The following is a 72,089-nucleotide window of genomic DNA, read 5'->3' on the forward strand; positions in this document are numbered from 1 at the left end:
TGCGTCCAGCTCTTTGCGACCCCATGGATGGCAGCTCACCAGGCCTCCCTGGCCATCATCAACTCCCAGAGTTTACTCAAACTCATGTCCATCGAATCGGTGATGCCATCCAACCATCTCATCCTCTGTTGTTCCCTTCTCCTTCCGCCTTCAATCTTTCCCAGCATCAGGGTCTTTTTCAAGGAGTCAGTTTTTCACATGAGGTGGACAAAGTATTGGAGTTTTAGGTTCAGCATCAGTCCTTTCAAAGAATATTCAGGACCTATTTCCTTTAGGACAGACTGGGTGGATCTCCTTGCAGTCCAAGGGACTCTCAAGAGTCTTCTCCAACACCACAGTTCAAAAGCATCAATTCTTCAGTGCTCAGCTTCCTTTATGGTCCAACTCTCACATGCATACATGACTACGGGAAAAACCATAGCTTTGACTAGATGGACCTTTGTTGGCAAAGTAATGTCTCTGCTTTTTAATATGATATCTAGGTTGGTCATAACTTATCTTCCAAAGAGTAAGCGTCTTTTAATTTCGTGGCAGGAGTCACCATCTGCCGTGATTTTAGAGCCCCCCAAAATAAAGTCTGTCACTGTTTCCACTGTTTCCCCATCTATTTGGCATGAAGTGATGGGACTAGATGCCAGGATCTTAGTTTTCTGAATGTTGAGTTTTAAGCCAACTTTTTTACTCTCCACTTTCACTTTCATCAAGAGGCTCTTTAGTTCTTAACTTTCTGCCATAAGTGTGGTGTCATCTGCATATCTGAAGTTATTGATATTCCTCCCTGCAATCTTAATTCCAGCTTGTGCTTCATCCAGCCCAGCATTTCTCATGATGTAATCTGCCCATAAGTTAAATAAGCAGGGTGACAGTATATAACCTTGACATACTCCTTTCCTGATTTGGAACCAGTCTGTTGTTCCATATCCAGTTCTAACTGTTGCTTCTTGCCCTGCATACAGATTTCTCAGGGGATGAGTAAGGTGGTCTGGTATTCCCATCTCTTTCAGAATTTTCCACAGTATGTTGTGATCCACACAGTCAAAGGCTTTGGCTTAGTCAATAAAGCAAAGTAGATGTTTTTCTGAAACTCTCTTGGTTTTTCAATGATCCAATGAATTTTGGCAATTTAATCTCTGGTTCCTCTGTCTTTTGTAAATCCAGGTTGAACATCTGGAAGTTCACAGTTCACATACTGATGTGTTATGGTAACTCACGGCAAAGGATGAACTCTTAGGAGATCTTTGTATTGACTATTTGAAGGAAGGGATTTTAGTAAGCACCCAAAGGCAGAGAGAACTACAAGCATGGCAGATGCCTCTGCTTCATCCTAACGCCATGAATTCAGCCCTGAGGTCTCAGGAAGGGTGATATAGTAGAGTGGTTATAAATGGAGGCTCTGTACTCAGCTCTCCTGGCTACCAAACTGAGTTTATTCATTTGTTGGTTCTGAGACCCTGGGCAAGAAGCTCTCTCTTTCTGAATTTTTTTCCTTATCCAATTAAATGTAGAAAAATTAAATGTAGGAGCTGAAACAAAATCTTCCATGTTTAGAATGTAGCATAGACCTTGCAACAGAGTATGTACATAATGATTATTAACAATTAGGGATTATGGAGAATCATCTGGCACAATGGAAGAAATGGTTCCTAAGAACGCCCCTAAGAGATCAAGGCATAGGTGGCTATTGCTTTGGTTCTAAAGTGTGATAGTGCGTGGCATAAGGATCCTTAAACACCACTCTGGGAAATTTAGCTAAGTTCTGGTATCACCAAGGGTGACATTGTTAGGAATTCCAGGAGAAGCTCCTGCTCTAAGATAAACTTTGGTATTCTCCAAAATCACTGCAGACAGTGACTGCAGCCATGAAATTAAACAATGCTTACTCCTTGGAAGAAAAGCTATGGTAAACCTAACAGTGTACTAAAAAGCAGAGACACCACTTTGCTGAGAAAGGTCTGAACAGTCAAATCTATAGTTTTGCCAGTTGTCATGTACCAATGTGAGAGTTGGACCATAAAGAAGGCTGAACACTGAAGAACTGATGCTTTTGAACTACAGTGCTGGAGAAGACTCTCAAGAGTCCCTGGGACTGCAAGAAGATAAAACCAGTCAATCCTAAAAGAAATCAGTCCTGAAGATTCATTTGAAGAACTGATGCTGAAACTAACGCTCTAATAATTTGGCCACCCAATGTGAAAACAAGACCAGGAGCTGACTGTGGCTCAGATCATGAACTCCTTATTGCCAAATTCAGACTTAAATTGAAGAAAGTAGGGAAAACCACTAGACCATTCAGGTATGACCTAAATCAAATCCCTTATGATTATACAGTGGAAGTGAGAAATAGATTTGAGGGACTAGATCTGAGAGACAGAGTGCCTGATGAACTATGGACTGAGGTTCGTGACATTGTACAGGAGACAGGGATCAAGACCATCCCCATGGAAAAGAAATGCAAAAAAGCAAAATGGCTGTCTGGGGAGGCCTTACAAATAGCTGTGAAAAGAAGAGAAGCGAAAAGCCAAGGAGAAAAGGAAAGATATAAGCATCTGAATGCAGAGTTCCAAAGAATAGCAAGAAGAGATAAGAAAGCCTTCTTCAGCGATCAATGCAAAGAAATAGAAGAAAACAACAGAATGGGAAAGACTAGAGATCTCGCCAAGAAAATCAGAGATACCAAGGGAAGATTCCATGCAAAGATGGGCTCGATAAAGGACAGAAATGGTATGGACCTAACAGAAGCAGAAGATATTAAGAAGAGATGGCAAGAATACACAGAAGAACTGTACAAAAAAGCTTCACGACCCAGATAATCACGATGGTGTGATCACTGACCTAGAGCCAGACATCCTGGAATGTGAAGTCAAGTGGGCCTTAGAAAGCATCACTACAAACAAAGCTAGCAGAGGTGATGGAATTCCAGTTGAGCTATTTCAAATCCTGAAAGATGATGCTCTGAAAGTGCTGCACTCAATATGCCAGCAAATTTGGAAAACTCAGCAGTGGCCACAGGACCGGAAAAGGTCAGTTTTCATTCCAATCCCAAAGAAAGGCAATGCCAAAGACTGCTCAAACTACTGCACAATTGCACTCATCTCACACACTAGTAAAGTAAGGCTCAAAATTCTCCAAGCCAGGCTTCAGCAATATGTGAACCGTGAACTTCCTGATGTTCAAGCTGGTTTTAGAAAAGGCAGAGGAACCAGAGATCAAATTGCCAACATCTGCTGGATCATGGAAAAAGCAAGAGAGTTCCAGAAAACATCTATTTCTGCTTTATTGACTATGCCAAAGCCTTTGACTGTGTGGATCACAATCAACTGTGGAAAATTCTGAAAGAGATGGGAATACCAGACCACCTGATCTGCCTCTTGAGAAATTTGTATGCAGGTCAGGAAGCAACAGTTAGAACTGGACATGGAACAACAGACTGGTTCCAAATAGGAAAAGGAGTTCGTCAAGGCTGTATATTGTCACCCTGCTTATTTAACTTATATGCAGAGTACATCATGAGAAATGCTGGGCTGGAAGAGGCACAGGCTGGAATCAAGATTGCCGGGAGAAATATCAATAACCTCAGATATGCAGATGACACCACCCTTATGGCAGAAAGTGAAGAGGAATTCAAAAGCCTCTTGATGAAGGTGAAAGAGGAGAGTGAAAAAGTTGGCTTAAAACTCAACATTCAGAAAACGAAGATCATGGCATCCGGTCCCATCACTTCATGGGAAATAGAGGGGGAAACAGTGGAAACAGTGTCAGACTTTATTTTTGGGGGCTCCAAAATCACTGCAGATGGTGACTGCAGCCATGAAATTAAAAGACTCTTACTCCTTGGAAGAAAAGTTATGACGAACCTGGATAGCATATTGAAAAGCAGAGACATTACTTTGCCAACAAAGGTCTGTCTAGTCAAGGCTATGGTTTTTCCAGTAGTTATGTATGGATGTGAGAGTTGGACTGTGAAGAAAGCTGAGTGCTGAAGAATTGATGCTTTTGAACTGTGGTGTTGGAGAAGACTCTTGAGAGTCCCTTGGACTGCAAGGAGATCCAACCAGTCCATTGTGAAGGAGATCAGCCCTGGGATTTCTTTGGAAGGAATGATGCTAAAGCTGAAACTCCAGTACTTTGGCCACCTCATGTGAAGAGTTGACTCATTGGAAAAGACTCTGATGCTGGGAGGGATTGGGGGCAGGAGGAGAAGGGGACGACAGAGGATGAGATGGCTGGATGGCATCACTGACTCGATGGACACGAGTCTGAGTGAACTCCGGGAGTTGGTGATGGACAGGGAGGCCTGGCATGCTGCAATTCATGGGGTCGCAAAGAGTCGGACACGATTGAGCAACTGAACTGAACTGAACTGAACTGATGTGAAAAGCCAATTCATTGGAAAAGACCCTGATGCTAGGAAAGATTGAAGGCAGAAGGAGAAGGGGTCAACAGAGGATGATGGTTGGATGGCATCACTGAATCAATGGACAAGAGTTTGAGCAAACTCCAGGAGATAATGAAGGAGAGAAGGCTGGTGTGCTGGAGTCCATGGGATCACAAAGAATTGGGCACGACTGAGTGATTGAACAGCAACAACAACAATTGTCTCAGTGAGCCCTGCACACGTTGGTGGGGATGAGCACTCTGAACTCTTTGTGGGCAAATACACTGATAAGGGGACGTAGAGAAGGTTGTTGCTTAGGGGGCATCTCTCTTAACTCCCTGGAGGATCTGGAGGTCGTTTAAAGTCTAGAGTAAACCACTGTGGTGAGAATCAAAAAAATCTGAGTTGTTAAAGTGACACCTTTTATCCCCAGAGGTGAAAGGTTTCCCCCACAATCAGGGGGTTAGACGTGTTTTAGCATGTTGCATCGGCCTGTCTACCAGATGATCTAGTGTCTTTAGATGAGATTTGTAAGTCAGGAGTCTATTTATTCCCCTGTATTGGTAATTTAGCACACAAACTCTTCTCAATCTATGCCCAGGTCTGCCTTTAGAGTTTCATATTCTACCTTCGCTTCCTCCACACGATTTATGATCTAGCCACATACACACAAAATGCCACTCTCAGGAATTGCTCTGCTTTCTTATACCACTCTCTAAGCTCTCTGCATGTGGTGTGTTCTCCTTTTGGAATACTTAGGCTCTCCCTGTGCTTTGGGCTTCAGTTCAGGAATGGTTCAACACAGAAAAGAATTATTTCTCCCAACTTCCTTGACCTTTACTGCAATGCAGCTAGATTAGGAGTGCTCTCCTCTGTTCTGGTGTGTTACATGTGCAAGCTACATAATATTTACAGCTTATCTCCTTGCAAACAAATTATGTGCCTGCTTGCGCACTAAGTCTCAGAAACAGTTGGGCTTGTAATTTCTTCTACTTGAATGACATTACTCCAGATGCTCCTTATGGCTGCCTCCTTTTCACCATTCAGGTATCAGGTCATTGTTACTTTTATTTGCTATTTTTCAGTCACTCAGTTGTGTCTGACTCTTTGTGACCCCATGGACTGCAGCACACCAGGCTTCCCTGTCCTTCACTGTCTCCTAGAGTTTGCTCAAACTCATGTCCATTGAGTCAGTGATGCCATCCAACCATCTCACCCTCTATTGTTCCCTTCTCCTCCTGTCTTCAATCTTTCCCAGCATCATGGACTTTTCCAATGAGTGGGCTCTTCGCATCAGGTGGCCAAAGTACTGGAGCTTCAGCATCAGTCCTTCCAATGAATACTCAGGGTTGATTTCCTTTAGGATTGACTTTTATGTAAAGGTCTTTTATAATTTAAAACAAAGAAGACCTACCCTATGCCAGTCATTCTCAATCACTCTCAACCACTCTCTCTCACCTTACCTTATTTTACTCCTACCTGATGTCATCTTCGGAGAAGGCAATGGCAAGTCACTCCAGTACTCTTGCCTAGAAAATTCCATGGATGGAGGAGCCTGGTAGGCTGCAGTCCATGCGGTCGCTATGAGTCGGACACGACTGAGCGACTTCACTTTCACTTTCACTTTTAACTTTCACACAATGGAGAAGGCAATGGCAACCCACTCCAGTGTTCTTGCCTGGAGAATCCCAGGGACGGCAGAGCCTGGTGGGCTACCGTCTGTGGGGTCGCACAGAGTCGGACATGACTAAAGCGACTTAACAGCAGCAGCAGCAGATGTCATCTTATTTACTTGGGTACCAATTTATTGGCTTCCACCAGAAATAAATTGCCTTCAGGGCAATGATGGCCCATTTTTTTTTTTTATTGTTGCATATCTAGCAACTTGACAATGCCTAATGCATAGTAGCTGCTCAATAAAACTTTTGTTGATTGGCTGATTGTCATCTCCATTAGATAGTGAAACTTTAGGAGAAAAACATTGTCCCTTTTCATACCCATCACCTATTACAAGGTGTGGCACATGTTATGTGCTGCAATATATATATATATATATATATATATATATATATATATATATATATAAATGTATGTATATATATTGATCAAATGCATGACATTTTTCATTAGCCAATCAAGGACTAGTTATGCTTGAGAGGCAAAGAAGACAAGCAATTCTGTGGAGTGTAATTAGTGGGGAGGGGGGCTCAATAGAGACAGGCTGGTAGACAGTAAATTATTGATTACAATACCAGAGAAAGGGAATCCAGTGCTTTGCATGTTGTACAAGCTCAACACATGTTTATAACATTGACTTAACAAAATGGGGTTTTATACTTCAATGCTAATTCTTTAAAAAAAAAAAAATCCCATTTGAAACCTACCATGGAATCACCTGCTGCTTCATTCAAGTGGCGGGGGTGGGGGTGAATTGCTTTGTGACAGGGGTCCGACAACATGCTAATAGCCAAATCTATTTAAGACACAATGTTGACATCCAGGAAAGCTTTCTTTTTCTTCCTTGCCCCACTCCCACTTCCAGAAAAAGAAGAATGCTGCTCTCCTGAGAGCATGACAATGGCAGTCCACAAATGAACCCTCTTCCTTTGAGAGAGACTAAACTGTAGGGGAAAAGATAATTGCTTAGTTCCTTTATCTCCAAATCATTTGTAATAAAATCTGAAGTCACACCACAAGGCCTTTCATGAGGATGTCATAAATTAAGATGCATTGGCCTATCTGGTGCATCTGTTCCATTCTCTGGCCCTTTGTCTTCTGCAAAGAGCACACCAACCTCAATACCCAGCAGACAGCATTTACGCAAATGATGCCGTGGTCTACAGCATTAATATTCAGTGATTGTCTGTCATAGACACCTTACTGTACATCTGTTATGCAAATGTATGTTAATTCCGACTCACTGACAGCTGCCTAGCTTCCCTCTCTAAAATGATCTTTTCCATTTTGAAGTTTGCAATCTGTTCCCAAAAATGTTAATCCAACAATTAGCTGAAAATTGCTAAACAGAAATTGTACATGTTCAGTCTAAAATAGAAGGTAGCATTTTAAAATAGATGGCGAACCTTCTTCCCACGCCATTTATTTCATATGTGCTTCCACACATTGTAAACACTGATCTCTGCACAGCTTGGCTTGGGGCAAATGAAGGGTTTGTCTATCCGGATACTAGGAGCTTGACAAGAAGGAATGGTATCACCATCCCTGTCATTCATGGAACTCTGGCATCAAAGATGCTTTTAGGGCCACACAGTGTTTCCCTCCAGGTCTGAAATGTCTCTGTTATCCACATTAAAATAATTAGTATCAAACACTCAGATATTGATACATGAATAAAGTGATGAATGATTGAGGAAATACATCTAAAGAGAATATCCCATGAGACACAGAACACAATAGACACTCTGTACATATTTGATGGATGCTAAAAAGATGCTTTCATATTTACTATCTCTATCATTTTGAAGAATAAATGAAGGTCTTTGGAACAACAATAAAGCTATCTATTTAGATTTTGAAAGGGATTATGGTAGTTAAGATAGGGCTTTCCTGGTGGCTCAGTGATAATCTGCTTGCCAATGCAGGAGATGCAAGCTCAATCCTTGGTCTGGGAAGATCTCCTGGAGAAGGAAATGGCAACCCACTGCAGCATTCTTGCCTGGAAAACCCTGTGAAGAGAGGAACCTGGCAGGCTACAATCCTGACATGACTTAACAACCAAGCAAAAACAGCAACATGCTGCTTGAGTATATTAAAAAAGACCAATCACATTAAGCACTTAGTGAAAACCTACCAAGATCAAGTAAGCACTTATATGGGACCTACTATGTGCTAGTCAGTGTGTTGGCCACATGAGCTAACTTTTCACAGCATTCTTGGGAGGTGAGTGTCGTTATACATCTCATTTTAATCATGCAGATCTAAGTGAGAGGTGACATCTACATATCGCTAATTCTCTGTATCAAGGAAAGCGAGTGAGTGAAAGTCACTGAGTTATGTCTGACTCTTTGTGACCCGATGCACTGTAGCCTGCCAGGCTCCTCTGTCCACGGAATTCTCCAGGCCAGAATACTGGAGTGGATAGCCTTTCCCTTTTCCAGGGGTCTTCCCAACCCAGGAATTGAACTCAGGTCTCCCATATGGCAGATTCTTTATGAACAGAGCCACCAGGGAAGCCCAAGAATACTGGCGTGGGTGTATCAATGAAACACGCAGACAAGTGGAAGACCACAGAGTGTGTGCAGGGAATGAGACGCTACAGTCTTCTGCTTTAACCAGGCTGTTTCTGACTCTCCTCAGGGGACATCTGTTGCTTGGCCTTCTAGAAGACCTAAAGCCCAACTGAGGGAAATGGATTTGAATCTACTCAGCTCCAGTGATCTCGAGGACTCAGTTTCTACAGGGTATTTACAGACGGGATTCCTCTCTCACCATTAAGAATCCAGTTCTAAAATAATGGTGTGAAACCGGACGCTTCCGAGGCTCTACACTAGTCTAACAATTTTTCCCTTGTAATTCATTTCCGCACTAGTAATGAGAGAATGGATGAATAAAATATATTGAAGATGTCTTGGATAGATGATATATTTTCACTCTTTTTTAGTGACTCCATCACTGAGATGGATACAGTACAACAAATACTCATCATTCTCAGAGGAATTCTTATTACTATTTTGAGAGATTTCAAGATTTTCATATGTTGCAACTCCATTTTATTTCCACTTCATTCTAATAAACTTGATCTTAGGTTATATAATTAGTTGTTATAATGTCTCACATAAGTGCTATCATTTAATCAGTATAAGGTAGCAAAATTTCATAAATAATTCTGAAGGAATTCTGTAACTTTATTTAGATACTGAATTTTTCAAAAGCTAATATATAGAGAGAACTAATTGCAAGACCCTATCTAATCAAGTTCTAGTATCATATAGAAGGAAGCAGAAGCATTAAGAGATTAAATATTTTGTTCACGTTTATATAGCTAGTAAATAGTAAAGCTGGGATTTGCCCCTACACTAAGTCTCTTTGGTGTAGGAAATGGCAACCCACTCCAGTATTCCTGCCTGGAGATTCTCATGAACAAAGGAACATGGTGGGCTCAGTCCATGGGGTAACAAAGAGTGGGATGTGACTGAGTGACTAACACTGAATCTCTTATTTCTTTTCATATTGCTACCCTATGTACTAGCTTCTCAATTATTTTTTTCAAAGAAGAGAAGATTAAAGTAAATCGGCAGTGCGTCCTCCAAATGTTAAGTGGTGTAATTTAGTTTTTCTGTGTGCGCTGTCTTGATGTTTGGAGGTTCAGATTAGAGGATGGTCAATTCTCTTTATTGAGCATTCAGTTAAGACCTTCATTCTCTTTCTTTATCAGGATATCATATTTCAGACCATAATACATCTGCCTTAATCATCCTGGTCCAGGTACCAGGAAACCAAGGGCAACCTCTATGCCCCAAAGCCTGCTGAAATTCTGTACATTAGCAGCTAATCCTAAACTTAGGCACCCTGCCTTGCCCATTTATTCCTGTGGGAATCACAATAAAAAGTTCTTGCTCACAGTTTTTCTCTCTTTCTGCCTTGTGGTCGTCCCTGGTCCTTCCCCAGGGGACCCTACACTTTTCTGTGTTCTCTGCAGGGAATGGTGACTAAAATAAAACTTGTAAACCTTTTTTTGATTTCTCTTTCTTTATCTACATCTGTTCTCACTACACCTCACTCAAGGTAATGTGGCTACAACAGGCAGTAGGTGGTTTAGGGATTAATAATTCACCAACATTACTTACTGCAGCTCAGAAACTCTGAAAGCTTGGGCACCTGGCCTCATGGTCAGTGAGGGACAGACCTCCCAGCATTATTTTGTTTATCTGTGAAAATGGGAATAATTTCCATCTCAAAAGAGTTGGTGTGAGTTTCCAGTGAGAAGGACACAAGCTACAAAAGCTAGTCCTGTGCTTGGCTCGCGTTAGATGCTCAAAAAGGACGCCCAAGGAAAGGAAGAGGGGAACACATCCTTTCTCAAAAATTATAGTCAAATATACACATTTGTCAGTGTGTGTATTTTTGTTTTGTATTTTGCAAAGTACTTTCCTAGACACTTTCTGGGTGGCTCAACGCAATGCAGGAGACTCGGGTTCAATCTCTCATGAGGAAGATCCCCTGGAGAAGGGAATGGCAACCCACTCCAGTATTCTTGCCTGGAGAGTCCCATGGATGCAGGAGCCTGGTGGGCTACAGCCTGTGGATCACAAAGAGTTGGACACACACACACTTCCTAGATACTATCTCATTTGATTCCCTAAAGTCTCTGCTGAAACAAAATGAACTATTTCAATAAAGTCCATTTTGCAGATAGAAAAACTGAGGCATAAGAAAATTAACTGCATTGTCTGAGATCACTTGCTTGAACTGAATAGCAAAACAAACCAAAATAAAAATACCTCATATTCACTCAGTGGAAAGCTTAGTAATCATTCACTTAAAACATATTGTATTTTTGGCTGAAGTTAGCTGCACTGGTTAATCGGTATATCCCTGCAGGGGTCAAGAAAACAGGGCCAAGATCACAGTTCTGCATTTCTGTGGGAAATTAATATCTCCTTTACCCTTTGTGATGATTTACAGCACTGAAGTAATTATATTCATCACTTGTACTTTTTTTATTTTTTGTGTTTAGTACATTATTTCATAAAACATATATTCTCTGAACTTCACAGTTAGGGATTTGGAGTAGTTTCTGTTGTTCTTGCCACTTAACTTCTATTCTTATCTGCGTTTCTGACCAAAGCTGTTATACAAACCATGAATAATCAGATGGTAAAGTGCACAGAACCAGTGGCTGGAATTTTATTTCCTGATTCAAGGTTTCATGTAAATGAAATGCAAGGATAAGGTTTGGAAGCAGAATCTATTACCTTACACCTACTCTTCAATACATAGAAATGCCTGGGCTCCAAATTATGCCAGAGAGAAAGTCTGCCTTCACTAGGAAGAAAATCTTACCCAACTCAATTTACTACGTAAGGATGGAGACCACATACAGATTTTGATGGTTAAGGAACACTAGTAAAACATGCTCCAGTAAATGTCTTTTATTTACAAATTAGCACCTTTGCCTCACTTTGAGGAGCTGCTAATGGGAAGAGTGCAGAGAGACAAAAACATGGGAAGGAGGCAGAAAGTTCTTTCCAGAAGAGATGCAGGAATGGTTTCTGTTACCGATATTTACAGGAAATTTCTGAGGCAGGCAAGGTAGCAATTTTAATCCTCATTTTATAGTTGAAGGAAATTTACACCCAGAGCAATTTTACTACTTGCCTAGAATATTCTTACTGGAAAGAGTCACAGCCAAGCCTCAAAGCCAATTTTCCTGACTCCTGCTTCACAGGTTTTTCCACATCCGCAGATGGTGTCTATGGGCTTGGCTTTCACTTTCAAGCTTCACTGACCCTGGATGATGATCTGGGCATCTGAGCCCAGGCAGAGGTGGAGGGGCCAGACACGGTGTGGGCAGCCCACCCACTCTTGCTGCAGTTCAACGGACCCTCCTGAAGCACGTCCTACCCTGGAATTGTGATTTATCCCATAGACAAAGCACAAGGAGCATCCATTATCTGGAGAAGCTCCCAGAAGACAAGGTCCCTCTGCACCCAGCCGATGTGACTGTTTCGCTGACTTGGACAGCGTGTTGGAGTCAGAACGGGCAATCCACAGGAAAGAGACCACCAAATGGAAGGACCCAGTGAGTGCAGCCATGGCACAGACTTAACGGTGTGTATCTGTCCCCACTGTGGATTTGATCACTACCCCTGCCTTTGACATCAATTTTGAAAACTTTTTTTTAGTTATTTTATACTGCAGGAGCAAACCTTTTATGTGATATCATTGAAACCAATCACTGCTTGACTAATCAGGAAGGTCAGTTAAATTGAAGAATCATGAAACATCATATACGCCTACCTTAAATATTTCAGCTTAGTATAGCATGCATTCATTCAGTGAGGATTTGGCAAAATCTTTGACCTATATACAGGTCTCTGACTGGATTTTCACATTGTATGTTCATTGTAAACCTCATTCCTAAAGACTTCTTTAAGACTTCCAATTTCAGTTTCCTTTAAATGGGATAAGATTTAAAGACATTTCTGAGAGAATAAAAATTTAGATTATTTCTACATAATACTTTTTATTTTCTATTTTTAATGTAATGTTGCCATAAATTAATCTGATATGTATTTTAGTGACTTACCAAACCCATTTTATGCAAAACATTAAATTAACCTGGTTTTAATAGAATTAGACAGAAAAAAATTGTTCTAGGGAAGACAATGTGGGGTGGGATTTATATGCCTTTGAAAGAGTTGGTCTCACCATTTTCCAGCAGAACATGCTTCAGCAAAGTGTTTTATCTTATTAAACTTTAGTTGCTGGTGACAATGACAATGATGAGTAACTATCTTGCAAGGCTATTATGCAGCTTCAGTGAGTTGGTGTTTGTGAAAGAATTTGGATGCTTGCAAGGCCAAAAAATTATAAGAAAATGTGGGAGGAAATGTGCTTCTCAGGCGGTGCTTGTGGTAAAGAATCCTCCTGCCGATTCTGGAGATGCAGGAGACACATGTTTGATCCCTGGGTCAGGAAGATCCTCTGGGTGGGAAATGGTGATCCATTCCAGTATTCTTGCCTGGAAAATTTTTCTGGACAGACAGGCCTGGCAGGCTACAGTCTAAGGAGTCGCAAAGTTGGACACAACTGAGTGAGTGAGTGAGTATACACATGCATGAAATGAGATGGGGAAAAAAAGGACAATACAGGAAGCAGCAAATAGGGCATGAGAAAGATGGCTGTCTCTCTCTGCATTCATTCTTGCCATCAGGTAGGTCAGAGTTACAGACCTGGAAATCACTAAATAGCCATATAATTAGTGCATGCTGAATACCAGTGAGTGTTGTATAGCGTTTATGCCTGAAACATTAATAAGGGACACATTTTGGACCACTGGAGAGAGTAAGGTCAGTGTGCTTTGCCAGGAAACAAGTGTTACACCAGGAAGAAGAATCAGGGTTGTAGATTGAATAAAAAAAAAAATAGTGGAGACTTTCTAAAAGAGAAGATCCATAACTCTGGCCATGAAGCATGATAGATATGGCTGAGTTTTGGGGATGGATGGGTGGTTCTTCCAGCAATAATAAGCATGCCAAACAAGAAAACTGTACCACATGCCTCGTGGAGAACCATCAAACAAAATCATGATAGCGCTCCTGAGAGCCTTTGCTATTCCCTCATCTTTCTGTGCAAAGTTAGCCTTTGATTTAATCTCTTTATCCCCCCAGCTCTCCACAGGGTGTAAACAAACACAAGTCTGATTCACAGGGCTGTTTGTTTTTCCAGCACAAGCAATTGCTGTGGAGAATAAAATGAATTCAGAAACACTTATAGAACTGGAAAGAGGTGTCATTGGTATTTTCAAGTGTTCATGCAAATTACCAAGGGCCTAATTCATCCCATGGTCCTTTTCTCAAAAGCACAGCTTGATATCAAAGAGGCAAAATAAATGTGCCTGAAAAAAGCCAGTGTCCGCTCTTGCTGTCTAGCTGGAGAGATCTAGAAAAAAAGAGAAGAAATATTCCCAGATCTCCCTGTTAATCCTGTATCTCAGGCTTTTGACCCAGGGGGAGCAGCTCCTTGATAAACAAGATCACTTTTTAAATAAGCAGAAAGGAAATATTTCTTCAGAGATTGTTCTGACAGGTTCCAGGTCTTGAGGAGCTGAGTCATTTTTCCTGTTCAAAACTCACTGATAGATTTAAATTAGGCACAGTAGAAACTCGAGTCTACAAAAGTTGTGCAGTTCACAGAACACACATTTGGAGACTTCAGCATCCATGTCTCTTGGTTTATACCACACATGATGTTTTTGTTGTTGTTGTTGTTCAGTCACTAAGGTGTGTCCGACTCTTTTCGACCCCATGGACTACAACACTAAGGGCTTATATGTAATCCTCATAAAAAATAAGCCAACAGCTCCATTACAATCTACACTCACACGTACGTGAGATGGAGGTGCAGTGGTCATCGCAGACCTTCTGGCTTTAGAGCAGAAGTTGTTGAAAGCTGTTTCTCCTAACACTTTCCTCCTAGATACCCTGGGGTGATGATGGTGAAAAGTCCCCATAAAAAGCCCTTCATCCCACCAGGTCAAGAGAGGGCAGTGCTTGAGCACAGGTACCAGTCTGTGCGGAGATCTTCCCCGAGCTCACCTTGACCGGCCTCATGAGCGCATGAGGGTGCCGGGCATCCATCCAGACCCTTGGCTGTCAAGCCGCCTGGTGCCTCCACGGACCCTGAGATCAGGACCATTCACACAGGCTGCTGGCACTCAGGCCTTCCTTGGTCACTTGTCTTGAGCCCCATGACTACTTCTCCTTGAGCTCTCTCTCTCCCTGCTTTCTTCCTGCGTCTACTTGGCTGCCCTCTGCCCTCTTGGCTTTGTTTTCCGCTCCAGCTGCTCTGGCTCTTTCTCTGGCTGAGCCTGACTGCACACAGCCAGCCCACTCCCTGATCCTTCTGTCTCTGGCAGCTTCAGACAAAACTCCCGCTTGACCAAACTCCAACCCCCAGCGCCCACGTGGCCCCTAAGGCGGGATTCCTCCAGTGCTTTTCACATGGCTGAGCAGGTAAATCATGTGGTGGGTTATACAGCTCTAGCTCTAGAGTAGGAGACGGGGGTTAGAAAGCCTTTGGTATCAGACTTGGGCTGATCTCCCAGCCTCACCTGTCACCACTCCTTGGTTCCCCCACAACTCCTATTCTCCCTTGTCTGAGGGACTTCACACATGAGATTCCCCCTTCCTGGGAGACTCCTCACCCCCACCCTCCACCACTGACTCCAGCTCATTCTTTGGGCTTCAGTTTGACGTCACCCCCCTGGGGATCCCGCATTGCTGTGTCCCCCAACCCTGGCCTGAATACGTAGGTGCCGTTTCTTCCTTCTCCTTTGTCACCCAGCACCTCTCCCTCACCTCCATGAGCACTGCGTGCCTCACTACGCAGCACAGTTTAGAGAACTTTGTAAGAATTCTCAAAACTGATTCTCCCCCACAACCGTGAGACAGATACCATTTTTAAATATTTTAATTTCTTTATACAATTATTAAAGGTTATATTCCATTTACAGTTATCACGAAATATTGGCTGTATTCCCAGTGTTGTAGAATACATCTTTGTAGCCTATCTTCCACCCAATCGTTTGGACCTCCCACTCCACTCCAAACCAACCAGTAACCCATTTGTTCTCTATATATCTGATAACCACACACTGGTAATTAGTTTGCTCACTATATCTGTGAGTCTGCTTCATCTTTAATGATTGATTTACTATTTTTATATATGTGTGTAAGGCTACACAGGCAGTTAGGTGCCGTCAGGGGTCGAACCCAGGCCGTCTTGCTCTGGAGCCTCTTGCTGTCGTTATTCTTACCTTCCTCTTCTGTGTGGCATTTCTCACACCACATGGCACTGTCTGATCATCCGTGTTTCATTCACAGCTGCATCCTAGCATGAAGTATATATCCTGGTGAAAAATAAGCTCAATTAATACTTTTTTGTGCAATGTGTACCTGAATTCTGGTTATAGATATTTTGTGTCTCACAAATTCAAATAACACATTCCTGATTCTTGATCTGATGAGATCAAATGTGACAGAAAAACAAAGACGACCAGCTGACGGGTGTGTGGTCTTTGGTCCCTTAACGATCTCTATGTTAATCAATCTTATTTGATAGGAACATTTGCAGCCAAAAGGAAAGTGTTGTCTGTCTCAGCCCCACATTTTACGCAGTCAGATGGAGGCGGACCATTTAAAATGACTTGTACAAGGTCACGCACGGAGCTGGTGACAAACAGGAAGCCAGGTTGGCTGACCTCCAGTCCTGTGTCCTTTCTCTGCACCTGGTCAAATAGAAACTCCTGTCACACGAAGGTGAGCAGGTAAAACAAGCACCAAATATGCAACTGGCTTGATTCTGACTGCAAATAACACCAACGGGCCTCTGGCTCCAGCGCTCCCTGGGACGGTGATCAGCCCAGAGTCAACACAGGGCATCTGATAGGGAGGCACGATTGGGCCAAGAAGGGCTTAGACTCTGCAAAGCTCTAAGAGTGTTTTGCTTACAGTTCAGTCTTTATTGCTGTGTGAACTTGAGTGCATTCTTTTACTTCTCCGGTCTCCAGTCCCTTCTATAGTATGACGCAATGTTTTGAACTGAATGTTTGCACCCCCCTTAAATTCCATGTTGGAACTCTAACCTGGAATGTGATGATATTTGGAGTAGGCCTTTGGGAGGTAGTTGGGTTTATGAGGTCCTGAGTGTAGGAAACCCTGTGAAGGAATTCAGTTGTTAAGTCACTAAGCCATGTCAGAGGACGTCCCTGGTGGCTCAGACAGTAAAGCGTCTTCCTACAATGTGGGAGACCCGGATTCGATCCCTGGGTCGGGAAGATCCCCTGGAGAAGGAAATGGCAACCCACTCCAGTATTCTCGCCTAGAAAATCCCACGGACAGAGGAGCCTGGTAAGCTATAGTCCATGGGGTTGCAAGGAGTCGGACACAACTGAGTGACTTCACTTCACTTCAAGCCATGTCAGAGTCTTTGTGACTTCTTGGACTGCAGCATGCCGGGCTCCTCTGTCTTCCACTATCTCCTGGAGTTTGCTCAAATTCATGTCCATTGAGTCAGTGATGCCATCCAATAACCTCACCCCCTTCTCCTGCCATCAGTCTTTCCAGTATTAGGATCTTTTCCACATCAGGTGGCCAAAGTATTGGAGCTTCAGCTTTAGAAACACTCCTTCCAATGAAAACCCTTCCAGGGTTGATTTCCTTTACACTTGACTGGTTTGATCTCCCTGCTATCCAAGGGACTCTCAAAAGTTTTCTCCAGCACCACATTTCAAAAACATCAACTCTTCGGCACTCAGCCTTCTTTATAGTCCAACTCTCACATCTATACATGACTTCTGGAAAACAATAGCTTTGACTATTGGATCTTTGTCAGCATAGTGATGTCTCTATTTTTTTAATATGCTTTCTGGTTTTGTGACCCACTCCAGTATTCTTGCCTGGAGAATTCTATACACAGAGGAAGTTTGCGGGCTACAGTCCATGGGGATGCAAAGAGTCAGACACAACTGGGTGACTATCACTTCACTTCACCAGATTTGTCATAGTTTTCCTTCCAAGAAGCAAGCATCTTTTGATTTCATGTCTTCAGTCACTCTACACAGTGATTTTGGAGCTACTCCCCCCCAAAAAATTGTCATTGCTTCCACGTTTTTTCCTTCTATTCACCATGAAGTGATCAGACCAGAGCCATGAACTTAGTGTGTGTGTGTGTGTGTGTGTTTTTAATGTTGTATTTTAAGCCAACTTTTTCACTCTACTCTTTCATCTTCATCAAGAGGCTCTTTAGGTCGTTTTCACTTTCTGCCATTAGAGTGGTATCATCTGCCTATCTGAGATTGCTGATATTTCTCCCAACTGTCTTGATTCCAGCTTGTGATTCATCCACCCCAGCTTTTTGCATGATGTACTCTGCATAGTAGTTAAATAAGCAGGGTGACAATATACAGCCTTGTCATACTCCTTTCTGAGTTTTGAACCAGTCAGTTGTTCCTAATCTGGTTCTACTTGTTGTTTCTTGACCACATACATATTTCTCAGGAGACAGGTAAGATGGTCTTGTATTCTGTTTAATAATTGTCTGCAGTCAAAGGCTTTATCATAATCAATGAAGCAGAAGTAGATACTTTTCTTGAACTCTTTTATTTTCTCCATGACCCAATGAATGTTGACAATTTGAAGTCTGGGTCCTCTGCCTTTTCTAAACCCAGTTTGTACATCTGGAAGTTCTTGGTTCACTATTGCTGAAGTATAACTTGAAGGATTTTGAGCATAACCCTGATATTGTTAATAATAGCATGTAGAAGGAGTGCAATTGTACAGTAGTTTGAACATTTTGAGGCACTGAATTTCTTTGGAATCGGAAAGAAAACTGACCTTCAGTCTTGTGGCCCCTGCTGAGTTTTCCAAATTTGCTGACATATTGAGTGCAGCACTTTTACAGCATCACTTTTCAGGATTTTTAAGTAGCTCAGATGGAATTCCTTCGCCTGCACTAGCTTTGTTTGTAGTAATGCTTCCTAAGGCCCACTTGATGTCACACTCCAGGATGTCTGGCTCTAGGTGAGTGACCACACCATCATGGTTATCTGGGTCATTAAGACCTTTTTCGTATAGTTCTGCATGGTCTTGCCACCCATTCTTAATCTCTTCTGGTTCTCTAAGATCCTTGTGGTTTCTGTCCTTTGTTGTGCCCATCTTTGCATGAAATGTTTCCTTGATGTCTCCAATTTTCTTGAAGAGTTCTCTAGTTTTCCCCATCCTATAGTTTTTCTCCATTCCTTTGCACTGTTCACTTAAGAAGGCTTTCTTAATTCTCCTTGCTATTGTCTGGAACTCTGCATGAGTTGGCCACTGATCATGCCACCATCTATTTAACTAGAAACCAATTACAACTCCTTTCTTCCTAGAAAACTGAGCTCTTATAAAGAGAAGCATATCAGTGAGCTTACCAATATTTTTTTATGCTCATAAATATATTTTCATCTGACTTTGGCACCAAAGGTATTTTGAAAAGGCATTTTTTTCGGGGAAGTCAGAAGTTTTTCCCAGATCTCCTAATACCGTAGTGTTTACCACACTAGCTCTTCCTGTAAGGATGTTGAATTTTATTTTTGTCCCAAACATATATATTACATTACACATTTAGGGGGTGATATATAGAACTAGGTATATATTCAAAGGTTATTAATCAGGGAGTTGAGAAAAAAGCGATTATCATGCCAATAATTACAAGAGTAGGTACCAGAATTGAGGAATTTCTCTGTGCCAGATGAATTATACACATCTTTCTAATAAGTCTTTCCTGAAATGTGCTCTGAGGACTATTACTATTAATTACTGAATACTACTATGTAGTCTTTTCCCTTAGAGAGTAGACCTTATAAAGAACACTCTGCATATAATTCACAAGGATTACTTGTTCCCTCCTCCTGACAGAGCACTTAACAAGCTCCAGTCTTCACTGTTGGCACCTGCTGGGATTCCTAGAGGTAAAACCCTAGAGGGAAATTGTGTATTCCCTCCTAAATCTGTGTTCCCTCAAGAGTTTCTTCCTCGTCCTAATTCATACTTATGCCCTAGAAATTAGTCACAATCACTCCTTAAGATTCCTCACCAGCTTATGGTCCCAGTGGCTTTGCTTCAGATACGCAGATCTCAGCTGTAAACCTTTGGATTCAACTGTCTCACCAGACTCGGAGGTAGTAGTGTGTTCTCTGACCTCAGTTCAATGATGGATTCAAGAAAAGTCCTTGATGTTCAATTTGTTCAGTTCTTCTTGTTGTAAGGATGGAAGTAGGGATTTTCAAAGCTCTTTACATGTTGGACTTGAAGTCAAATATCATTTCCTTAAATTTTCAATATTTTCACTAAATATAGAATTTAGGGCTTTTTAGTTCTTTCAGTATTTTATGTATGGCACTCCATTACCTTCCTGTTTACACAATTTATAGTAAGTCTGCTACAAGTCTTATAAATGCTTCTCTCTCAGTAATCTCTCTTACATCTTTTTCTGACTCCTAGATTTTTCTTTTTGTCTTTATATGTAAATGATATTATTATGATAGAGTTATGTGTAGTTTCACTGATATTTATTCTACTTTATGTTCTCTGATCTTGGATTTATGGTCTGGTATCTCTTCTTAACTTTAGAAAATTCACTGTCATTATTTCTTCAAGCATTTCTTCTCTTCTTCATATTTATTCATATTTATTCCAATTCAATATATCTCAGAGATCATTTGATATTGTCTCTCATAGACATCATATTGAAAAGCAGAGACATTACTTTGTCAATAAAGGTCCGTCTAGTCAAGGCTATGGTTTTTCTAGTGGTCATGTATGGATGTGAGAGTTGGACTGTGAAGAAAGCTGAGTGCTGAAGAATTGATGCTTTTGAACTGTGGTGTTGGAGAAGACTCTTGAGAGTCCCTTGGACTGCAAGGAGATCCAACCAGTCCATCCTAAAGAAAATCAGTCCTGAATATTGATTGGAAGGACTGATGTTGAAGCTGAAACTCCAATCCTTTGGCCACCTGATATGAAGAGCTAACTCATTTGAAAAGACCCTGATGCTGGGAAAGATGGAGGGCAGGAGGAGAAGGGGATGACAGAGGATGAGATGGTTGAATGGCATCATCAACCCAATGGATGTGGGTTTGAGTGGACTCCGGGATTTGGTGATGGACAGGGAGGCCTGGCATGCTGTGGTTCATGGGGTCACAAAGAGTCAAACAGGACTGAGTGACTGAACTGAACTGAGCTGTCTGATGCTCTGTCCTTTTTTTTTTTTTTTTTTCACTCTTTATTTTTCCTCTTTGCATTTCAGTTTGGGTAATTTCTCTTAATCTGTTTTAAGATCACCGATTCTTTGCTCAGTTGAGCCAAGTCTATTAGTAAGCCCAGTGACAGTATACTCCATACTTAGTATAGTGTTTTTTTTTTTTTTCCCTTATGGCTTCTATATCTAATAACGTTACTTATCTGATCTTGTATTTTGTCCTCTAATTTTTTCCAGTAGAAGCTTTAACATGTTAATCATAATTATTTAAAGTATTTTGTCTGTTAATTCTAATATCTATGAATATGTGAGTCTGGTTTTGATACTTGCTCTCAGACTGTGTTCATTCAGCTTCTGTTTATGAGTCATATTTACTGTTTTGTTAAAACCTTGGCATGTTGTGTAGGGTAGTAGGTACTAACATCAATAATATTTATGCTAGGAGATAATCATACCTTTTTTCCCCTCAGCTCTTTAATGTGGTGACTTGTGCTATTCTATTCAGGTTGCAGAGAGTCAGACACTATTGAAGCAGCTTGCACACGCTCACACTCAGAATTTCAACTGGGTTTGAAGCTTTCTCACCATCTGGATCACCTGGTAAAGAACCTGCCTGCCAGTGCAGGAGACATAAGAGACTTGGGTTCCATCTCTGGGCTGGGAAGATCGACTGGAGAAGGGCATGGCAGCCCACTCCAGTATTCTTGCCTGGGAAATCCCATGGACAGAGAAGCCAGTCTATGGGATCGCAAAGAGTCAGACACAAATGAAGCAATTAAGCCCACACGTGCCTCTGGGTCTTTCAATGACTCTACTCTCCAGAGAAAATCTGTCTCTTGCAGTGGTCCTTGCTGCATTCCAATGTTATTTCTACCCAGTGCTTGTTGGTTTGAGGTAGAGGCATCTGGGGACACTCTCTGATGTTTTAAGCCTTAGGCACTGTGAAACTGTGCCTTGTGGGTTTGGATTCTTCATGGGTCTCTTTCCTCTTCTAGATGTAATACTGGGTCTTGCATTTATTCTTTGTCATTTCTCAAGGATGGGATTTTATTTCACTATTTCCTTCCCCTCCAGCTTCAGGGGGTTTCAATCGATGCACTCAGGCTTAAGTTTGGTTGCTTTTCTTTATGTAAGTTAAGTGTTTTAAGTTGAGACAGTGGATTTGGGACTGGGCGCAGTGTCAGCAGTAACTCCTATTCCTCTCTCCTAGACAGGACCATGGAGAAAGTTTTCTTGGATTCCTCTGTGTGTCTCTTGTGAGCACCTGTTAGAAAAGCCTGGGAGAATGCATTAATATCTCTGTGTCCTTGGCCCATAGTAACTTCACACTCTCTCTCACAGTAATATACACAACCTTTAGCTATTTATTAAAATTAGCTAGTGGCCTTTTTTTTTTTTTTTGTCAATCTATGCTGCATTCCCCTGGTAGCTCCATTGGTAAAGAATCTACCTGCAATGCAGGAGACCCTGGTTTGATTCCTGGGTGGAGAAGATTCTCTGGAGAAGGGAAAGGCTACCCAACTCCAGTATTCTGGCCTGGAGAATTCCATGGCCTGTATAGTCCATGGGGTCACAAAGAGTCAGACACGACTGAGCAACTTTCACTTTCTTTCATACAGCATTCACTGGCAATGTGCCACAAAAGTAAATGCTTAAGTACTGCTTTTAATTACTGATGTGTCTCTCCATCAGGAAAAGTTCAAGAAAGTGTTAGTTGCTTAGTCATGCCCAGCTCTTTGCAACCCCATGGACGGTAGCCCACCAGGTTCCTCTGTCCATGAATTCCTCTGGGCAAGAATACTGGAGTGGGAAGCCATTTCCTTCTCTAGGGGATCTTCCCGACCCAGGGCTTGAATCCTGGTCTCCTGTATTTCAGACAGATTCTTTACCATCTGAGACACCAGGGAAGTCCTGTATCTCTCCATATTTTAGGTTAATTATTTGTCCTTCTCACCTAAATTAAAAAAAGAAAAAAAAATGAAAAACTGTTTTCCCAGCAGATTTTCTTGTTACAAGGGTTGGAAAGGTGCTCATTCTAGTTATCTATGAACTGAATTTCTGGCCACTCACATTCAGTCTTTCACCCTAAAGTTTGACATTTCTTTATTCAATCTGCTAGATTTTATTTCCTTTCCCATATAATGACTAGCAGTTCCCTTAATCCAGACTCCTTGGTGCTTACATGCCTCAGTTATTCCCAAACCAGAATAAAAACTCTCAGACTTCCTGAAGATAATTTTTTTTTTACATCTATTTTTTCCCCATGATATTTCCATCATTCATCTTGCTTCCTGGGTTAAAAATTTATAGTTTAATGAATTTTGTGTACCTACAATCTTAAAAGAATGAATACAAAGCAGAGCATAGAAATCATAAATTAAGTTGACAAAGTTCTCTCTTCTGTGGAGGCCACATTCCAATCAATAATATAATGTATGCATATACCTGAGATAGGTAACTCAGCGTATAAGGCATAAATGAGAGAAACAAAGAATGTTACAAGAACACAGTTTTATGTGTGTAACAAAACATGTGCTTTAAAAACTGTATATGCACATTTGCATTTTAAATATTTATACAAATTCACCATGACCATATAATACTAATGTCAAATGTATTAATATGGAACATAATGTATCTATTTTAAGCTTTTATTTATTTACATTTTTTAGATTATATAATTATTATTATGTGATTATATAACTGGGATTTTTCCCATTTGTTCCATGGAAGGTGCTAGTGAGGAAAAGTAAAACTTCACACAGAGGCAAATCCCCACCAGTAACAAACTGAGCATGCTACGCTTACAGGAAAGGTTTTGAAATATAGCTCTGATTATGTAAGAGAACTCTGGAGCAGACGGGAAACTCAAAAGACAGTGCACTTTGAAAGACTAGTGTGAAAGTGCATCCCAGAATAGTTGTACTTCCTATGAGGGTGCAAGTGAGATAGGAGGAGGAAAGTGTGAGGGTAGTAGATTGGTTATGTTTAATGCCTAAGCACAAACTTTCGATTTTCTAAAGAAATCCTTCTAAAGATGGAAGAAGATTTCTGGCAATTTTGGACATAATGGAAAGACTATTCTTGAAGATGCATGCTAGAGCCAGGCTGGAAATATTGTTGGCAGCAAAAATGATACAACAATAGCTTCTGAAGGTTTGGAGGTTCAGAAAGACATGCATTTAATCAGAATGTAGCAGCACCAAGTTCTGCACACCTTGCACATGACTATCAAGCAGTCTCAGAATAAGTCTGTGAATACATATTGCGTTCAGAGTTATGATTAAACCTGGAGAAAAAGAGAGAGAAAGTGGTTCAAGGAAGGGCTCAAAGCAGCTGCCACTACATTAAAGCATGGTAATAAAGTGAAAGTGAAAGTCACTCAGTCATGACCGAGTCTTTGCGACCCCTGGACCATACAGTCCATGGGATTCTCCAGGCCAGAATACTGGAGTGGGTAACCTTTCCCTTCTCCAGGGGATCTTTCCAACTCAGGGATCGAACCCAGGTCTCCTGCATTACAGGTGGATTCTTTACCAACTAAGCTATTAGGGCTCAAAATTAATATCACATGTTAAATCTCCTTTTTGAGTATATTGTTATATTATCTTGTACAATTCTCTATATGTTTAGATTTTTTTAAATAATAAAAATATGGACAATCCAGGTTTATTTCTAGTTTCTGATTCTACTTATATATGGAGGAGAGGTTCTCTGTTGAGCTATGACTTGACATGATGAAAACACATGCTCACACAAGCACACATGCAAACAAGAGAATGATTAGATTAGCTATTTAATCTACTACCAATGATGCAGCCAAACAGGGCAGAAACAGATGTAGCACTAAATCAGCATGGCTTTCCTCGGTTCCCCCAAATTCCTGTGGGGGTCACAAAGTTGTGTCACTCTTGCAAGGATAAGTATTACAGGAAGTGTAAAGTTCAATTTTCACTCTATCTTTTCTGTTTTGTACACGACCTTATGTCATGCTTCTATAAATGCTTCCATGAATACTGTGTGCGCTGCTTTATAAGAGACATTCTCTAATGTTGAATGTTATTCTTTCTAAAACCAAATTCTGAGTCTGCAGGTTTGCATACTTACTTGGGGAGAAAACTGGGTCAGCAACTGATATCCCAGAATTATTGTGCCACCTGATTTCTAGCAGGTTGGAAGAACCATACCACAGCCTTTTAAAATGTAGGTTAACAGAAAAAGTGGTAGATCCCCCCCATGAAGAATATTAAATGAGAAATTAGGTAAATGGTGGAACTATTTAAGAAGAAAACTATTGGAAGAGTAGGTTTAGGAAAGGGAGAACTTAAGAACTGTGATTTGATTGTATGTATGAAAAGGCTTCTTGACTTCCAAAGGGAGATTCCAAGCGCACAGTTAGATACATTCACTGGCTATGTGGAACCAAATACTACTGGTTCAAGAGAATCAGTGTCACAGTTGTGGCTGAAAATTGGTCATGCGTTAGGAGAATCTGCACCATAAAAATTATTAAATGCTACGAATCTTTTTTTTTTTTTTTCTTTTACAGAGCCCATAGGAATACAAGGTACAGAGAGCTGCAATGAAGTACAGCAAGGATGTCAGATTGAAGACTGAGATTTAATAGTCATCTGTTTATAGACAGTATTTATATTGGATGAGGTTACCTTGGGAGGAAAGGTGGAGAAGAAATAAAGTCCAGGAACTAACATCTGGGTCCCTCCAGAGTTCAGAAGTTGGAATGATCAGCAGTGGGAGTCATTGAAGTAAGAAGAGAACCAGGAGAACATGCTAAGTGAAAAGGTTGTTTCAAGAAAGAGAGACCAAACAGTTCTGTTCAATCACAGTAAGGGAAGGATTAAGTAAAACAATGGTTAAACGTTAACAGTTCATTTTGGCAACGTGGAATTATTGGTGATAGTGATTACTTGTCACAGGGGTGGAAAGGGTGGTGATCTTATTGGAATATGTTTAGAAGAGAATAATGGCTTTGTTTTTTCTCAATTCACTTAACTACTTCCAACTTTTCTCCTAAAGCATAGGATTTTCTAGGCTCTTTCAATAATTAATTAGTTAATTAATTTTCTATTTATTTTCCTTATTTTATTCATTGTGCTTTGCACTTTTCTTTAAATCATTTTCACTTAATAATGTAGGAAGATGATATTAGTAAAGCATGGCACATTTAAGCAATATAAGCTATTCCCTAAGTCCTATGGGAAGAACAGCCAAGCTAGTCTTTAGCACATGGCTTCCTCCAACCTAGATTTGCAAACAATGTGAATGCATTCAGGCGTGACAATTTTGTTAGAGTGGGTGTTCAATTTGGATGATTTTAATAAAATATTTTTGCAAATTGCTCCAGCAAATATTTGGATAGTGGAAGCTCAGATAATGAGAGAGACATGCAAAACAAATGAGAATAATCATAAAGAATGTTTCATGTTCAAAAAAACAATTATGTGGAGTAAAGGCAAGACAATGTAGTGGCAGTACAGCCTAGGTTTCAAAAATCTGACTTTGAAGTTTGGTTCTGCAACTCAATGCCTGGTACTACTACCTGTGTGACCTCGGCTAGCAGGTAAGCTACTCTAAGTTTTAATTTTCTCTACTGCAAAATGGGGTTATCATAATAATATCTCAGGATTGTCAGGTGGCTTGAAAGGGATGGTATACAGAAAGCGTTTAGTGTAATACACAGCAGCTAATAGATATCCTCTGCTGCTGCTGCTTCTAAGTCGTTTCAGTCGTGTCCGACTCTTGTGACCCCATAGATGGCAGCCCACCAGGCTCTGCCGTCCCTGGGATTCTCCAGGCAAGAACACTGGAGTGGGTTGCCATTTCCTTCTCCAATGCATGAAAGTGAAAAGTCAAATTGAAGTCACTCAGTCGTGTCCGACTCTTAGCGACACCATGGATGCAGCGTACCAGGCTCCTCCGTCCATGGGATTTTCCAGGCAAGAGTACTGGAGTGGGGTGTCATTGCCTTCTCCGAGATATCCTCTAAATGGTAGCTAAAATAAAACAGAAGAGAGCATTAGCAGAGATGATCTTTTGACATGCATGCATGCATGCTAAGTTGCTTCAGTCATCTCCAACTCTTTATGATCCAATGAACCATAGCTAGGCAGGTTCCTCTGACTGGGATTCTCCAGGCAAGAATTCTGGAGTGGGTTGTCATGCCTTCTTCCAGGGGATCTTCACCTCCCAGGGACTGAATCTGCATCTCCTGCATCCCTATTACTGCTCATGCTTAGATGCATGGTAAGAAATACTGGAGCCCCCAGCTCTCTTTTTCTCTAATTTTCTATTATCTTACCGTGTAGACACAGAAATAGTCAAGACTGGCTAAACTGGAAAGCAGAAACAAGCAGAGAAATAGTGCCTTAAATGTTTGGGTCAAGTACTTTGGCTCAGGACAGTATTTACTTAATATATGAACAGATTATAAACTGACAAAGCCAAGGAGCTCTCCAATCCCAACCTATTCAGTATCATTATCTTGAACTCAGGAACCACCATTTCATCTAAAATACACTGAGGTTATCTAGTTCAGTTCCCTTATTCTACAACAAAGCCGCTGAGGCTTAGAAGGAAAATGACTCAGACAGACTCCTAAGCCAGCTTCTTTTGTTTAAACCAGATAATCTATGTGGCCTGCTCTGTGTAGTTCAAGAAAAAGGATGAAGTTACTTGAATCTCTCACTCTGAAGGACATTTATTTCTTTTAATATATAGAAGCTCAAACACATTATAGTACTTATCTAGATCCAAGTCCTTATTTTTCAGAGGAAGAAATGAATGCATGTAGAGGAGAAATGGATTGCCCCAAGGTCAGCTAACGATACAGCTGAGCTTGGAATCTATGTTTCCTGACTTACAAACCATTTCTCGGTCCACTAAAATAGAACACTCAGAGGATGCTAAGACTCCAAAGGACATGTAATTGAATTCTGAGATGCTGTCAAATATTAAGAATGAATAGTTGCAAGCTCTTCATTTAACAATAGCCAAGACACTCATCTTGCCTTTCCACTGAAAAATATCAAGTGAGGGACTAGTTTTGCAAACTTTTCTTCTAAGAGACAAACTCCACAGGCACATGGTCTTTTCTTTTTTTCTCAGTGAGTTGAGTTCATGCATAGAGCTTCCATTAAGTTTCCAGTAATCTTTTTCTGTTAATTTCATGAAGAATAGTGTCTATTTTATCTGGAAATATCCTCATCTTCTAGGATACTTTGCTAATTCTTACCAATTCTGAAGAGTACAATTTTGGTTGTGTGAATGAGATTCACTGATAATTAGGTTGTGTGTGTGTGTTAGTCACTTAGTCATGTCTGACTCTTTGCAACCCCATGAATTATAGCCTGCCAGGCTCCTCTGTCCAGGGGATTCTCCGGGCAAGAATACTGGAGTGGGTTGCCATGCTCTCCTCCAGGGAATCTTCCTGACTGAGGGATTGAACCCACATCTTTTATGTCTCCTGAATTGGCAGGTGGATTCTTTACTACTAGGGCCAACAGGAAACACATACTAATGTACTAATTAGTGAGTATTAGTGTCGAGTGTGGAGAAGGCAATGGCACCCCACTCCAATCCTCTTTGTTGCCTGGAAAATCCCATGGACGGAGAAGCCTGGTAGGCTTCAGTCCATGGGGTCACTAGGAGTTGGACATGACTGAGCGACTTCACTTTGACTTTTCACTTTCATGCATTGCAGAAGGAAATGGCAACCCACTCCAGTGTTCTTGCCTGAAGAATCCCAGAGATGGGAGAGCATGGTGGTCTGCCATCTATGGGGCTGCACAGAGTCGGACACAACTGAAGCGACTTAGCAGCAGCAGCAGCACAGCAGTGTATACTGAGTACATACTACCCATGAAGTAGCTTAGTGTTATTGGAAAGTATACTTGGATTAGTTGTACACTATAAAAATAAAATTAAAAAATATATTTGTTTTATTGTTTAGTTGCAATGTCATGTCTGACTCTTTGTGACCCCATGGAAAGTCATCCACCAGGCTCCTTTGTCCATGGGATTCTCCAGGCAAAACTACTGGAGTGGGTTGCCATTTCCTTCTCCAGAGGATCCTCCCAACCCAAAAATCAAACTCATGTCTCCTGGACTGTCAAGTGGATTCTTTATATATATATATATATATTTATTTTAATTGGAGGCTAATTACTTTACAATATTATAGTAGTTTTGCCATATATTGACATGGACCCACAGGTGTACATGTGTTCCCCATGCTGAACCCCCTCCCACCACCCTCCCCACCCCATCCCTCTGGATCATCCTAGTGAACTAGCCCCAAGCACCCTGTATCATGCATCAAACCTGGACTGGTGATTCGTTTCACGTATGGTAATATACATGTTTCAATGCCATTCTTGCAAATCATCCCACCCTCGTCCTCTCCCACAGAGTCCAAAAGACTGTTCTATATATCTGTGTCTCTTTTGCTCTCTTGCAAGTGAGGTTATTGTTACCACCTTTATAAATTGCATATATATACATTCAGTCAGTTCAGTTGCTCAGTTGAGTCCGACTCTTTGCGACCCCGTGATCGCAGCATACCTGGCCTCCATATCGATCACCAACTCCTGGAGTTCACTCACACTCATGTTCATTGAGTCAGTGATGCCATCCAGCCATCTCATCCTCTGTCGTCTCCTTCTCCCCCTGCCCCCAATCCCTCCCAGCATCAGGGTCTTTTCCAGTGAGTCAACTCTTCGCATGAGGTAGCCAAAGTACTGGAGTTTCAGCTTTAGCATCATTCCTTCCAAAGAAATCCCAGGGCTGATCTCCTTCAGAATGGACTGGTTGGTCTCCCTGCAGTCCAAGAGACTCTCAAGAGTCTTCTCCAACACCACAGTTCAAAAGCATCAATTCTTTGGCCCTCAGCTTTCTTCACAGTCCAACTCTCACATCCATACATGACCACTGGAAAAACCATAGCCTTGACTAGACAGACCTTTCTTGGCAAAGTAATATCTCTGCTTTTCAATGTACTATCTAGGTTGGTCATAACTTTCCTTCCAAGGAGTAAGTGTCTTTTAATTTCATGGCTGCAATCACCATCTGCAGTAATTTTGGAGCCCCCCAAAATAAAGTCTGACACTGTTTCCACTGTTTCCCCATCTATTTCCCATGAACTGATGGGACCAGATGCCATGATCTTAGTTTTCTGAATGTTGAGCTTTAAGCCAACTTTTTCACTCTTCTCTTTCATTTTCATCAAGAGGCTTTTTAGTTCCTCTTCACTTTCTGCCATAAGAGTGGTGTCATCTGCATATCTGAGGTTATTGATATTTCTTCTGGCAATCTTGATTCCAGCTTGTGCTTCCTCCAGCCCAGCGTTTCTCATGATGTACTCTGCATATAAGTAAAGTAAGCAAGGTGACAATATACAGCCTTGACGAACTCCTTTTCCTATTTGGAACCAGTCTGTTGTTCCATGTCCAGTTCTAACTGTTGCTTCCTGACCTGCATACAAATTTCTCAAGAGGCAGATCAGGTGGTCTGGTATTCCCATCTCTTTCAGAATTTTCCACAGTTTATTGTGATCCACACAGTCAAAGACTTTGGCATAGTCAATAAAGCAGAAGTAGATGTTTTTCTGGAACTCTCTTGCTTTTTTGATGTTCTAGCAGATGTTGGCAATTTGATCTCTGGTTCCTCTGCCTTTTCTAAAAGCAGCTTGAACATCTGGAAATTCATGGTTCATGTACTGCTGAAGCCTGACTTGGAGAATTTTGAGCCTTACTTTATTAGCGTGTGAGATGAGTGCAATCATGTGGTAGTTTGAACATTCTTTGGCATTGCCTTTCTTTGAGATTGGAATGAAATCACCTTTTCCAGTCCTGTGGTCACTGCTGAGTTTTCCAAATTTATGGCATATTGGGTGCATCACTTTCACAGCATCATCTTTCAGGATTTGAAATAGCTCAACTGGAATTCCATCACCTCCACTAGCTTTGTTCATAGTGATGCTTTCTAAGGCCCACTTGACTTCATATTCCAGGAAGTCTGACTCTAGGTGAGTGATCACACCATTGTGATTATCTGGGTCGTAAAGCTCTTTTTTGTACAGTTCTTCTGTGTATTCTTGCCACCTCTTAATATCTTCTGCTTCTGTTAGGTCCATACCATTTCTGTCCTTTATCAAGCCCATCATTGCATGAAATGTTCCCTTGGTATCTCTAATTTTCTTGAAGAGATCTCTAGTCTTTCCCATTCTGTTGTTTTCCTCTATTTCTTTGCATTGATTGCTGAAGAAGGCTTTCTTATCTCTTCTTGCTATTCTTTGGAACTCTGCATTCCAATGCTGGTATCTTTCCTTTTCCCCTTTGCTTTCATTTCTCTTCTTTTCACAGCTATTTGTAAAGTCTCAGGCAGCCATTTTGCTTTTTTGCATTTCTTTTCCATGGGGATGGTCTTGATCCCTGTCTCCTGTACAATGTCACGAACCTCAGTCCATAGTTCATCAGGTACTCTATCAGATCTAGTCCCTTAAATATGTTTTTCACTTCCACTGTATAATCATAAGGGATTTGATTTAGGTCATACCTGAATGATCTAGTGGTTTTCCCTACTTTCTTCAATTTCAGTCTGAATTTGGCAATAAGGAGTTCATGATCTGAGCCACAGTCAGCTCCTGGTCTTGTTTTTGCTGACTGTATAGAGCTTCTCCATCTTTGGCTGCAAAGAATATAATCAGTCTGATTTTGGTGTTGACCATCTGTTGATGTCCATATGTACAGTCTTCTCTTGTGTTGTTGGAAGAGTGTGTTTCCTATGACCAATGCGTTCTCTTGGCCAAACTCTATTAGCCTTTGCCCTGCTTCATTCTGTATTCCAAGGCCAAATTTGCCTGTTACTCCAGGTGTTTCTTGACTTCCTACTTTTGCATTCCAGTCCCCTATAATGAAAAGGACATCTTTTTTGGGTGTTAGTTCTAAAAGGTCTTGTAGGTCTTCATAGAACCATTCAACTTCAGCTTCTTCAGTGTTACTAGTTGGGGCATAAGCTTGGATTACCATGATATTGAATGGTTTGCCTTGGAAATGAACAGAGATCACTCTGTCGTTTTTGAGATTGCATCCAAGTACTGTATTTCGAACTCTTTTGTTGACCATTATGGCTACTCCATTTCTTCTAAGGGATTCCTGCCCACAGTAGTAGATATAATGGTCACCTGAGTTGAATTCACCCAATGCAGTGCATTTTAGTTTGCTGATTCCTAGAATGTCGACGTTCACTCTTGCCATCTCCTGTTTGACCACTTCCAATTTGCCTTGATTCATGGACCTAACATTCCAGGTTCCTATGTAATATTGCTCTTTACAGCATTGAACTTTGCTTCTATCACCAGTGCCATCCACAGCTGGTTGTTGTTTTTGCTTTGGTTCCACACCTTCATTCTTTCAGGTGTTATTTCTCCACTGATCTACAGTAGCATATTGGGCACCTACGGCCTGGGGAGTCCCTCTTTCAGTATCCTATCATTTTGCCTTGTCATACTATTTATGGGATTCTCAAGGCAAGAATACTGAAGCGGTTTGCCATTCCTTTCTCCAGTGGACCACATTCTGTCAGACCTCTCCACCATGACCCGCCCATCTTGGGTGGTCCCACACGGCATGGCTTAGTTTCACTGAGTTAGACAAGGCTGTGGTCCGTGTGATCAGATTAGCTAGTTTTCTGTGATTATGGTTTCATTGTGTCTGCCCTCTGATGCCCTCTTGCAACACCTACCATCTTTCTTGGGTTTCTCTTGCCTTGGACGTAGGATATCTCTTCATGGCTGCTGTATTGGTGTTTTTCTTTCTGGCTTACTTCACTCTGTATAATAGGCTCCAGTTTCATCCACCTCATTAGAACTGATTCAAATGTATTCTTTTTTGGCTGAGTAATACTCCATTGTGTATGTATATCACAGGTTTCTTATCCATTTGTCTGCTGATGGACAACTAGGTTGCTTCCATGTCCTGGCTATTATAAACAGTGCAGCTGTGAACATGGGGGTACACGTGCCTCTTTCAATTCTGGTTTCCTCAGTGTGTATGCCCAGCAGTGGGATTGCTGGGTCATAAGGCAGTTCTATTTCCAGTTTTTTAAGGAATCTCCACACTGTTCTCCATAGTGGCTGTAGTAGTTTGCATTCCCAAAAACAGTGTAAGAGGGTTCCCTTTTCTTCACACCCTCTCCAGCATTTATTGCTTGTAGACTTTTGGATAGCAGCCATTCTGACTGGTGTGAAATGGTACCTCATTGTGGTTTTTGGTTTGCATTTCTCTGATAATGAGTGATGTTGGGCATCTTTTCATGTGTTTGTTAGCCATCTGTATGTCTTCTTTGGAGAAATGTCTGTTTAGTTCTTTGGCCCATTTTTTGATTGGGTCGTTTATTTTTCTGGAATTGAGCTGCAGGAATTGCTTATATATTTTTTGAGATTAACTCTTTGTCAGTTGCTTTGTTTGCTATTATTTTCTCCCATTCTGAAGGCTGTTTTTTCACCTTGCTTATAGTTTCCTTTGTTGTGCAAAAGCTTTTAAGTTTAATTAGGATTATTTACCATTAAGCCACCTGGGAATATTCTAAGGAAAGTCAGGGAAATTTAAACATTACAAAATTCTTCCAGCCCTTTGCCATCCTGGCTCTACTGTGCATTGTGTACATGAATCATGCATTGACCTAAGCTCCCCATTGGCAGAAATACCTGCTCAAACATAAAGAGCATCAGTCTCCTAGCATCAACAAAATAACTCCTTAGGAGATAGCCTTCCTCTTAATGTTATAAGGGACCATGATGACCCATGACTCACTACTCGATTTGCATGTGCAGATCTGGATTGTGTAAACTGTCAATATTTCATAACATAACGTACAGCCCTCTGTCTCAACAATTTACATAGCTGTGCTTTGACTTCTAATATGGAAACAGTTCTCAGAGCTTTCTGAGAGGCTGTTCCTGGGTTGTAATCCTCAATTTTGCACAAATAAAAATGTTCATCTCTTTCTTGGATTAATTAATTTTTTAATCTATGTAAATGTATATTGCAAATTCTAGGACACCACTTAGAAAAGAAGTATAACCGATAAGCTCAGAAAAGAGAAAAAAATGAATTAAAAATGCTCTTAAAGCTACTAAAGATAGGAAGATAAAGACAAGAACAAGGTCAATGAATAAAAAAATAGTAATGAGTATGACATATTAATCCAACCATATCAATAATCAGTTCAAACATCAATGGTCTAAATGCGTCAATTAAAAGATAGAGTGGATCAAACAAGATACAACCATATTTTGTCTACAAGAACCACCCTCCCCCCCATAAAGACATACAGAGATTAAAAGTCAATGGATAAAAAAAAAAGAAAAGTCAATGGATGGAGACATATTTTTGTGTGTGGCATAATTCTAGCTTTGTAGAGTTGCCTGTGAGTGAATTGTATGTTAGTGAGTGTTTTTATGGCCTAGGATTTTAAAAATATGAACTGGCATATTAATAGTTGTCATTATCATGTGGTAAGTTATTTTCTAAAATTATTTAATTACTCAATTACTATCAGATGGTGGCTCATCAGTAAAGAATTCTCCTGCAATGCAGGAGACACAGGAGACTCAGATTTGATCCCTGGATTGTGAAGATCCACTGGAGGGGGGCATGGAAACTCATTCCAGTTTTCTTGTCTGAAGAATTCGATGGACTGAGGAGGCCAGGACTGAAGTGAATGAGCACGTGCACACACAAACACACACACACACTCATATTATTCATAGTATTTTTGAAAGTGAAAGTCACTCAGTTGTGTCAGACTCTTTGCGACCCCATGGACTATACAGTCCATGGAATTCTCCAGGTCAGACTACTGGAGTGAGTAGCCTTTCTCTTCTCCAGGAGATCTTCCCAATCAGAGATTGAACCCAGGTCTCCCGCATTTCAAGCGGATTTTTTACCAGCTGAGCCACAAGGGAAGCCCAAGAATACTGGAGTGGGTAGCCTATCTCTTCTCCAGCAAATCTACCCAACCAAGTAATCTAACCTGGGTTTCCTGCATTGCAGGTGGATTCTTTACCAACTGAGCTATCAGAGAAGCCCTTCACACTTTGTGAAATTATATTAAAATTCTAACAACAAGATTGATAAATGAACAAAGTATATAAACAAAAAATTCACAGCAAGAGAAATGCAAATGTCCAGTAAATATATAAAATAAATATTCAATATTACTAACAATCAAATAAGTGTAACAATCAGAAAATGTCATATTTTTCACTCAAAGTAGCAGTTTGAAAAAAAATTGACATTCACACTGAAGGTGTGTATTGAGACATTCCTTAATCATGACCAGTAAGAATGTAAAATTCAGCAATATTTAAAAAAAAATAATTTGCCAGTATTTATGAATACCTTTACTAACAGTTACTTTTTAAGTCTGTAAGGACTCTTGGAATCTATCTTGGATTAGTTTGGACTTGAGACAAAGATGCATCTGTTATAATCATCAAATTTTTTTTTTTACAATAATTAACGGTGGTAACAAACTTATGCATTTAACAATTGAGGAACGATTCAACAAATGATATTGTATAGACAGGATAAAAACAATGCATGCTTTTTCAAAGAGAATGTGTGTGTGTGTATGTGTGTGTGTGTGTGCACATGTGTGCTCAGTAATATCCATCTTTGTGACTCCATGGACTGTAGCCCCCCAGGCTCCTCTGTCCATGGAATTTTCCAGAATAGACTATTCGAGTGGGTTGCATTTGCTCTTCCAGGAGATCTTTGTGACCCAGGGTTTGAACCCATGTCTAATGTGTCTCCAGCAATGGCAGGCAGGTTCTTTACCAGCCAGGGAAGCCCTCAAAAAAGAATAAAGACCAAAAAACCTATAAAAGAAGAAAATAAGACAGTATTCATATTATTCCCATTTTGAATATTTAGATGTACATAAAAACATCAACATGCGGAATGTGGTTCTCTTTGCATTATAGGATTATTGGAAGCATTATTACTTCTTTACAAAATTTTTTGTTTGTGTACTTCAGAAATATGTAAAATAAGGTCTTAAAATTCAGATCAAGGATGTTAAGTGACCTGGATGTAAAGACCAGGGACGTTTATGCGGAAGTTCAGACTTTTTCCCGTGTTTGCCGTGTTCCCCGTACAGTGCTGCGTCACAAGGCTGGGTGCTTCTTACATGAAACCATATTGTTTGCAGGGACATTCTGACTCAATACAAAAATTCTGGCTTTTCAAATTTTCAGTTTTAAAAAGATGGCAGATTTCCTCATCCTTTTCCAGACCCTTGTCTAATTTCTGAGTATAGACTCTTTCTAGCTCCCAACTCAGAGACTGTTGGGAATGAGGGATATTGATATGAAGTTCAAAAGTGAGCAAGTGTCCACTCTTTGCGATCCCACTGTAGCCCACCAGGCACCTTTGTCCATGGGATTCTCCAGGCAAGAATACTGGAGTGGGTTGCCATGCCCTCCTCCAGGGGATCTTCCTGACCCAGGGATCCAATCCATGTCTCTCATGTCTCCTGCATTGGCAGGTGGGTTCTTTACCACTAGAACCACCTGGAAAGCCTCAAATCCATTTCTAATAGAGGTTTATTTTTAGATACTAAAAAATTTTTTTTAATACTAAACAAAAATAGTATGTTGTTGTTGTTCAGTCTCCAAGTCATGTACAACTCTTGTCAACTTCATGGACTGCAGCACGCCATGCCAGCCTGTCCCTCACCATCTCCCAGAGTTTGCCCAAGTTACAGTCAATTGCACCAGTATTGCCATTGACCCATGTCATCCTCTGTCACCCTCTTCTCCTTCTGTCTTCAATCTTTCTCAGCATCAGAGTGGTTTCCAATGTGTCAGCTGTTCGCATCAGGTGGCCAAAGTATTGGAGTTTCAGCATCAGTCCTTCCAATGAATATTCAGGACTGATTTCCTTCAGGATGAACTGGTTGGATCTCCTTGCAGTCCATGGGACTCTCAGGAGTCTTCTCCACCACCACAGTTGGAAAGCATCAATTCTGTGGTGCTCTTCCTTCTTTATGGCGCAGCTCTCACAACCAGACATGACCACTGGGAGGACCACAGCCTTGACTAACAGAGCTTTGTTGGCAAAGTGATGTCTTTGCTTTTTAACACACTGCCTAGGTTTGTCATAATTTTCCTACCAAGAAACAATCGTCTTCTAATTTCCTGACTGCAGTCACTACCCACAGTGATTTGAGAGCCCAAGGAGAGGAAATCTGTCACTACTTCCATCTTTTCTCCTTCTATTTGCCATGAAGTGATGGGACTGGATACCATGATCTTAGATTTTTTAATATTTAGTTTTAAGCCAGGTCTTGAACTCTCCTCCTTCACCCTCAACAAGAGGCTCTTTAGTTCCTCTTCACTTTTTGCCATTAGAGTGGTATCATCTGCAATATGAGGTTGTTGATATTTCTCCTGGCAATCTTGATTCCAGCTTGGACCTCATCCAGCCTGTCATTTCTCATGATGTGCTCTGTGAATAAGTTAAATAAACAGGGTGACAATATACAGCCTCGTTATACTCCTTTCTAAATTTTGAACCAGTCAATTGTTCCATGCAAGGTTCTAACTGTTGCTTCTTGACCTGCACACAGGTTTCTCAGGAGACAGGTAAGATGGTCTGGTATTCCCATTTCTTTAAGAGTTTCCCACAGATTTTCGTGATCCACACAGTCAAAGGCTTTAGTGTAGTCAATGAAACAGAAAGAGATGTTTTTTTCTTGAATTCCCTTGCTTTCTCTATGATCCAGCATATGTTGGCAATTTGATGTCTGGTTCCTCTGCTGTTTCTAAACCCAGCTTGGACATCTGTAAGTTCTTGGTTCACGTAATGCTGCAGTCTAGCATGCAGGATTTTGAGTATCCCTTACTAGCATGGGAGATGAGTGCAACTGACTAGTGGTTTGAACATTCTTTAGTACTACCCTTCTTGGGAACTGGGATGAGGATTGACCTTTTCCAGCCTTGTGGCCACTGCTAGGTTTTCCAGAATTGCTGACACATTGAGTGTCACACTTTGATAGTGTCATCTTTTAGGATTTGAAATAGTTCTGCTGGAATTTCATCACCCACTGAAGAAGCAGTGCTTCTTCAGTCCCTCTAGACTTCACAATCCAGGATGTCTGGCTCTGGGTGAGTGACCACACCATAGTGGTTATCAGGGTCATTAAGATCTTTTTTGTACAGTTCTTCTGTGCAAAATAATAATATGTTATATTACAAAACCCTACATTGTTTTATAGAAATATACATCTTTCAACGCAATTTACTTATGGCGTGATTTCAGTTTTGTGAATAATGTTGTGTGTGAATTAATGTCTATGGTGTAAGTCTAGAAAAATGTGAATGAACATATTAACAACTATTATTTCTTGGTGCTATGTTTATAGACGAATTTTTATTTATTGCTCATTTCTTATCTTCTAAAAGTAGTTAGTAATTCTATATTTTCTGATAGAAAGCTATATTTTATAGCTTTTTGAATAAGATAAACAATGTGGGTGTTTAACATAACATAAACCTTATATTGTTTGTTGTTCAGTCGCTCAGTCATGTCCGACTCTTTTGAGACCCCATGGACTGTAGCCTGCCAAGCTCCTCTATCCATAGCATTTTCCAGGCAAGAATATTGGAGTGGGTTGCCATTTCCTCCTCCAAAACATTATATAAAAAGCAGAAAATTGTATATTGCTTGTATGTTCTATAAACACTGTAGAATTTAATAAAATAAAAGTTAAATGTCTCATAATTTGTGTTAGAGATGAAAGAGCAAGCATTAGAAGTATTCATTGTGTATATTTCCTCATTATAAACAATAGCAAGTTTACATTTCAGCCTTGCCTTTTTAGTTTCTCTGCACTCTGATTTCAAAGTGGCAATATTGAAAAAAAAAAGAAAGAAAGAAACTCAGCATCCATTATCTCCTTTGTCTCCAAGATAATATTCTATTAAACTGACTTCCTGCTGAAGGATGCATTGACATGAATGTTACTCAGAAGCAGAAGAAAGATTAGGATCATCCCCACGTAGGCATGAGCACCATCTGGACCAGGGCTTCTCTGTAGACCAGAGTCGGTTCAGTCACCCCTTCATCACAGATCCAGACCTGGCAGATTTCTAACACACACAGCCACCTGGAGGCATAGCGCTGCCCAAACCCAGCTGAGCTTTCACTCTGTGGTTTTCATTCTCTTGTATTTGATGTCCAGCACGCTTCCCTCTGATGTCGGCTTCTGAATTCCCTGACTTATGATCAGCATTAGAGAGAACTGCAGTGATGCTCAGATGATTTGTGAAGACCTGCAGCAGCAAATGCCTTCCAGTGTTCCCTAGATCCCACACTGTTCATCACGTTTCCTTTTCTCTTTTTTTCCAAACAGCATCTATTTCCAAGCCCTTTCCCCCATTCATTCTTCAATCCTAGAATTTAAACTCTCAAAAGTATTTACATTTAAATGGAGTGCTGAGGCCTTTTGGTGTTTGAAAAAAGCTTTTGAGATTTTTTTAATGAACTTCTAAGAGGTACTTGGATTGAAGCATTGCCAAGAGTAGGTCTATTTGGAACAATGGGAAGCCTGGGTTCAATTTAGAACTAGCCGGTCATCAATTCAGGACAAATTAGAGCCTTCAGAACTCTGCAATTGTTCCTGCTCCTTAGCCTTACGTTCAAGACCTTTGCCAATCGGTTACTGCTTACTTTGTCAGGCTCATCTCTGACCCGACAGGAGCCACAGCAGCCTTCCTGCTACTCCTCAGATGTTTCTGCTTTCCTATGATCTTTCCTCCTCTCTTCATCAATTGCCTTTTCAAAATTCATGGGCTAAGTTCAATATCACCTCCATCGTGAAATTTCTCTTTGCTGCACATGGGTGGTTTAGGGAAAAGTGTATATATTACTCCCCAGAAATTTCTAATTCTCTAGCTTCTACAAGCCCTCAGAAGTTACATAACTAAGACACATATAATACAGCTCTATTTTAGGTAAGATAAAACATCATTTATTTTGTATAACTTCTGTGTAAACAAAGTCATATGTATTTACTTATTTATGTTGGAGTCTGATTTACAATGTTTTGTTACTGTCTTCTGTACAGTGAAGTGAATCAGCTATACACATATATAACATATATCCACTCATTTTTAGATTCTTTTCCCATACACGTCATTACAGAGTGTTGAGTAAATTCAAAGTCATGTTTATGAAGTTCTCCAGATATAATAAGTATCTCCATAGCTCTGGAAATTGGGTAAAGTTATTTACCCCATCACTGCCCCCAGAATTTCCTCTCCTGAAAAGCAATCTTCAAGAGATTGTAATAAAGATTAAATGAGGAAATCTATGTAAAAATCTTAAGAGAAATATCTGGCAGATAATAGCAGTTCATTAAAAAATTTTAACAATCCTTATTAACCAATGTTCTCTTCCTGGCTCTATCTGTGTGTGCTCAGTCGCTAAAAGTCTTGTTCACCTCTGTCTCCCATAGCTCAGCAGGCTCCTCTGACCATGGTATTTCCCAGGTAAGACTACTAGAGGGGGTTGCCATTTCCTGCTTGAGGCGATCTTCCTGGCCCAGGGATCAAACCCACATCTCCTGTGTCTCCTACATTGCCAGGCGATTCTTTACCCGCTGAGCCATCTGGGAAGCTTGCCTGGTTCTGTGCTTATTTGAATAAGCTCTTAATGGCAGTATTTAGTGCACCTGTGTTCAGGTTCTTCCCCAAACACCACATTCTATTTGATAACAAGAACCATATGAACACAAAGCCCAAGATCATGTGTGTGGTGCGTTATAAGCCTTTAATACACTGTTCATGCAGTACAGTCAAACTAAACCCAGAAAAAATATAAGTCCTCTGCTATTTTAATGGCTCCATATTGTTATCTGACAACATGAACAAATAGATGTACCAAAGGATGTGATTGATGAAGTCAGTTTGACTTTCAAATAAACCTCATTCTCACTTCGCTCTCACTCTGTTGCTTCTTTTGGAAAATGAAAAAAGATCAATGTTTCCCCCAAATAACATGATGATTCCTTTGACTTTTGGCTGCTTTATTTTTTCTTTGGAAGGCAGACCACAATAGGGTGCATGTTATGGGCAGATGACATTTCTTTTTGTAATTTAGATGAAAGGACTATGAAATATTGGTATTTGGTTGAACATACCGGGCTGTTCCAAACAAAGACTTTTGATCCTGAGTGTAGACCTGCCAGGACTCTATATTTCAGATTGATGGATGATCTTTCCAGCATCGTATTTTCATTATTTTCTACTTTCCTGTTCTATGTGTCAAACCACCATTAAATCACAGATACTAAATGCTGAATAAAATAAAACATCTATGAATTAGAAATGAGTCCTTTCATTTCCTTAATGCAGCTCTCTCATCCCATGCTGCATTTTACATCATTCATCTGGTTTTCCCAGTCTCCTGGTATATCTTTCTTTTTGAACTTTCGGTTCCTCACATTTTAATGAAGTCAGTGTGAGGGAACAAAATGGCTTTGAGCTGAGTGTCAAAGGACCTGACCATAGTCTCAGATTTGCCTCAGCTAGTGTTGTGCCTTGAGAATCTCTTTTCTCATCTTTCAATAAGAAAAATGTACAACATGGTCTTTAAGTCATTGAAACTCTATGATTTCTGATTTTTATCTAGAGCTCTGCCCCTTGATAATCTATTTTGAAAAAATGGATCCTTTCCCCACCTTTAAAAAAAAATTCATGTTGACCAGTATTTTAATTATGTCTCCTTTTGTTTACTTTCTACTGAGGGCTGCTTTGAAAAATAATAAAATAATCTGCAGTAAATATTCTAGCATAATTTACCTTCTTTTCTAGTTCTAGTTAAGCTCTGCCTTCTCTACTTCCTCTATATCATACTTGTTTATATTATTCTTTTATTCTAAAGTCCTCTTTGATTCTCCCAATATTTCACAACCTCAAATTTAATTCATTAGCAAATTCTTTTATAAGTTTATTAAAGTACATAGCTACTGTGGGCCAAAACTGGGTTATTTTGCTGTTTTGGAGTGTTGAATAAATAAAATTCCCATTCTCTGCCTGAGCTTGAAATTAGTTAAGATGTAGATTAAAGAAGATGAGATGAAGATAAGTATAGTCCGTTGAAGCTGTTGGAAGATGCTACATTTCAGTTCAATTCAGTTTAGTCACTCAGTCGTGTCCGACTGTTTGCAACCCCATGAATCACAGCATACCAGGCCTCCCTGTCCATCACCAACTCCTGGAGTTCACTCAAACTCATGTCCATCGAGTTGGTGATGCCATCCAGCCATCTCATCCTCTGTCGTCCCCTTCTCCTCCTGCCCCCAATCCCTCCCAACATCAGAGTCTTTTCCAATGAGTCAACTCTTCACATGAGGTGGCCAAAGTATTGGAGTTTCAGCTTTATCATCATTCCTTCCAAAGAACACTCAGGGCAGATCTCCTTTAGAATGGACTGGTTGGATTTCCTTGCAGTCCAAGGGACTCTCAAGAGTCTTCTCCAATACCACAGTTCAAAAGCATCAATTCTTTGGTGCTCAGCTTTCTTCACAGTCCAACTCTCACATCCCTACATGATCACTGGAAGACCTATAGCCTTGACTAAATGGACCTTTGTTGGCAAAGTAATGTCTCTGCTTTTCAATATGCTATCTAGGTTGGTCATAACTTTTCTTCCAAGGAGTAAGTGTCTTTTAATTTCATGGCTGAAGTCACCATCTGCAGTGATTTTGGAGCCCAAAAAGATAAAGTCTGACACTGTTTCCACTGTTTCCCCATCTATTTGCCATGAAGTGATGGGACCAGATGCCATGATCTTTGTTTTCTGAATGTTGAGCTTTAAGCCAACTTTTTCACTCTCCACTTTCACTTTCATCAAGAGGCTTTTTAGTTCCTCCTCACTCTGCCATAAGGGTGGTGTCATCTGTATATCTGAGGTTATTGATATATTCTCCTGGCAATCTTGATTCCAGCTTGTGCTTCTTCCAGCCCAGCGTTTCTCATGATGTACTCTGCATATAAGTTAAATACTGCATTTAGTCTGTCCCAAATTCCCAAAGCAGGATAGTGGTATTTCTCCCAATTATTCTCCCAAATATCTCATGTAGCCAGGTCTCTTCCATGTTCCCTACAGAATATGCATGGGAATAGAAAGGTGAATGGGCACGAGAGAGGCCAGAGTGTTACTGATGTAGGTTCTACCTCAGAGCAACATGAGTGTGTGGATTCTAGTGTCTACCAGCACAAGGGCCTGGGGACTTCACAGTAAGTCACCCATGAGCATCTTTTGTGTGGAATTTATAGTTTGCATAAAGAATATAGAGTTTGAAACATAGTCAGAAATGTGTAAGTGTGTCATGCAGAAATATGCTAAGGAATGTAAGACAGGGAATGTAAGACAGGAAGCTTACCTCCCTCCAGCGAGTCAAAGAAAGCATCTCTTAGGAACTGATGCATGAACAGAAGCCAAGAAGCTCACTGATGGGATGAGAAGAGGGTTCCAGGCAATGGGAAATGCACAAGAAAACTTGTGGCACCTTTGGAGAACTGGAGTGAAAACAGGGTCTGGACCAAGAGTGTGAATGGCACCAGATGAGGAGGAAGGGAAGGGCTGAGCCCAGTTATGCAAGCTAGAGCTTAGACTGTATCCTAAATGACAGCAAGAAGACTCAGAGATTCTGAGCATCTGTAGAAATCCAAGGAAAGATGTCCAGTCATCAACTGGGTGATCAGGATATCTGAAGAGAGGACCACTCAGAAAAGAAACACAGTTGTCTAGTGAATAAGTGTTGAAAGACTAGAAGAGTCTTTGCTTGATCCCCAGAAACTCCAACATTTGATGACTGGGCAAATAAAGGTAGAGAGTTAAGACCAAAATGAGAAACCAGAAAAAAACAACAACAAAAACAAAGTGTTTGGAGATGGAAGTCACGGCCACTGTCTAATGCTACCAAAGAGGCCAAGCAGGATGAGGACCGAAACAAGCCCACAAGCCCACTTCAACCTGTACCCATTTTTCTTTCTGCCTACAACAGGGAAGAGAGAGATACTATTACATTTTCCCCCCTTTTTTTCTATACTTCATGTCTTCATTGCTCATTTGTTGATTTATCCTAAAATATTTTGGGTGAAAATGTTTTTCTCGAAACACTCCTAAAGGCAGTTCAGCTTTGGTTCCCTCATGTTGACTGCTCTACTGAAACTCCTCCCGCTAATGTTGCCAGAAATATTTCTTAAGGGAAGTTAGGAGTTAATAGCGGAAATGTCAATATTTTCAGTTTTGTGTTTTTTAAATTTTTTTGTAAAGTAGAAGAAAGTGTTATCTACTAAGAGTGAAGGGAGAAGAAGAGGGATTTGACCTTACAACAGTGAAAGGGTAGGATAACTAGAAATACATATTTAAATATTTGTGGGCAGATTGTTTTTACCTCCATATGGCCATTTCTTTTGAATATTGAAATATGTGGATGTTTCAATTAAATAAAAGTGAAAACGATTCTAGCAGAGAAAGCTTCATCAGAGTCAGGTTTATATATTGATGAGATTTTCTTCTCCTCGTCTTTTTTTTGTTTTTTCATTTCCTCCTTCTCTCTTTTCTTGCACTTTCTTCTGTCTTCTTTTGTCCTGCCTTCTCTTCTCCCACACTCCTTCTTCCTCATCTTTCCTCATTTCCCCCCACCTTCATAGCTGGTGGATTATGAGGCATACCCAGGGAATTAAGCTGCAGCTGGATAGACCTAATATTGAGGAACTGTTTATTGGCTTCTCTGCTGGGGCTCAGAACACTTGCCCTTCAAGAGTGCACCTACTGGAACTCTTGCACTGCTGTTTTCTCCAGGTCATTGCCATCTCCCTTGTGTCCGCTCTCTCTATTAACTTCTTTGATACTGTTCATTTGGGGAGTTGGGCTCATTCCTATCATTACATCATTTCTCTTTTGATCCTCTTTCCTTTCTTCTAGGTTTCTCTCTTAATATTCCTTTGGGGCTTTACAATGCTATCTTTCCCCCACTACAATCTCCTCCAGGATAAGACCCAGAGTCATTCTAACTCTTGCCTTTTTACAAATGTCTAATCTGCCCCAATAGCATGTAATACAATAGAGGGACAGAGACCAATAGGACAGGAACCTTGACGTCAGTGAGGATACCATATGAGTGTGTGAGCAGGGGACGGGGTAGGCGGATGGGACCATGCAGAATCCTATAAATGCAGACATGGGCAAACTCATGAAATAACAGGACAGTGCAAAAGGAAGCAGCTATTAGAACTGCTTTTAAAATCAAAGAAGAGTTCACTGAAGAGAAAGTCCTTTATTTAGATGAATAAATGTAGAAATGGAAAGAAGGGAATCTCAGATAGTGTCCAGCATCAGCAAAGGCACAGAGACACATCACTTAATGACATGTTTGAGGGGGAATTTAAGGTTTTAAGTACAGCTGAAGCAAACAGGTGAACACTAGGGGAAAGGCCTAGATGTTGGGGAGCATAATGTGAGATTGGTAAACGTGGTTTCCAAGACTGTGCTGTGTGATGCTAAGACATTTGGATAGCCTGGGAAATCTCAATTTCACATTTTTAAGGGAGGATGTCAACATGAAAAAAATAAGATCAAGGCATCTTATCCCATCACTTCAAGGCAAATAGAAGGGGAAAAAGTGGAAGCAGGGACAGATTTTCTTTTCTGGGCTTCAAAATCATTCCAGACAGTGACTCCAGCTGTGAAATTAAAAGACGCTTGCTTCTTGGAAAGAAAGTTATGACAAACCTAGACAGTATATTAAAAACCAGAGATATCACTTTGCTGACAGAGGTCTGTATAGTCAAAGCTTTGTTTTTTTCCAGTATTCATGCACAGATATAAGAGTTGGACCATAAAGAAAGCTGAACACCAAAGAGTTGATGTTTTTGAACTGTGGTGTTGGAGAAGACTCTTGAGAGTCACTTGGGCTGCAAGGAGATCCAACCAGTCCATCCTAAAGGAAATGAACTCTGAACATTCATTGGATGAACCGACACTGAAGCTGAAGCTCCAATACTTTGACCACCTGATGCCAAGAACAGACTTAGAAAAGACCCTGTTGCTGGGGGAAAACTGAGGGCAAGAGGAGAAGGGGAAAGCAGAGGATGAGATGGTTAGAAAGCATCATTGACTTAATGGGCATTAATTTGTCCAAACTTGGGGAGCGAGTGAAGGACAGAAGAGCCTGGTGTGCTGCAGTCCACGGGGTCACAAAGAGTCAGACATGATTTAGTGACTGAACAACAGTAACAACAACAAAATGGAAGACACATCACACACGGAGATGCTAGTTTATTCTCTTAACCTCACTGGGTGATCTTAGATGAGCAAATAATTGTGATACAGGGAACAGAATAGGAAACCTGTTCTAAAACAACATGGACACCTTTAAAGGATCTGCCTTTCCACATAAAGATCCATGACAAATACCTACAACCTGTGTTGATTCATAGACTTCATACTTTCTATTTGAAAGGAGATGGGAGGTTGCAAATAATAAACAAGTTTTAAATGGCAAGTCATAATCACACAGTAGAATATTTATGTGTGTGTGCCTGCTAAGTAGCTTCAGTCATGTCCGACTCTTTGCGATCTATGGACTGTAGCCTGCCAGATTCCTCTGTCCTTGTATTCTCCAGGCAAGAACACTGGAGTGGGTTTCCATGTCCTCCTCCAGGGGATCTTTCCAACCAGGGATCAAACCCATATGTCTTATGTCTCCCACATTGACAGGCAGGTTCTTTACCACCAGTGCTACCTGGGAAGCCCAAGTCAGCTATACATATACCTCAGCTCAGTCACTCAGTCATGTCTGACTCTTTAAGACCCCATGGACTGCAGCACACCAGGCTTCCCTGTCCATCACCAACTCCCGGAGCTTACTCAAACTCATGTCCATCGAGTCTGTGATGACATCCAATCATCTCATCCTCTGTCATCCCCTTTTCCTCCCACAATCAAACTTTCCCAGCATCAGGGTCTTTTCAAATGAGTCAGTTCTTTGCATCAGGTGGCCAAAGTATTGGAGTTTCAGCTTCAGCATCAGTCCTTCCAATGAATATTCAGGACTGATTTCTTTTTGGATGGACTGGCTTGATCTTGCAGTCCAAGGGACTCTCAAGTGTCTCCAACACCATAGTTTGAAAGCATCAAAAAGTATCAAAAGTATCAAAAGAATATTGATAATCACACAAATAACTAAATGGTAAGAATTGTGTTTCCTGGAATCTTCACCGAGTTTGGTTAACTCATTGGATTTAATGAATCATTCACTATACAGAAGTTGGGTAGTTTGCACCTTTTGTTTTTTCTTCCTCAGCAACTGAAAAACCAGATCTGAGTAGAATAAGGAGTTGAGCAGAGAAAATTCCCGAGTCTCTCTTTCTCCAGCTTTTGTATATCGTGTTAAGAAGTCTGCAATCTTTATTTCAGCTTGCCTCAGGAGAAATCATAAGCCTTCCAAACAGAGACAGATTCCATTTCTCTGTAAGTATCTGATAAAAGGAAGTTGGAAATTTCCTAGGCCTTGAATTGCTTTAAATCTCAAATTGAGTCACATGTCAAGAACTAATGCCTTACTTCCTTTGACCATCCTGTTCTTGTTTTTCTTACATGATTTTAGATCTAAGACTTGAGAAACAAAGATGCTGTCAAGTTTATAGAAGATCACACATCACCTAGTTTTAAAAGAACAACTTTTAATTGGCTTTTGATTCCTAAAAAATAGCTTTGGTTTGGCAATTCCTCTAAGGAATGCTAGATGCCTTAGTTCAACTCACGGAGTTTGTGAGAAAGGAAACAGAAAGCATCACGAGTTTTGAGAGTGAGCACTGGCTCATGCGACGGGAGAAGTGGGTTCTACTCTTAGCCTTGCCTTATCTGTGTGGCTTTTGATAAATTGCTTTTTGTTCCTGGACCTCAGTTGCCTTATATATAAGGTCAATGTTTGCTTTAAATATTCTTTATGGCTTTTGCTATGCTGCCATTCTGTGACTTTAAGGATATACATATAGAGAGTAAGTCTGCTACATATGAATGAGATTTGTTCCAAGAGCCTAGTTTGGAAGTTCAACAGTTAGCCTAGGCACTCAAATAACACAGCTGGCTATTGAGTCATGTACTGTAATGGCTGGTTTATATATATATATACACACACACACATATATATATATTATTTTTTTACAAATAATGTGTATAAAACAAACAAGCACAAAAATAAATAAAACCTTTTTAATCTTACAGTACAGTACCTTGAAAAGTACAATAGCACAGTACAAGAGCTGGCATACACAGACTGGTATCAAGTGAACAGGCAAGAAGAGTTACTGACTGGAGGTGGGAGATGGTAGAAGGATCTTCAGCAATAGGAGATGGAGGGCAAGCTGCAATCTCACTCATGCCTGACGTTGATAGAGCATGTGTTGGCATCTTTGAATGTTTACAACTTGAAGGTTCATATGTAAGTACAATAAGGCCATATGTAAGGGCCTTATTGTACTTCTCTATGCCAATGCCTGGCCTATGAGCCCACATTTTAAGTGCTGACAGTTGACTTTTCTTTTTGTAAAGCAAGTGCCTGACTTAAGTTTTAATTGTCAAGTCAGATTCTTCAAAGAGAGCCATCTAGAATAACACACCACCAGCCACTCTTTGCGTCTGCAGTTTCCTTTGCTTTAGAGGTCTTGTTGGCTCCAATAACTGATCATTTGGGCTCCAATTTTCTCTCTCCTTCATCTTGAAACTCCAGCTCTTATGTTTTAAGTTCACCAATAGAGTAAGCCTCCAAAACCCTACATCCTCACCCTTGACCTCAATAAAAGCAGAACCCTAGGCCCATATGTGTGCTCCCTCTCTCTGTCTCTCCATGTGCTCTCACCGTGTGGACGCAGGTGTGCTATGTAACTTCAAGGTTCTGTAAGCAATAAACCCTTATTTTCCCCAAATGTCCTAATGCTTATTGCTGAAGGATGTCTTCCTATCATGATAAGAGCCACAAGGGCTGGTCCAGGCACAGCACTGATTATTGATGGCCTGAGACCAACACAGCTCCATGGCAGTGTTATAGGTGATGGTTGTTTAGTCACTAAGCTGTGTCTGACTCTTTGTGACCCCTTGGACAATATTATACTAATTATTATAACCCCAGTTTTTGCATTAATATTTTATTATTATATCTCTTACAAAAGAAAAACAAAAGGAGGCTTAATAAGGTTGACTAGTTGTCCAGGGTCACAAATGTAGTAGGTGGCAATGCATGTGTGCTCAGTTATGTCCAACTCTGCAACCCCATGGACTATAGCCCACCAGGCTTCTCTGTCCATGGGATTTTCCCAGCAAGAATACTGGAGTAGGTAGACATTTCCTCCTTCACAGGATCTTCCTGACCCAGGGACCACACTCATGTATCCTGCATTGCAGGTGAACACTTTACCACTGAGTCACCGGGGAATCCCAGGAAGTGGCAATAGTCTGTTTATAGGAGGTTTTAATGAAACAAGTGAATATTTTTGTTTAAATAACCACTACTTACTTACCACAAAGTCAGTTAGGAAGATGCCACAGAAACAGAATAATTTATTACCAAAGATCAAGTCAAGCAGACATCAGTTGGCTCCCCATCATTTATTAAGAGAAAACAGGCTTGCTCAGATGTCATTCTTTTTTTCTCTGAAAGTCTAATACAATTCCCAGGATTTTGTCAAGTCCCAGAGTCTTTTGTTCATTGCTCATTGTCATCTCTCAACTGGTGTGTGTGTTGTCGCTTCAGTAGTGTCCAACTCTTTACGATCCCATGGACTGTAGCCCGCAAAACTCCTCTGTCCATGAGATTCTCCAGGCAAGAATACTGGAGTGGGTTGCCATATCTTCCTCCAGGGTAATCTTCCTGACCCAGAGATTGAACCTGAGTCTCTTAAGCCTCCTGCATTGGCAGGTGGGTTCTTTACCACTAGCACCTGCTGAAACTCCCTCAACTGGTACCCTATTCTTTTTAACCTCTTAGAAATTACTTTTGGCATACAAAAAGCTGTACTTATTTAATGTACGTAATCTGATGTATTTGAAGACAGATACACACCCATGAAATTATCACCACATTCTGTGCCATAAACATATCCAATACCTTCAAATATTTTCTCCCATCTTCTTCATTTAATATTTTTTTGTAAATTAATTTATTTATTTTAATTGGAGGCTAATTACTTTACAATATTGCAGTGTTTTGTTTTTTTTTTTTGCCATACATTCACATGAATCAGTCACAGGTGTACATGTGTCCCCATCGTGAACGTCCCTCCCACCTCCCTCCCCATCCCATCCCTCAGGGTCACCCTAGTGCACCAGCCCTGAGCGCCCTGTCTCATGCATTGAAGCCGGACTGGCAATCTGTTTCACATATGATAATATACACGTTTCAATGCTATTCTCACAAATCATCCCACCCTCGCCTTCTCCCACAGAGTCCAAAAGTCTGTTCTTTACATCTGTGTCTCTTTCGCTGTCTCGCATATAGGGTCATCATTACCATCTTTCCAAATTCCATATATATGCATTAATATATCATATTGCTGTTTTTCTTTCTGACTTACTTCACTCTGTATAATAGGCTCCAGTTTCTTCCACCTCATTAGAACTTATTCAAAAGCATATGATAAAAGCACACAATTAGATTTACCCTCTCAGCAAAATTGTATGTATACAATGCAGCGCTGTTAACTACAGGCCTTGTGTTTGCAAATCTCTAGGTCTTATTTATCTTGCTTAACTGAATCTGTGTACCCTCTGATCAACAGCTGTTTTCTTTCTTTGTCCGAGTTAGCCTCAGTCATAGAACATTGCTTCTTTGCTTAGATTTTCCCAAAGTACCATTTACAGAAGGCATTCGTGTGGAGGAGAATTTTACAGGAGATTTGAGTTCAATGGCAGACATGTGGAGCTGTGCAAGAGGAGAGCAGAACTCACAGCTGAATGCCAATGGTTAAATAGTACTCTTACTTAAAAGCTCCTTCACTCACACCTGCCATGGGTAGTTCTCAATTCTTTATTCCTTCCTTCCTCTCCTGCCTCCCTCTCTCCTTTCTTTCTTGTTTTCTTTTCTTCCCCTGCCTTCAGAGTTTCATCTTCATTTCTCTCTCCACCTTCCTTCTCTTACACTCAAGAATTCCTCAGCAGCTCTGATGCAAGGTATTTTATTGATCTCTGTATTTCACTCTGGCACATTTTGATTTGTCCCCAAACATTCCAATTAAGGTGAGCTCTAATATAAGAGAGTCTGTTCCCCAGGAGTGGAATCCAATCAACCTCGATTACTGTGGGTTTGCTCCTTTTTATCTCTCTTTTCACTGTCTCCACCTTCTTCCTTCCTCTTTTACCGTGCTTTAAGTAGATATAAATGTATGAAGATGTGTATTTCTTGAGGAAAAATCGATACTGTCCTTTGATAACTGCTTTGAGTTTGTGTTTCTTTTTTCCCCTACCCTTCAATCCATGAAGTTGAGCTTTGATGTCTGTGGCTAAATCTAAGGCCTCATCATTCATCAAGTCAGTATGAAAATAGGCTTATAAAAATCACACAACCGCCTTGTGAACTGCAGTTCTGTCAAGCCAATGTGGCTCACCTGTCAGGTTTAATATGGCAGGCTGAGATAGGTCTGTCCTTTGATTTCATGCTGCCTCAGGTAAGGATGACAGTGACATTATATTTTCAGTTTGTATGTATATTATGAGGAAATATCAGCCTTCACCCAACTCACCTACTTGTGTCTTTGACCTTTCCTGCCTTCTAGTCATTCCTACCTTCTGGCACTGAATAAGTCCTCATAGGGCACAACCATGATTTTTCCACTTCTGAACTCATGAATTTTCCATAACTCAGCTTCTAAACATGGAGCCAGAGGACTTGGCATTGTATCTTGACTTCTCATCCAGGATTCTGTGACTTTGGGTAAATCACTTCCATCACTGAATTTTTATGTCCATATCTTTAAAATGAAAGTGCAAGTGTGAGTCGCTCAGTTGTGTCCGATTCTTTGCAGCCCCATGGACTGTGTCTTGCCAGACTTCTCTGTCCATGGAATTCTCCAGGTAAGAATGCTGTGGGTATCCAGGCAAGAGAGTGGATAGCCATTCCCTTCTCCAGGGGATCTTCCTGACCCAGGGATCAATTCTGAGTCTCCCGCATTTCAGGCAGATTCTTTATTGTCTGAGACACAAGGAAAGGATGAATTGGCAACACTGACTCAATGGACATGAGTAAATTCCAGGAGGTAGTGAAGAACAGGGAAGCCTGGCTCGCTGCAGTCCATGAGGTCACAAAGACTCATCCATGACTTAGTGACTTAATAAAAATAATTTTTAGAATGGGCACATTCTCGGACTGTCAGAGGTTTATTGTGAAGATCCACTTTTGAAATATGTTCAAGAGCTTATAAACGCAAACAAATTATGCAATGTAAGTTGTAATTCTCACAGGATGAAACAACTCTCTAAGTCTTTTGTTTGAAGCTTAAATTATGTATCTACTCATATCTTAAACTTTCTATCATCTTACATTCAAAGTGAAAAGTTTGTGCAGAGGACAGAGCACTGGAAAGTACACTTTACAGTGCAATTTACAATGATCTATTACAGTGGATCCTGTGTTTCATAAGCTATATGACCTTGGAAGAGATAGACAATGTTACTAATTGTACATCTCAACACCAATGAAGTGCTTACTTCTATAAACATACCTACATTCCAGTATTATCTGTTAAGTTATATAGAATAATGGTAAATAATTAAAGTCTATCAAACAAAAAATCAAGTTTATATTCCTTTAGAGGGTCCCACTGTGCCTAGCAAATTCTTAGATACATAGTAACTTTGCAAACTCCATAAATCCAATGCAAGAATTCACTCTCTTCTTGCCACAGCACTGTTCTCAGCTTAGTGGATAGTCTCAATCTCCTAACTCTAGAAACATTTATGACATTTTCCACACTTCCTTCTCCTTCTTCATATACTGTCAGTCACCAAATCCTGTGGATTCTACTAACTCAGTATCTTTGAAATTCCCCTGCTCTTTACTGCTACCTCTTTTTATTAGATCTTCAAAACTTCTTTTCTGATTGACTTCACCACACTTCTTTCTGGTCTTTCCTATTTAAATTTATTTTCATCGTGTTATGCCACCTCTCACCTGGTTATTGAAGTGACCATTTTCGTATAGAAATCTAATATGACTTTTTCCTACTTTGGACGTACTGTGCTGTTGCTTGAGTTTGAAACCAAACTGTCTGAGATTCTGCCACTTTTTGTCGCCTCAGTGGAATTATCTCCATTCGTCAATTTCTTTCTGTGGCGACCATGAGTGTGTGCCTTTCAGATCTCCGACTGCATGGGGCTCAGATGGACTGATGGGCCTGGGTGTTGCACTCTGAAATACAGAGTACCATGCTTTCCACAGGCTCCACTGAGAAGTGACTGAAAACAGAAGGGCTTCTGAAGCAGGCATATTTCTGGGGTACACAGCATTCCTCTGAAAGTGATGTCTGGTCTGAAAACATCCCACTGGCTTTGTGGAACATCCTCAGATTCACTACAGTGTTAAACTCTTTCCCTCAGTATTTCTTCCTTCCTTTTCTTCCTCACAAAGGCTAGCCCTGCATTGTGGTCTGTGCAGCTCCGCCAACCTTCACTGATCCATTTCCTTTTCCCTCACAGATATTTCCTGTAATGAACTTCTTACATATTGAATTCTGTCTTGATATTTTGCTTCTTAGAGGATCTAGACTAATCCACTTCATCTGTAAAATAAATGTAACAGTAGTGTCTTCTTCATAGGAATATGATGAGTATCAAATAGCATATGGATATAAAACACTATAAAATAGCTTGCTGCTATTATGATCATTATTTTCTACTTATTCAACATAGCATACTGTATCATGTATCAGTTATATATACACATATACACTCCTCTGCCAAAAAGAGAATCCCTTTTATTCCAGTCATGCAGAGTAACAACTTATCCATCAGGCCAAGCTCTTCACTCATCATCTATGTCATGACTTCTTTAGCTCATCTTTTTGTTGTTGATGTTTTCCTCTAGCCCTGGGTTTATCGCTCTCCTACTACTTACATTAGCACTAATCACATTGTTTGGCCACTAATTAACGTGGCTACCTCTAGACTCTGAGTTCTTTAATGGTTTGTGTTTTGTCATACCTACTTGTGGTGTTGATAGTACTGTGCACATTTTAGAGGCTAACATAGTAGGTTTTAAACAATACATTTAGCAAATGAATGCCTGTAAAAGTGTATCATGTTGATTTGGTAGCAATATAAGGGATAAAAGAAGCCATGATATCACTCATGCTGCGACATCTGGTTTCCTTTGTTTGACTAAAATCTGTTACACGTGGAACTTCTTAAATTTTTCAGTATCAACCAAGTTAAATAGCTGTCCTTGGTTTTAGTAGAAAGGCACCTTAATAAAAAATAGATGCTATTCTTCCATAAATCACTTTGTCCTTCTACAAGTTTCTTCAGGCTCTAACAAGTTATAATTCTAAGTCAAAGTCAGGCAAAAGCTGCTGAAAACTCAACATTAGTCTTAGTTTCATATTTTTATCCTGAGCCTTCAACAAGGAGTTTAATACAGGCTCGAGAGGACAAGGCTGGAGCAATGTAGTTCCTTCAATCTTTCAATGTAGTTCTATCCCAATCTTTGCCCCATATTCCTGTCCAGTTGATTCTACTTTTAGTGTGCATTTATACTCCAAATTATACCTTCTTATATGAAAACTAGTAAATGAGTAATTGGAAGGAGGTGAGGTCAGAGAGATAACAAAGAGCTAAATTGAGAACATTTTAAAGACCCTGGATTGTACCCCAAGTGAGATAAAGAGACGTTGAAGGCCTGTTTTCAAGGTTTCCAGGTACACACCTAGAATCACAAACTTTTATGTTCCTCAGTAAAATGAACACGTGGTTCTAGGAACCAGTGGGTAGGCAGGCATGGCACTCTAACTATCACTCCCGGTGATCCACTTGGAGAATTTAAGCTTCCTTTTCCTGCAACTGTATACTCTGCAATGGTATGGATTCTAATTCATAAAGTGGGAACATTTCTACAAGTGGAAAAAACAAGCGTTTTACATTGAGCTATGGTTTGTGCCCAGGAGCTTCAGGTTTCTTGCATCCAGGGACAGCAGATAAGAGGGCTATACAGTCCTGGAATTCTCTAGGACAGAATGCTGGAGTGGGTAGCCTTTTCCTTCTCCAACAGAGATGGTAGCTGAAGGAAAAGGGGATGCAGATTGGAGAAAGGAAGATGGAGATGAGTATTAGTTGTGGCCCCAAGACTAATTACCTAGACAAGAATTGTAGGTTTTCTCACTAACATCTCTCTTTTAAATTCCCTCTCAGGAATCCGGGAGGAGTTACCCCTCCACCATTCAGTGGATATGACTGTCCTTTGGGAAATGCTGATGCATCATACAGACCTTCCTTCAAAGAAGGACTTACTGCCTTACTCCTGGACATGCTGTAAGTACACAGCTTTCAGTGTCTGAAACTATGGTGGTGGTGATTTAGTCGCTAAGTTGTGCCTGACTCTTGTGACCCCACGGACTGCAGCCTGCGAGGCTCCTCCGTCCCTGGGATTCTCTAGGCAAGAATACTGGAGTGGGCTGCTGTCTCCTTCTCCAGGGGCCCAAAACTATAGGTCTTGCCTTACCAGGCCCATCTTTCTCAAAGGAATGCTTTTCCCAGAGACGCCCATTTCAATGGCTGATTGAGATGGAAGAGTAATGGTCCAATGTGGGGCAGTTCTAATAGGATATTGTCTACCCAGAGTTTCCTGTGTGCTGAGTAGAGTTTATCAAAACCATATTTCAGCTGTACATCTCCCTCTGCCTGATCCTGCTTCCCTTCTCTTTCTACAGGCGTTGGTCACAAGGGCTTCTATAACAAATATTCCACTTGATAAACTTTGTCTGAATCTGTTTATCAAGAAGCACAACCTGTGACAGATCAACAGGTGACTTCTGTTTCATGAATGGCCTTTTTTTGTTGTTTTCTGATAACCACTTATTGGTATCAATATCCAAATCTTAGAGGCACATGGGTGAATTGGGGCTGGAGATAGCTCAGTTGGCTCAGACTAAATATTTAGAAAACATGAGACTCTCTGGGGCTAATTTTAGATGCGTGGAGAGAAATAAAGGCGAAAAAGAAGAGAAGGTGAGTCAGAAAATGGTATAAGGCTGGGACTACATGTGGTGGAGCAAGTCACTGAAAAAAATTCGGGTGCTGATGTGGTCAAAAGAATGATTTTTAGTAGAAGAATATCTGACAAATATTGTGTATTTACACAATGTAAATACACATTTATGTTGTATGGTTTATCTGAAATAAGTTGTTCCTTCATCTTTGTGTTTGCATGCTGTTTCTTCAGTTCTGTCCTTCATCTTCAATATCCTGTAAAAGTCTGTCATATAAAGAAGCTTTACATGATAATTGTGGGGAGACTGAATTATGCCTGGATTAGTATCGTATAGAGCAGGGAGCAAGCTGATCCATTAACGTATCAAATTCATTGGAATTGGGAACTCAGAGTCATAGGGGACCGTGGTGACACAAACTCTAGGAGTCGGGATTGAATCACATCTAAATCTTAAGCAGTACTTGGTTTATATCTATTCACTTATTTGTTTTATTCTCTGATTGTCCTTTCTTACAGTGGTTCCCATCATGCAACATAATGGCATATTCATAAATAACACTTCTGAAATGTTTGTGGAATAAATGTATATGGATATACATTAGTATACTTGGTTGTACAAGTATCTTTCTTCCTACTCAACTATGAACCTCAGTGAATCTGAGCCACTTATTTTTTTATTACCCAAAGTGCCTAAAACAATGCTTGGCTCACAGTAAATCAGTTACTTGTTGAGAAGAATTCCTTAAAGCTGAATGTCATCTCAAAGCAAGACACTGATGCCAGCTATCAATTTACTGCCTTTCAGCTCTTCATCTACCCTTCATTGCCTACTCTATGATGATAGAGATGACTTCTGTGAATGTTCCTTCTTCGCTGCCTGGCACAGTGCCCAGTTCTGTTAGTAGAGGGAACTGGGAAGGCACTGCAGGAGGAAGAGTTGCTTCTTGGCTCTGGTGTGCTCACTTATCAGGATCTAATTTTGCACTGACGTACCCAGCACCTGGTCCCTACAGCACGCATAGCTTCTCAGGACCCGGCTCCTGTGGTGCATACTGGTCAAGCCCACCCAGTGGCCAGCAGCTTCCCTCAGCAGCTGCTCTTCATCATATACCCTGATCAAGTGAGGTTTATCCCAGAAATGGAAGAACTCTTCAACATATGTAAATCAATCAATGTGATAAACCGTATTAACAAACTGAAGAATAAAAACCATATGATTATCTCAGTTGATGCAGAAAATGCTTTTGACAAAATTCAGCATCCATTTATGATAAAAAAAATTTCTGGAAAGTGGGCATAGAGGAAACATACTTCAGTGTAATAAAGTCCACAGGAAACATCATTCTCAACAGTGGAAAAACTGAAAGCATCTCCTTCCTCTAAGATCAGGGATAAGATAAAGGTGTCCATTCTCTCCACTTTCATTCAACATAGTTTTGGAAGTCGTAGCCATGGTAATCAGAGAAGGAAAATGAAATAAAAGTAACCTTGGGTAGGTTTACAGTTGAATGCCTCCAATGAGATACCTACTTGTGAACCGTCTTTCTCAGGACCTTCAAAGATGGCTTTCTAGTAAGTTTTAGAAGAGGGATTTTCAGAAATTTCCCCTGGCATGGCAGTACAGAGATGTCTCTGTCATCTAGTGAGTTGCTAGCATGCCCTTTCTGAGAAAGTCTGGATCTCAGCCCTGAGGGTCTTCTGTCTCAGTCCTGGAGACACCAGTTGGTCTTTATACTTGAAATTCCTGTATTCTTTAGCATTCACTCTACTTATTGCTGGGCTTCCCAGCTGTTGCTAGTGGTAAAGAATCTGACTGCAATTCAGGAGCTGCAGGAGCTGTAAGTTTGATCCCTGGGTCAGGAAGATTGCCTGGAGGAGGAACTGGCAACCCACTCCAGCATTTTTGCTGGAAAATCCCATGGAGAGAGGAGTCTGGCAGACTACAGTCCATAGGGTTGCATAGGGTTGGACACAACTGACTTAGTACACACACATGCTCCTTACTGTCAGTATGTAATTATTTCAAACCCCTTTTATAGTTAGGTTCTTTATATTAAACTTTACCCTTTACCCTAAGTCACTGTGAGATTTCTGTCTCCTGATTAGATACTGACTATATAGTAACAAACTCAAGACAACTCTGAATGGAAAATTCACTTTTCCACATATTTATAAATTTCAGATATTTTTCACAGGGTCCACAGAATTCAGCAAACTTAAAATCTAGAGAAAATTCAGATTAATGCACTATTCTCTAAAGTAGTAATAGAATTCATAGATCAATTATCCAGAAATATAAGCATGTATGTCAAATGTATTAAAAGACGCGAATGCTAGGTACAAAGAAATAGATTTTGGTTTTGGCTTTAGCTATGAGACTTTCTCTGGAGAAGGCAATGGCACGCCACTCCAGTACTCTTGCCTGGAAAATCCCACGGACGGAGGAGCCTGGTAGGCTGCAGTCCATGGGGTCGCTAAGAGTTGGACATGACTGAGCGACTTCACTTTCACTTTTCACTTTCATGCATTGGAGAAGGAAATGGCAACCCACTCCAGTGTTCTTGCCTGGAGAGTCCCAGGGATGGCGGAGCCTGGTGGGCTGCCGTCTATGGGGTCGCACAGAGTCGGACACGACTGAAGCGACTTAGCAGCAGCAGCAGCAGCAGCAGCATGAGACTTTCTCAGAACCTATATCATGCAAATGTGAAATATGAACTTCTGAGGGGTGGATGCCATACCAATGGTTTCCAAAGTCTATTTAGCCACATTCTCTGACCTTAGCATCTTACCAAACATGTGGTTCTCAGATGTGTGCTGAAAAGCTGCCTGTAGGATTGTCTGGTAGGTGGTTCACATATCAGCCTCAGAATCACCTGAGAAATAGTTGGAAATGCAAATTCTAGGGCCCAGCCCATCTTTCTGAATCAGAAGCTCTGAGTGTGAAGTCTATCAATCTGTATTTTTAAAATGTCTCTAAGTGATTCTATCTACACCCATAGATATGCACTCAAGTTTGATTCATTGATTTAACTCACTGCTGCTGCTGCTGCTAAGTCGCATCAGTAGTGTCCGACTCTGGGTGATCCCTTAGATGGCAGCCCACAAGGCTCCTCTGTCCCTGCGATTCTCCAGGCAAGAACACTGGAGTGGGTTACCATTTCCTTCTCCAATGCATGAAAGTGAAAAGTGAAAGTGGAGTCTCTCAGTTGTGTCCAACTCTCTGTGACCCCATGAACTGTAGCCTACGAGGCTCCTCCTTCCATGGGCTTTTCCAGGTAAGAGTACTGGAGTGGGTTGCTATTGCCTTCTCCAGATTTAAGTTCAGCTCAGTTCAGTCGCTCAGTCTTGTCTGACTCTCTGCGACCCCATGAATCGCAGCATGCCAGGCCTCCATGTCCATCACCATCTCCCGGAATTCACTCAAACTCATGTCCATCGAGTCGGTGATGCCATCCAGCCATCTCATCCTCTGTCGTCCCCTTTTCCTCTTGACCCCAATCCCTCCCAGCATCAGAGTCTTTTCCAATGAGTCAACTCTTTGCATGAGGTGGCCAAAGTACTGGAGTTTCAGCTTCAGCATCATTCCTTCCAAAGAAGGACTGATCTCCTTCGGAATGGACTGGTTGGATCTCCTTGCAGTCCAAGGAACTCTAAAGAGTCTTCTCCAACACCACAGTTCAAAAGCATCAATTCTTCGGCACTCAGCTTTCTTCACAGTCCAACTCTCACATCCATACATGACTGCTGGAAAAACCATAGCCTTGACTAGACAGAACTTTGTTGGCAAAGTAATGTCTCTGCTTTTTAATATGCTATCTAGGTTGGTCATAACTTTCCTTCCAAGGAGTAAGTGTCTTTTAATTTCATGGCTGCAGTCACCATCTTTAGTGATTTTGGAGCCCCCAAAAATAAAGTCTGACACTGTTTCCACCGTTTCCCCATCTATTTCCCATGAAGTCATGGTACCAGATTTAACTCACTACTACTCCTGTATAGTGAGGAAGCACAATCTCAAAAAAAAAAAAAAAAAATTCAGATACTTTCTGATTCAAACAGCTTGCAAGAAAAAATAAAAATGTTCTATGTTTAAACAAATTCCCGTTTCTGGTTCTTTCTTCTATGTTCACCTTCAGTTGTGACTGCCTCTGAAACCTTCCCTTAATTATTACTTTCCATTTTGTGTGTGTGTGACAGGAAAACAGAAAATGGGCTTGCATGTATTAAAAAGAACAAGCCAACTGTATAAATATAAAACAGCATTTCGGATACAGGAAGCAATTTGCCCCTGAGGTGCTCAAACACTAAAGCATAAACCATTTGCTGGAACATGGTATAGAGGAGTCAAACATCAAATGAATTCTGGACCAGAAGAGATGGTCTTTAAAGGCCATTCATTCATGTGATTTCTCATTTTTATGATTTCATAGTATGATTTTTTTTTAACTCTTATCAAATAATTCAAAATGTTCTTGTGAGAAGAAAAATGTTTTTAATTGAGATAGAATCCTACTGATCTCTGCCTCCCCCAGCTCTCTCTCCACAAAAACGTATGCTGGTCCAGATGCTTCTTTTCATTTTCCATTTAGGTGGCATTTTCAAATATAGAAAACAATTTTGTAAACTCCCTGCCGTTTCTGTTTTGCTTGGGCTCTGCAGAGGCCCAAATAATTTATGGAAAAACAGCACCTGTGTTTTCCCCGGGAATGGCTTTCACAACATTGATGAATTTCAAATGAAGGGCATCTACCTCATTCAAGTTAAATGGAAAGTTCTCTCTACATTTCCAGACATTGATGACAGAACATGCTCCAAAACTATTTTCTCATCCCATAAAAACACAAAACTGTATGTAAATATTTCCTTCCTTTGAAAGAAAGGAAGATGGTAGAGTCAAACAATTTTATCAGAGGAAGAAATTCTAGGGTTGATGTTTTTTGAGGATTTATCCAACAAGATTGATTCATTGTTTCATAAAGCCAGAAAAATTTTCTGATGTACTCATTTACCTATTAAATGAATATTAATATTAATTTATTCAACCTCTGCTGTATCTGGAATCATAATAATAAGTGAATATATTTTATTGGGATTCACAACGGACATTTGGTTCAACAAGGAGGACTGAACTTAAGCTTATCTCTGATTTCAGCTCACGTGGGGGCTCTGTGAACTATAGCCTACAGACTATCTGTTTTTATAAATAAAGTTTTATCAAAGCCACAATCATTCATTTACATATTACTTTTTATGGTTTAATAGTCCTGCTTTTTTCTTTGTTTCATTTTGAGTAGTTTCTACTGTTATACCTTCCTGTTTACTAATCCTTTCCTATGAAACGTTTTCTCTGTCACTGATCCCATTCATTGATTTTTCCCCCTTCCATTTCACAGATAATCTTTTTCATCTCTAGAAACTATATTTTGATTTAAAAAAACATTTTCCATGTCTCTACTTAACTGATTTAGCTTTCTTTTCTTTAATGTCCTTCTACTTTGAAAAAGAAAAAGTCTACATCGCTCCCAGTTCACTTTAGATTCATTGGCCTTTGTTTTTTCTCATCATGGGTTATAATATTTCGCTTCTTTGGCTTCCTGGTAATTTTTAACTTGGTACAGACATTGTGAATTTTATCTTACTGATGATGGGTATTTTTGAATTCTTTTAAATATTATTGGAATTTGTTCTGGGATGCAATGGGATGCAATTAAACCATCTGAGGTCAGGAAGACACGATTACAGGGAAGAGGATTAGAAGAAAATAGTAGCGTGCCTGGTACACAGATCCAGGATTTACCTTCCTGAATGAAGCAAACAATCAAACAAAGGACAAAACATATGAAATAATGGTTTGGAAGACACTGGACATGAGGAAAGAAAAGACAATGATCCCTGAAAGATGCAAAACAAGGTGAATCAGAAACACAATTGGAAATCTTGGAATAATAATGTGGTTGTTGGAAAAGAGCTTGGAAGCCATGCTCAGGAATTGCAGCACTCATGAGTCCAAGGTTTCCCACCCGATGTACCAAAATACTGACGGACCCCTCTGACCACAAGCAAAGTGTTCTGTTTATTCCTGAGTGTTATACTGATAGTATTATTTTCTATGTATTATAGAATGAAGAAGCTAGGGAAGAATATGCTTAATATCTTAATATCTAAAAGACAGCTTTTAAGACAAGAGAAACAACACTGTTTGTATAAAAAGCATGCCTCAAATGTATATATGTGTGTGTGTGTGTGTGTGCTGTACTGTGTTTAGTCGCAGGTCTGTCGCTCAGTCGTGTCCAACTCTTTGCAACCCCATGAATTGCAGCACGCCAGGCCTCCCTATCCATCACCAACTCCCGGAGTTCACTGAGACTCACGTCCATCGAGTCAGTGATGCCATCCAGCCATCTCATCCTCTGTTGTCCCCTTCTCCTTCTGCCTCCAATCCCTCCCAGCATCAGAGTCTTTTCCAATGAGTCAACTCTTCACATGAGGTGGCCAAAGTACTGGAGTTTCAGCTTTAGCATCATTCCTTCCAAAGAAATCCCAGGGCTGATCTCCTTCAGAATGGACTGGTTGGATCTCCTTGCAGTCCAAGGGACTCTCAAGAGTCTTCTCCAACACCACAATTCAAAAGCATCAATTCTTCGGCGCTCAGCCTTCTTCACAGTCCAACTCTCACATCCATACATGACCACAGGAAAAACCATAGCCTTGACTAGATGAACCTTTTGTCGCTCTGCTGCTACTGCTAAGTCACTTCAGTCGTGTCCGACTCTGTGGGACCCCCATAGACGGCAACCCAACAGGCTCCCCCGTCCCTGGGATTCTCCATGCAAGAATACTGGAGTGGGGTGCCTTTAGTCGCTCAGTCGTGCCCAATTCTTTGCAACCCCTTGGACTGTAGCCCACCAATCTCCTCTGTCCATGGGGATTCTCCAGGCAAGAATACTGGAGTAGGTTGCCATACCTTCCTCTAGGGGATCTGCCTAACCCAGGGATCGAACCCAGGTCTCCCACATTGCAAGTGGATTCTCTACTGTCTAAGCCACCAGGGAAGCCTATATATATCTTTTAATGTATATATACATATATATATATATATGTATATACACATTTGAAAGTTACTTAAAGAATAGATATTAAAAGTCCTCAGCATAATAAAAAAAATTGTAGCTGTGTGTGATGATGGATGTTATTGGAATTATTGTAATTATTTTGCTATGTATACATATATCATTATATTCTATACTTGAAACTCATATAATGGTATTTGCCAATTAAATCTCAATAAAAACAAATAAATAAGTAAAAAAGAGTGTCTTGTAGTGTGGTTGAAAAAGGATTTGATGGCTAAAGAGAAATGGAGTTAGAAATAAAAGTTAAAAAGCTTATAAAATGCCCAACAGTTAATTTTCTGACACTTGAATAGATAATCAGAAAAGTAAAAACCTTAGAAACTTAATTTTTAAAAAATCTTTTAAGGAAGATTCAATTGCACAAGGTGTTATTTTTTAGGTGTACAGACAACATATCCAAAGGAAGAGCTGATTTTATTTTGCACATGAACGTCAATAGCCAAGAAAAATTTGTCAGGCTGGAAAAAACTGGGAAGGATTAGCTCTAAGGAATAACCTACTAGTCCTTGAAGAACCAGATTTTGTTCTTTGTAAAATTCTTAGCCATTGTGCAGAGAAATGACAAATTCATTATCTCTTCTAGTAGCTTCCAAGTAAGCTGTAAACTAGAATAGCTGTGGAACTTAGAAAAAATCACTAATGCACAATAGCACCTGTTAAATATTTTCATTTGTTGGGAAAAAATACAGAAACTGTATACACCTGGTCTATGGTACCCTCAAGTGCAGGCACAGGATTGTCCCTTCTGGAAGGGACCTCTGAGACAAGGCATCATTTGGGATGTGGAGTGTGTCCTGTGGCTGGTGATGTGCAAACAGGATTCAGAGAGGTAATGGATGAATCTGCCAGTGAGTTTACAGGAAGAAAACCTTTAATATGCCTTCTCACCAATACCCATGGATTTTATGATAATCTGATCAGATATTGAGAGACATCATAAAAAACAATACCATGTTATGTTTACCTACTGTATTATAACTTGAAACATATGTCCTTGGGATTCATTTAATCAATCATCAATATATTATTGGTTTCCTATTATGCTGTGAAGAAGCTGAGTGCCGAAGAATTGATGCTTTTGAACTGTGGTGTTGGAGAAGACTCCTGAGAGTCCCTTGGACTGCAAGGAGGTCCAACCAGTCCATCCTAAAGGAGATCAGTCCTGTGTGTTCATTGGAAGGAATGATGCTAAAGCTGAAACTCCAATACTTTGGCCACCTCATGCGAAGACTTGACTCATTGGAAAAGACCCTGATGATGTAAGGGATTGGGGGCAGGAGGAGAAGGGGACAACAGAGGACAAGATGGCTGGATGGCATCACTGACTCAATGGACATGGGTTTGGGTAAACTCTGGGAGTTGGTGATGGACAGGGAGGCCTGGCGTGCTGCGATTCATGGGGTCACAAAGAGTCAGACATGACTGAGTGACTAAACTGAACTGAACTGAACTGATTATGCTCCTGACAGTGTGCCTACTCTAGGGCACAGAGGCCAGGTCATTGGCCTCAAAAGCTCAGACTCCAGTGGAGAAGAAAGAGTGACCTGTATGTAATATGATGAGCTAAACATGGTCATTGCGTCGGATTCTCCCAGCAGCCTTTTCAAGATGGCACAGCACATGTTGACCAGTTTTAACGGCAGAGCCACCCACAGTGTCAAGTTCTGTCTATTAGTAGCCCAATCTGGGCTAGAATAGGGTTATTTGGGATCCTACTCTGGTTCCCTTTTCTCAATGGCTGGTTGCTGTAAACACCCCATGTTCATCAGGATGTAGTCCTGCCTCTCAGCAGATGGTTCAAGAACACTGTCTCTAGATCTGGATTAATAAGGAAGATTTCAGCTGGCACTCCCCATTGAGGGAACTTGAACGAATGGCTAGAGATCTCCAGTTCCAGAAGTGCCAGGTAATGCCATCTAAGTGCTGTGTATCCCTTAATGGGTCTTGCACCGTTTGGGTTATAGTAGTTCAGTTTCTTTTTCACTTTTCTGTGCTTGTCGTAAGTAACCCTCTCATACTGCTTTCAATATGAAAAAAAAAACCAAGAGAATTCCAGAAAAAATATCTACTTCTGCTTTACGGATTAGGCCAAAGCCTTTGACTGTGTAGATCACAAAAACTGTGGAAAATTCTTCAAGAGATAGGAATACCAGACCACCTGACCTGCCTCCTGAGAAATCAGTATGCAGGTCAAGAAGCAACAGTTTTAACCGGACTTGGAACAACAAACTGGTTCCAAATTGGGAAAGGAGTATGTTAAGGTTGTATATTATCACCCTACTTATTTAACTTATATGCAGAGTACATCATGTGAAATACTGGGCTGGAAGAAGCACAAGCTGGAATCAAGATTGCCAGGAGAAATATCAACAACCTCAGACATGCAAATGACACCATCCTTATGGCAGAAAGCAAAGAGAAACCGAAGAACCTTTTGATGAAAGTGAAAGAGGAGTGTGAAAAAGCTAGCTTAAAACTCAGCATTCAGAAAACAAAGATCATGGCATCCGGTCCCATCACTTCATGGCAAATAGATGGGGAAACAATGAAAACACTGAGAGACTTTATTTTCTTGGGCTCCAAAATCACTGCAGATGGTGACTGCACCCATGAAATTAAAAGACACTTGCTCCTTGGAAGAAAAGCTATGATCAACCTAGATAGCATATTCAAAAGCAGAGACATTACTTTGCCAACAAAGGCCATTGTAGTCAAAGCTGTGGTTTTTCCAGTAGTTATGTATAGATGTGAAAGCTGGACTATAGAGAAAACTGAACACTGAAGAATTGATGCTTTTTAATTGTGATGTTGGAGAAGACTCTTGAGAGTTCCTTGGACTGAAAGGAGATCCAACCAGTCAATCCTAAAGGAAATAAGTCCTGAATATTCATTGAAATGACTTATGCTGAAGCTGAAGCTCCAATACTTTGGCCATGTAATGAGAAGTACTGCCTCACTGGAAAAGACCCTCATGCTGGGAAAGATTGAAGATGCGGAGAAGGGGATGACAGAGGATGAGATGGTTGGATGGCATCACTGACTTGATGGACATGAGTTTGAGCAAGCTCTGGGAGTTGGTGATGGACAGGGAAGCCTGGTGTGCTGCAGTCCATGGGGTCACAAAGAGTCGGGCATGACTGAGGGATGGAACTGAACTGAACTGATTGCTTTCACAGCAGTCATTTCACCACCTGTTGAAAGTGTCCTCAAAGCTGATACAGTTCAGGCCTTGCTGTTTATCTCTGAATCATAACAGGTTCAGCCCAGAGAGACGTTGACTTTCATTAAAAACAATAGCAATTGTCCACTCCCCTGCAGTAATCACTAGCTTGTTCTTTCTGTCTGTGAGTCTGTTTCTGCTTTATTATATTTGTTTGTTTGTTTTACCATTTAGATTCCACATACAAGTAAAAACGCAATGTTTTTCTTTGTCTGACTTATTTCAGTAAGCATAATACCCTCCAGGTCCAGCCATGTTGTTGCTAATAGCAAACTTTCATTCTTTTTATGGTTGAGTAATATTCCATTATATATATATATAATGGGCTATATATATATATATATATATATATATATATAATGTGCTATATATATATATATATATATATATATATATATATCACATCTCTTTATTTTTCATCTGTTGGTGGACACTTACATTGCTTCTACAATCTTGGCTATTGTAAATAATGTTGCTATGAATATTGGAGTGAATATATCTTTTTGGATATATGTGTGTTTTTGTTTTTAATGATTTTGCTTTTAGGTTTTTGTTTTGTTCGGATAAATACCCAGGAGTGGACCTGTTGCATTGAATGGTAGTTCTATCTTTGAGTTTTTGAGGAACCTCCATACTGTTTTCCACACTGGTTGTGCCAATTTACATTCCTACCAACAGTGTATATGGGTTCCATTTTCTTCACATCCTTGCCAGCATTTGTTATTTATCTTTGGATGACAGCCATTCTGACTGATATGGAGGAAAGACAAAATCAGTGAAGGGAACTAAGAAGTTCAAGCCACTAAGTATAAAGTAAAGAAATTACAAGGATATAATGTGCAGCATACGCCAATATTTTATAACTATCTTTGAATTGAGTATAATCTATAAAATTAACGAATTACTAGGTTGCACATATGTTGGAGGTTGTTCAAACCAATATAACATTGCAAGTCAACAATACATCGATTTGAAAATGGGCAAAAATAAGAACAGCAGCAACAACAATAATGACATAACTATATACTCATTTGCAGGCTTAGAAAAAAAAATAAGGGTCTATTGCTGGAGAGTTGAAGACTAGAAAAGTAAGAAATGACTCTGAAGAAGTTCTATTAGAATTTAAGCTTTGAGAATTTTAGAATTCCTTGATTAAAGAGGTCAAATTTCAGAATTGTGACTTTAGAGGCACTATTTTAGACAACACTAATGATTTACCTGAAAGCATAAAATGTTCAAAGTTGTCTGGAAATGTAAGAGAATCAGGCAAACACAGTGATATTGCCAACAAAAAACAAAACAACAACTGTGTTTCTAGCATGTTCTTTGTCTCATCTGGTCTGTTTCACTCCTTATTCCTGAACCAGATCCCTATCCAGATCAATTTATGTTCTGGTCTTTTCTGACATGATCCATCTATCTCATTAGAGTTGAAGCTCCTTCAGACTAAAATATATGTTATATTCTTCTTTACAAACTCAGGTATTAGCACAGACTCAGGCAGGCAGCTGGAACTCAATAGTTTTCTATTAAATAAGTAAGACTTTGTATCCATTAACAAATAAAGAGTCTAGATTTAAACTTTTCCATGGGAATTACTGAGGTGTAGCCCAAGCTCCACAGGTTACACATAAAACATGTAGTCTTAGGAAAGTTAAGTTTCTTAATATGAGAGAGACATTTAATAAAGTGTGATCATTTGTATGATATTCAGTTTATTTATTTTTCCAAAAAGCACTGCTTTTATACATATGGGATGTATTATTACCGAGTTTTCACAATTTGTCAGTGTTTTTCCAGAAATATTGATTACGTGCATATTAAGACAAATGTCCTGGGGCCAAATAATCTGAAAAACATTCAGTGGTGCGCTGGAGCTGTCCTAGACTGCTTTGTGAGATCCAATCGGTAAGCCTCTGCTGCAAATCAGTGATTAAACACAGTTGTCAATAAAACAAAAATCATATATGCTTGCAAATAAAAACTTGCATTAAAACAAATATAATAAATACATAAAGTTTACTACTTCCTAGTTATTTCATAGCATTTTACTATTATTATGCTATTCAGGGTGTATATGTCTATTGTACCTTCAAGACAGAAATACTACTGCTCATTTCTTGCCAACCGTGGTCACTCACATCACATTGGTGGCTTAAAATTGACCCGTATGGGAATATTTACACAATAATAATCAGTAAATAGTGCAAATCAGCTTAACTTAGTGCCAGGAGGTCAAATAAAGTTTCACTATATTGAATATGATTTCTAAAAGGGTGAGAAATAATTTAACAGAAAAATCACATATCATACTTGATAAATTTATTGGCAAAACAGTTAAAGGACTTATCTGCATCTACATATATCAACTCATTGTTGAATTGTGACTATACACTGTTTATGGATACAAGAATTTGGCCAAAATCAACAAATTTTGTCATAATCACTTGCTAAAATAGTTAATGTATATGAGTATAGCTGTGAAAAGAAGAGAAGCGAAAAGCAAAGGAGAAAAGGAAAGATATAAACATCTGAATGCAGAGTTCCAAAGAATAGCAAGAAGAGATAAGAACGCCTTCTTCAGTGATCGATGCAAAGAAATAGAGGAAAACAACAGAATGGGAAAGACTAGGGATCTCTTCAAGAAAATCAGAGATATCAAAGAAACATTTCATGCAAAGATGGGCTCGATAAAGGACAGAAATGGTATGGACCTAACAGAAGCAGAAGATATTAAGAAGAGATGGCAAGAATACACAGAAGAACTGTACAAAAAAGATCTTCACGACCCAGATAATCACGATGGTGTGATCACTGACCTAGAGCCAGACATCCTGGAATGTGAAGTCAAGTGGGCCTTAGAAAGCATCACTACGAACAAAGCTAGTGGAGGTGATGGAATTCCAGTTGAGCTTTTCCAAATCCTGAAAGATGATGCTGTGAAAGTGCTGCACTCAATATGTCAGCAAACTTGGAAAACCCAGCAGTGGCCACAGGACTGGAAAAGGTCAGTTTTCATTCCAATCCCAAAGAAAGGCAATGCCAAATAATGCTAGAACTACCGCACAATTGCACTCATCTCACACGCTAGTAAAGTAATGCTCAAAATTCTCCAAGCCAGGCTTCAGCAATACGTGAACCCTGAACTTCCTGATGTTCAAGCTGGTTTTAGAAAAGGCAAAGGAACCAGAGATCAAATGGCCAACATCTGCTGGATCATGGAAAAAGCAAGCAAGTTCCAGAAAAACATCTATTTCTGCTTTATTGACTATGCCAAAGCCTTTGACTGTGTGGATCACAATCAACTGTGGAAAATTCTGAAAGAGATGGGAATACCAGAACACCTGATCTGCCTCTTGAGAAATCTGTATGCAGGTCAGCAAGCAACAGTTAGAACTGGACATGGAACAACAGACTGGTTCAAAATAGGAAAAGGAGTTCAACAAGGCTGTATATTGTCACCCTGCTTATTTAACTCATATGCAGAGTACATCATGAAAAACGCTGGACTGGAAGAAACACAAATTGGAACCAAGATTGCCAGGAGAAATATCAATAACCTCAGAGATGCAGATGACACCACCCTTATGGCAGAAAGTGAAGAGGAACTAAAAAGCCTCTTGATGAAGGTGAAAGAAGAGAGTGAAAAAGTTGGCTTAAAGCTCAACATTCAGAAAACGAAGATCATGGCATCCGGTCCCACCACTTCATGGGAAATAGATGGGGAAACAGTGGAATCAGTGTCAGACTATTTTTCTGGGCTTCAGAATCACTGCAGATGGTGACTGCAGCCATGAAATTAAAAGACGCTTACTCCTTGGAAGGAAAGTTATGACCAACCTAGATAGCATATTCAAAAGCAGAGACATTACTTTGCCAACAAAGGTTCATCTAGTCAAGGCTATGGTTTTTCCTATGGTCATGTATGGATGTGAGAGTTGGACTGTGAAGAAGGCTGAGCACCGAAGAATTGATGCTTTTGAACTGTGGTGTTGGAGAAGACTCTTGAGAGTCCCTTGGATTGCAAGGAGATCCAACCAGTCCATTCTGAAGGAGATCAGCCCTGGGATTTCTTTGGAAGGAATGACGCTAAAGCTGAAACTCCAGTACTTTGGCCACCTCATGCGAAGAATTGACTCATTGGAAAAGACTCTGATGCTGGGAGGGATTGGAGGCAGGAGGAGAAGGGGATGACAGAGGATGAGATGGCTGGATGGCATCACTGACTCGATGGATGTGAGTCTCAGTGAACTCCGGGAGTTGGTGATGGACAGGGAGGCCTGGCATGCTGCAATTCATGGGGTCGCAAAGAGTCGGACATGACTGAGCGACTGATATGATCTGATTAAAGTCATCATTTATCTTCTTTTTCTCCTTCCTTCCTTTGCTGAAATATTCAGTCCTAAAGACATTAGGTAGAGTCAAGCAAAGTTGGTGTCCATGATAGGTGACTGTGAGGCCTTATTGGCCTAGAGTAGGCTGTTGAGGACCAAGGTAGATAAAGACGGTGTCCCCTTTGAGGGGTTGGTCTGGCATGTAGTGTTAGAGCCCAAGCAGGGTGTTGAGATTGCCCATTTCCAGAGATGGCAAAGTGTAGGCTGTCAGAGCCTGAATAGATTAAGGAAGTGGTTCATCAGGGTAAGGGAGTTCCCATATAGGGGCAGCCAGCTTAAGTGACTGGGATTTTGTGGGTGAAGAGAGTATCCAACATGGGGACAGTGTTGGCTGCCCAGTGTGGACTGCTGGATCCTGAGTGGAGTCAAATGGCCAACTATATAGGGGCGGTAGTGGTGACCATGAAATATTGGTTACACACAGAAGAACTGATCAAATAAGTAAATATTACGAGTAATAGAAACCAGTTTTATTACTGTGAGAAAAAGTACTTACAAATATTGAAATAAAGCAACTTAGAATTGAGCCTGCAGGGTTAGATTAGCATCATAGGTATTTAAAACACATGAAAAAATGTCAATATATCAATATATATTGTAATATATCAATGTAAAGACATGTGCATATGTATCTGTGTGAACATTCACATGTATTTGTCTATACCACTGATGGGCTCTGGGAGTAGAAAAGCACACCCAGGAACCAGATCTTAGCTTCTAAAAAATGTGATCTACAGTATTTAAACAAAAAGGAACCAGGAAATCATGGAAAAACTTTGATTCTTGGGCCAGGTCAGTGAAAGTGCAAGATGAGACTGGAACATCTTGTACTTGAAAGCAAGAAAGTGTTCAAGAATTAGGGGGGCTTATCAAAAGGACACAGAAGCCAGCTGGAAGCATTTACATTGTCCAGATTTGGGGAAATTTCAGCATCAAAATAATGAATGGATTGAATTATAACCCATTAAATAAAATAGGAACATATGACTCTATATTTTTATAAATATGCAAATAATAAATTAAAAATTGAATGAGAAATAACATACTTATGCAGAGTCAAAATACCTCCCCATAAAATCCTTGCTAAATAGAAAAGGGATTAGAGTAATGTTATGGTGGGAAGCCTGGCAGACACCACCTTAATCCAATGATCAAAGCAAGCATCATCACATATGGGATAAGTCAAAAACATGTGGACC

The 72,089-nt window shown here is 40.3% G+C and overlaps 1 long non-coding RNA gene across 2 annotated transcripts; it reads left to right on the forward strand.

The window, feature by feature from the left end:
• The first annotated feature begins 12,076 nt into the window (after positions 1-12,076).
• On the forward strand, positions 12,077-57,434 carry LOC133249866 (uncharacterized). 2 transcript variants are annotated; one of them, XR_009737144.1, is made up of 4 exons: positions 12,077-12,166; positions 25,407-25,623; positions 55,348-55,467; positions 56,663-57,434. It is a non-coding gene; the product is annotated as an uncharacterized LOC133249866 (long non-coding RNA). The 2 variants fall into 2 exon arrangements; XR_009737143.1 differs by lacking the exons at positions 12,077-12,166; positions 25,407-25,623 and adding an exon at positions 52,309-52,387.
• The last annotated feature ends 14,655 nt before the right edge of the window (positions 57,435-72,089 follow it).

This window comes from Bos javanicus, chromosome 6, assembly GCF_032452875.1.
Source record: "Bos javanicus breed banteng chromosome 6, ARS-OSU_banteng_1.0, whole genome shotgun sequence".
Classification (NCBI taxonomy): domain Eukaryota; kingdom Metazoa; phylum Chordata; class Mammalia; order Artiodactyla; family Bovidae; genus Bos; species Bos javanicus.